This window comes from Meriones unguiculatus, chromosome 11 (assembly GCF_030254825.1).
Source record: "Meriones unguiculatus strain TT.TT164.6M chromosome 11, Bangor_MerUng_6.1, whole genome shotgun sequence".
NCBI lineage: Eukaryota > Metazoa > Chordata > Mammalia > Rodentia > Muridae > Meriones > Meriones unguiculatus.
The window spans coordinates 10417739-10482413 of record NC_083359.1 but is presented as its reverse complement, the minus strand read 5'-3'; the positions used below and the strand labels follow the sequence as shown (position 1 = coordinate 10482413).

The following is a 64675-nucleotide window of genomic DNA, read 5'->3' as shown; positions in this document are numbered from 1 at the left end:
CTTTCCAGCCAATTGGAGTGGGACCTGTGCTTTGGTCAACTGGCCATCCCTTTCATTATCACACATTATCACCATACCTAAGGTCAACTTCAATGGTCCCAAACAATAACAAGGGAGCTTCTGACCCTCAGAGGGCCATTTGGTCTTCATGTTTGTACAGATTCCTTTGGAGTTCCAGGAGAGAGCCCTGACAAATTTAAGTCAAGAAACCTGTTGTTACCATATGATCTACCATAAATAATTTAGACCATAAAAATTTTAGACCAGATAAATTATATACAACCAACAAAACTAGGGATGCTATCAAGGATAAAGCAGATCAGCTGGATGGCATCAGTAGCATGGAAAATGGACTAGCCCCAAACATGACATTACGAGGAAAGGATGGAGTCAGGTGTGTGATATCACAGCTGGTCAGCATTGCACTTGCATTCCTAAAACCTTGGCTCCTGATGGCATCATTTCAAGGGCTCTTCCAGGATAACTACGTTGTCCGTGAGCTGCAAGGTCAGGAATAAAGGAACCCTTTTTTTTTTTTTTTTTTGAGCAGTTATGATTTTTTTCTTTTAATTTTTTTATTCTCTGTGCATTGGTATGAAGGTATCAGAATCCCTGGAACTGGAGCTACAGACAGTTGAGACAGTTGGGAGCTGCCTTGCAGTTGCTGGGCATTGAACCCAGGACCTTTGGAAGAGCAGACAGTGCTCTAAACTACTGAGCCATCTCACCGGTCCCCAAGGAACCTTTTTTCTCAGCTTATGGAACAGTGGTTTGAAATTAGGTAATGACCCTAGGCCTGACCATCATTGTTATGGCACTAGGAGTAACAGTTGTAATAAGATGTTGGAAAATCCTGTGCAGACAAGGTCTAGTTCAACGATTAACTGACACTGATAACTCACAAAATTCCTACATCTTATCATGTATGCTGGAAAGTCAGGTAATATTACTTTCAAGAAAAGAATGAAATGGTATTTAATGAAAAAAGGGGTGGGGGGGCATTGTGAAATATACAAATGAAATACATTGTCTTTTCTACCAAAGGGTTATAGGAGACCAAAATGATTTTCATCGTTAAAGAAATTAGTAAAGACACCATGTGGAAAAAAATCTCTCCCCAGGCAGCACTTGTCAAAATATGCATCCAAGGTTACATCCTGTTCCTCAAAGTTGTCCTTTAGTGATTAGCTGTGCCATTTTGAGGTTGCCAACCACCTAAGAGTGTGAGGCCAAGTTCTGAACACTCAGACAGAGGCAAAGGAAGAGTAAAACAAACACACAACAGAAACAGTGGGAATTGGGGTGTGGTAACCCACATTTCTAATTCTAGCATTTAGCAGGGGCAAGCAGAGCTCTGTGAGTTTGAGGCCAGCCTGGTCCACACAGTAAGTTCCAGGACAGCCAGGGTTACATTGTCTCGAAACAAAACAAAACAAAACAAAACAAAACAAAACAAAACAGCAACAACAAAACCCTATCGGGAGGGCTCTGGGTGTGCATCCTGGACTCAGAGCAGCTTTGTCCTCTTCCCCAGAAGTAGAGCTTCTTGCCTCGATGGGATACTTTGTATTTTGTGATCATTTTCTTGGAATCCCAGACCCATTTCTTTTTTTTTTTTTTTTTGAAAAGTTGTTTTTGCATTCATTTATTATTTTGTGCGTGCATGCACATGTAGGCAGGTCAGAGGTCAGGTCTTCCATCATGTGGGCTCCAGGGATCAACTCAAATCATCAGGCTTGACACCAAATACTTTTCCCTGATGAGGCATCTCCCTGACCTGAGACTTATGTCTAAGAAGGGCTTGGCTGTTGTCAGTCCCAGGGACCCCACCTGTCCCTGGGTACTAGCTGGCCTAGGTACCTGGGCTGGTTGCTCCAGGGCCAGAAAACTCTTGTCCTCAGTGTTTATAATGAGCACAGCATGGAGTATCCTGGTTAGTTTTTATTTTATGTTTGCCAACTTGACTCAAGCTGGAGTCATTGGAGAAGAGGAACTTCAGCTGAGAAAATGTCTCTGCTAGATTAGCTTGTGATCTATCTTCTTGACTAATGGTTGTGTTGATCCCACAGGGTGAGAAGAAGATCACATCACAATTTTGAGCCAAATTTGAAGCAAGCTTGAATTTATTGGGATGTACCAAAAGCCAGTACCCAATAATCTAAGTCAGGTTAAAGAGGACAGCCTCAAGTCTATTTCTTGTCCTCAACCCCCCCATACCCCTGTTGTTTGTTGGTTGGTTGATTGGTTGGTTTTTCCAGACAGTTTCTCTATTTAGACCAGGCTGGCCTGAGAGATCTGCCTGCCTCTATCTCCCCAGTGCTGGGATTAAAGGAATATGCCACCATTGAGCCCCTTTGAAGGAGTAAAATTTCAAGCAGTTGCAAAACAGGTTTACAGAAGAAAGACAATGAAGCAATAAGGAAGTACAGAAAAATCTTTTTTAAGAAATGTGGCCATATGATCAGGGAGGGTGATCAGGGAGGGCCAGGGAGGGTAAGAGAGGGTGGGAGAGCATCTCAGTGTTCAAAAAACAAGTCAAGGTCATGGGCTGAAGTAGGTCAGGCTCCAGGAAACAGACTAAAAACAGCAACTTAAACTTACAGCAAATGGAAACTTCTAAGCAATACAGCATAAAGTCTCCCGCCTTCAAAATGGACTCAGACAGGTCCCTGAGCTGATCGAGGAGGGTCCAGCTCACTGTGGGTAGTGAGTGCCACTCCTCAGAGGTGGTCCTGTATTGTGTAAGAAGGCAGGAAAAGCAAACTGAGGAGCAAGTCAATAAGCAGTGCTCCTGCTTGACTTCTGGTTCTGTTCCTACCTTGAGCTCTGGCCCTGACTTCCCTTGCCATAGACTGTTATTCAGGACGAGTAAGCAGAAATAGACTCTTTCCTCCCGGTCAGGTCCAAAGGAAACTAGGAACCTGAGGTTCCTATTAGCATACCAAAGGACATGCTGTCAGCTCTCAGCTCCACAGGAACCTCTTCTCACCACTCCCCTTCTCTCATCCCCTTCACTCCTCTTTCTCACTCTCTCCACCCTCCTCTCATGGCCCAATTCAGTCTACTGATCCTATTAGTCTACCACTGTCTCTCTCTGCTCTGGACTCTTCCAGATGCCTCTGTCTGTGCTCTCCCTCATTATCTGCAATAAAACTCTCCTCCTCAACCATTTCTTGGAGTGGTCCTGTCCTCATTTCATTCAATCCCCAAGTTCATTTTGGCTGTGGTACTACCTACTCACAGCAAAGGAGACCCTAAGACCAGAGGAAGGCGTGTTTGTGTGTGTGCTAAGTGTGTCTGTTAGGGGTGCTTAAGCCTCAGATATGTGGTGAACTTGCAGTGCCTGGAGGATTCAGGAACAGGCACTGTTGAGAAACTAGCCTTTGTCCTCTCGTAATGCTAGGGCATTATTTCCCGATGTTGGGGGTGGAACTGAGGCCTCACACAGGCTAGATAAGTACTCTTATCTTTGAGCCCAGCCTCCTCAGACCCTTGCTGCTGTGTGGGAATGGGCTCCTTCTGATCACTAACCTATACTTATTTATAAGGAAAAGTCAGGCCACCCAAGTGGCACAGAAAGCAACTATGGCTGCTGATACAGAAAGCAACTATCTGTAAGGAGAGCCAAGGCAGTGTCTTAAGTCCTGGATCTGATGGTTCCTTCTTCCTCTCTCTTCTCTGGAAGCAGCCTAGGCCTTTTGTGGCTGATGGGGAAGCTGGCCTGTGGTCTGTGGCCAAACCTCTGCACACTGTGGCTGGATGGGTTGCTCCACAGAAGGCAGGCACTTCCAGGCAAGAAAGGCCAATACCTTGGCCTTTACTCTGCTGAAGAGCCTAAGTTTGAAGACAGGTTGTTCTTCACAGCTCATTGGGGAATCCAGGAAATGGTACATTGCAATGGTACAAGCCTGAAGGCCCAGGCCCCTTGTTATGATGATGGAGATGTCTCCCTCCATTTAGGAAGCCAAACATGTCCTCTCATTTGGATGCTTGGACCCTGCTGGAGATTTGGGGGATGCTCACTATTTCCTGGAATCCTCTAGAGATGGTCCAGGCAGCCAGCAATACACAGATAAGTGGGCTAGGAATAGACGAAGGAGGCCTGGACTGGGTATTAGGTGGAACATTACTTTTTGTTGTTGTTGTTGTTTGTTTGTTTTTCAAGATAGGGTTTCTCTATGTAGCCTTGGCTATCCTGGATTCACTTTGTAGACCAGGCTGGCCTTGAACTCATAGAGATCTGCCTGCCTCTGCCTCTCTGAGTGCTGGAATTATAGGCATGTGCCACCTTGGCCAGCTGGTAATGTTACTTATACATTAAATTTATTTTTTTAGCCAGTCATGGTGGCATACACCTTAATCCCAGTACTCAGAAGACAGAGGCAGAGGGATCTCTGTGAGTTCGAGGTCAGCCTGGCCTACAAATACAGTCCAGGACGGCCAGAATTCTATTACAGAAAAACCCTGTCTCAAAACTAACTAACTAACTAAATAAATAAATAAATAAAATTATATAATATAAAATTTTACTGATGCTGGGGCTTAGCTCAGTACAAGAATACTGATCTAGTATGTGCAAGACCCTGAGTTCATCTGTGCTAGCGCACACACACACACACACACACACACACACGCACACACACGCACACGGATTTACTGCCAGGTGTGAACGGTGCACATCTGTAACCCCAAAACTTGGAAGGTAGCGTCAGGAAGGCCAGGAGTTCAAGACCGTCCTCCGTTACATAGTGAGTTCCAGGCTACCCTGGGCTCCCTGAGATCCTATCTCAAAAAGCCAACCAAACAAAAAGAACCAAGACGGCGGCTAAGTACTTCCTTTGCCAAGCACTGCGCCAAAGCTGTAGAGCTTTAGCGATGACCAAAATGTCTGTGACTCTACCTGAGAGAACTCAAAGTGCAGTGACCAAACAAGACCACAAGAAAATGCCAATGCCAAGTAGTGAAATGAGATCAAAATAACATACAGTCACAGGATAAAGGATGCCCAGAAGTCAATGTTAGATCAGAAAAGACATCATTTGGAGTACGAAGGCAACATTGTCAGTATTCACAGGGACAGAGACAGAGCTCTACACTTTCCCATTGTCTCTGGTGTGGCCTAAGGGGATCTTTTCAGGGACTCCTACACAAGCTGAATAGGAACTTGTGGCTTCTACTCAAAAAGAATTATTGGGTGAACTAGTACGCATCAGGACTGGGGAGAGGGCTCAGCAGTTTTGACCTCTTGCTTCTCTCTTCCAGAGGACACAGATTTGGTTCTTAGCACCCAAGCTGGACAGCTCATCTCTACCTGTAACTCCAGCTCCAGGGTCCATGCTCTCTCCTGGCCTCTGTGAGGGTACCGATTCTCACACTCATACACATATAAATAATAAATACATAAATACTAAAATGAGTCTTTTGTTATAAATGGAGAAGTGGGGAGGAAGAGATGGTTTGGTTGGCAGAGTGCTTGACTCACAAGCATGAGGAGCAGAGTCGAGATTCCCAGCACCCATGTAAAAAGCCAAGTGAAAGCTGGGCAGTTGGGATGTAGAGGCAGGTGGATCTCTATGAGTTGAGGCCAGTCTGGTCTGCAAAGCAGGCCTAGGACAGCCAAGGCTACACAGAGAAACCCCGTCTCGGAAAATAAAAAAAGCCAGTGCAACAGTGTGCCTGTAATGTCAGTCCTGGGGAGGCCAGGCAGTTCTTATTTTTATTTCATGTGTGCGTCGGTGTTTTGCCTGCATGCACATCTGTGTATCAGTGCATGCCCGGTGCCTTTGGAGGCCAGAAGAGGAGTTGCTTGAAATACCAATGGCTGTTAGCTGCCTTGTAGGTTCTGAGAATTCCACCTGGGTCCTCCACAAGAGTGAAAAACACTCTAACCAGCTGAGCCATCTCTCCAGCCTGCTAAGCAGTATAGTTTATCAAGTTTTTGGTTTGTTTGCTTTTCTTTTTTCAAGACAGGGTTTCTTTGTGTAGCCATGGCTGTCCTGGAACTCATTCCGTAGACCAGGCTGGCCTTGAACTCAGAGATCTGACTGCCTCTGTCTCTGGGATTAAAGGCATGTGCCACTACCAAGCCTTTCTTTTCCTTTTTTGGTTTTTCAAGACAGGATTTCTCTATGTAATAGCATTGGCTCTCCTGGACTCGCTTTGTAGACAAGGCTGGCCTCTTACCTCACAGAGATTGTCCTTTCTGTGTCTTCTGAGTGCTGGTATTAAAGGTGTGGGCCATAATGCTGGGCTCAATTTATCAAACTTTTGAATATACAATTGCACCTACAATGTATCTATGAGAAATTAACACCTTATAAAGTAATGTGGTCTCTGAGTCATTCCCAAACACACGCACACCTCAAATCAAGCATGCCTAGAATAATTTTAGAATGTAATAAGATTTTAAAACATAAAAAATGAAGGGGCCAGAGGTTTTGTTACGAGGCTATTATTACCAGTTTTGAAATTCCATCTAGTTTCTAGACATAAAACAATGACCACGAACACACATGACACAACTACATGAAACCTGAGTGCACCCAGTTAAAAAAACAAAAAAAACAAAAAGCAGACCAAGTGTAAAGATTTTCTTTCTGTCTCCTTGAGATGTAACACAGGTTCAGTGAAGATTTAGCACCAACAACAGAAGGTGCATGTCCTCACAGATGGAACGAAAAGTTTTTGTAGATGTCATTGTAGGCCAAAGGTTTTCATTAATAATTTTTATTGTATTATTTTGTGTCTTTGTCTGTGCACCATGAGCATGCAGTGCGCGTGGAGACCAGAAGATGGCGTCAGATGCTAGACCGTGGACCGGAGGAAAAAAATTCCCAGGTCTGTCTGATTAAGCAAGCCGTGTTTAGAGGTGAGCAACAGGAGGTTGCGTCACCCTAAGTCCGGGTTTCGGAGAGCAGCTCCTCACTGGCTTTTGAGGTCCCCTTTATGGGGAACGGCTAGGGTTGATAGAGAACAGCTGCTGAGATAATTGGCTGTTAATACCTGGACAGAAGAGTCGGGGGACTCAGCGTTCAAGGCTGCCGGTGGGGTACATCAGTGTGATAGAAAACAGCTGCTGGGATAATTGGCTGCTAGAAAAGAGGCTGTAAAAATAAGTGCAAAAATACATCATGTGGAAGGGAGTCATCAAGGTATCTGGGAAGACACATTTTCATAGGGCAAAAGGGCAATCATAGATCACACGTTCAGGAATTCAGCAAGGCCAAAGGGGTGGACATTCATCATGGGTTACAAGTTCAGCACAGGCTGAAAAACATGATATGCAGGAAACATTAGGCTTAAGAAGTTGAAACTTGTTCTTTAAAGTATGGAGACTTAACAATGTACAACAATGGCGTTCCAGTTTTGGTTTCACACAGATCCCCAGCTGCTGTGGCTGCTGGGATCAACCTCTCAGGGACTAGCTAGTGCTCTCAGCTGCTGAGCTATCATCAACTCAACAACTCCAATGTTTTGTTTTGTTTTGTTTTGTTTTTAACTTATTTATTTAATGTAGGTGAGTGCTCTACCTGCATGCTGGAAAAGGGCATCAGACCCCTGTGTAGATGGTTCTGAGCCACCATGTGGTTGCTGGGAATTGAACTCAGGATCTCTGGAAAAGCAGACAGTGCCCTTATCCACTGAGTCATCTCTCTAGCCCAGCAACTCCAATTGTCAAATCAAAAAAGTTTTGAGATAGGGTCTCACTGTAAAACCCTTGATTTTTTAAAAAAAAAATATGTAGTGAAACTAGATTGTATTTTTTGGTATCAAAACAGAAAAAGGAAGCTTGGTGCAGTGGTATGTGCATTTAGTCCCAGCATTTGAGAGGCAGAGGCAGGTGTATGTAAGTGAGTTCAAAGCCAGCCTGGTTTAACTACCTCTTAAAAAAAAAATAAACGGGACATAACAAGAAAGTGCAGAGAAAGAGAGAGAGTCAGAGATAGAGAAAGACAGAGGAAAGAAGAAAGCAACCAAGGACACCTCCCTTTCCCTACTTGGACCAGGCAGCACTGGCCTGGTTCATGTTCGCTGGCCTCTTCAGCACAGCCATTTACCTGCCATCTGAATGTCCCCAAGCTAGGGTGGCTAATTTTCTTCCAGGTGGCTTTGAGACCTTCCCAAACCTGGATGAGACTCCCAGAGTTTATAGTAACTCATTTTGGCCTTGAAAGTAACTCTTTGGACTTAAGGAAGGAGAAATCTGAGTCTCCCAAGAAGGCTTGAGGCTATAAAAGCAAGCTGGTGGAGGACTGGGGGGAGGCAGCAGCGCTTCCTTGGAGGCTGTTAATTCAGGAAGGGCAATTAAAGTAACTGGGACTGGGAAAGAAACACAGAATTCTTTGGGGAAGCAGAGGGGCCTGAGTGGCAGAGAGAGCATGGAGGGGAGGGGGTGCGCTGGAGAGATGGCCCAGCGCTTCAGAGTTCATACTTCTCTTCCTGAGGACCTGAGTTCTCTCCCAGCATCCACATCAGGTGGCTCACAACCATCTGACAAAAACAAATCTTTAGAAAGAGAGAGACTTAGGAATGTCCATGCTGCTTGGGACAGCTTCTAAAGCTTTTACCCCAAGCAAGATTGGTTTTCCTCAGCAAACCACACAGTGTTTCATTTCAATCAGGAACAAGATTGGGGCTCCACCTTTGGTGCCTGAGGCGATCAATAAGCAGCAAGTGTATCCTTGGGCAAATAATGAAAGCAAAACCAAAAACCAAACCAAACCAAAAAACCCCAAAAACCCCAGCAGCAGCAACAGAAGCAACCAAGCTGACAGCAGACTAAGAACCAGTAGTCAGGAAATACCCCAGATGAGCCCTCAAAAAGATGCCAAGGGCAGCAGGACAGAGGCGCAGCCCAGCTCTGTCCCCTACAGCAGCCTGGAGAGTGTCCTTTCCCACGACTTCTGTCTATTTTTGTGGTTTTAATGCACAGAGTGTTCAGGATGAGCTGGTTCGGTGAAGCAGCTAGAGGTTTATTAAGGGGCAGGTGTGGTGGCGCACACCTGTAATTCCACAACTCTGGAAGGCAGAGGCAGGCTGATCTCTGTGAGTTCGAGGCCAGCTTGGTCTGCAGAGTCCAGCCAGCCAGAATTCTGTTACACAGAAAAACCTTGTCTCAAAGAAAGAAAGAATTGACCTCCAATTAGGTTCCATTCCTATGCAAAGGGAGGCCGTATGGTACTAGGCCCATTCCATACTACAGAACACACCTCTAACAGGCTGCTCCAGGGGGCAGCTGAGCGCCACAGCATCACTGAGTCCTGGTTTGCTATGGAGTTCCCTGAGGGCCAGAATAATTCTCTCAGGTGGGCAAGGTGATAACAACTACCCAAAAAGAACAAGACTGATGCACTCAAGAAATAATTCCCAGGGCCAGATTTGCTGAGCACAGGCCTTTAATCCCAGTGCTCGGGCAAAAGTCTCCCCAGTGCTGGGATTACAGGCCCGATGCCATCACAGTTTTTTAATGTGGGTTCTGGGTGAAAGATTTTTGATTTTGTTATTTAACAAGGACACTGGGATGGGCTGTCCGAATAGGTAAGAGGTTTATTGTTTGAGTTATTACTGGACGGACAGATGGGCAGCAGAACGGCAGGGGCTCTGAGAAGTTCAAGCCCAAGGGCAGAGTGGGAGGTCCCTTCTCATAGGCCTCAGGTGGAAGAGGGAGTGTTCATTCCATGTGGCTGACCAGTAGGCCACAACATAGGTCTGTAGTCAGGTTGTGCCTGACCTCAGGGGAAGAGAAGGATCAGGAATCTCAATTCTGGAGGAAGGCCTATGCTCTGAGGATGGGAAAGGAATTCCACAGCCCTTGGTAGTCTGCAGCCTGAGCCTGTAATGTTCCTTGAAGATGCAAGAATGACAGGTACCTGGCATCTGGGCACCCGAAGAGCCTGTTAAAACGTCACAGACAGACAGGTTTTTGGTATCAGGGTGGGGTGGGGTTGATATATTCTTCATGGAAACTCTTAAAAGAGTGGTTGCTGCAGGTTGACCTGACTTAAGTAGTCCCTAGCTCCAAACCACACGCTGAGGATGCTAACTCAGGTCCTGATGGCTATGTATCCTGCATGGACTGATCCATTGCCCCAGTCCCAAGAAGAACTTTCTAAAACCTCAAGCAGATCGTGCTTCCCCTGCTCAGAACTCCTTGGAGCACTGCTAAGTTGAAATTCAAGGAAGTCAGTGTGGGCCTTGCTCACCCCTGCCCCTGTGTGTCCTGTTGGGCTGCCAACTGTTCTGTTCTTCAAGTCGTGCACTTCCTGTTCTATCTCCCTGCCGCGTTCCTTCCGTCTAGACCATCCCGGTTCACTCTTCCCACATTCCATCCAGTGTTCTCTAGTAAAGTCCGAGCTGTTTCCCCCAATCCAAATAGAGGGTGGGGCATGGGTGGAATGCACACCATCTAGTTCCTGTTAGAAGAGGGAAGGGGTGGACAGGCACAGCTGAGGCCTCAGTAGAATCTCAAGGGCATGCCTTTCAAAGGCCCCTTCCCTGCCCTTTGGGGATGGACCTGAATCTGCCTTGCAGGAGGACGTTTCCCCATTCAGTTTTCCTCGGGCTCAAATCTGCTGTGAGAGCATAGGTTTTTGGAGTCCTTCTGCCCAAACAGGTTTGGGACCTGAGGATTGCTTTGCAACCACAGGCTCCCAGGAGCCCTGAGGAATTTGGGGAGTTTTCTTTCCAGTAAGTTCACTTCACTTCCTGTCTCCCATATGTTTATCTCTGTCTCAATGTAGAGGTAGCTGTGGCAAGCATTTGATACCTGCTGGGGGTGGAGACTTCTGTCCACAGCACCGGGGAAGTGAATCCTTTGTAATATTATCAACTGTTCTTTGCTAAGGTTGGAATGCAGTATCTCCCAAAGGCTCTGGGACTAAAGGTATAGTCCCAAGTCCATGGTGCTCTTGGGAGGTGGTAGGACCTTTGAGGGGGGGAGCCTATGGAGGTTAGGTCATTGATACTGTGACACTGAAAGCACTGGGGCCCCACCCTTTCCATGCTATTATTTCCTGGCTATGAGGTGTTATGGTTTGTTTTTGTTTGCATGTGTGCTTGCTTGGTTTTGGTTTTGGTTTTTTGGAGACAGGGTTTCTCTGTGTAGCATTGGCTGTCCTGGAATTCACTGTGTGGACTAAGCTAGCCTTGAACTCACAGAGATTCCCCTGCCTCTGCCTCTACCTGCGCCACACCATTGTACCAGGCTAAGTAAGTGTTAACATGGGCCCTGCCAATGCCTCTAGGCTGCTTAGATGAATTATGCTGGGCACAAAGCATCCTTTAGGCCTTGTTCTCTCCCTTGTCCCTCCCTCCCTCCCTTCCATCGACAGGCCCTCATTTTGGCTGTTGTCAAACTCACAGAACTCCACCTGCCTCTGCCTCACAAGTGCTGGGATTAAAGGATGTGCCACCACACCAGGCTCATGTCCATTCTTTAAGAAATCCTAATGAGAGACCAAAAGATTAAAAATTAGCAGCTATTATTAATTAAGGCCTGAACTAGGTGGGTGGAGAAGTCCAGTAATGCCCTGAGGGGAAGGACCACCTTACTGCATTCTTTCCCCACCCACTTGAGATACAGTTGTTAGGAAACTGGCCCATCCCTCTAGGGAGGGACACCAGATCATTAATGGTCTGGGGACCTTCCTATAGCCAATCAATTAAAAATGTAGCATTTTGACCAATAGATGCTTACCAGGCAGGAATCGCCCCTGCCTTGGGCATGCTAGGATGGACCAGAATATTTAAATAAATCACCCAACTAACCTGAGCACAGGGCTCTCAGCTCTCACTGCTTTGGTGGTGGGGGGTGTGAGCCCAAGCTGCAGCTTGTAATGATTTGTAATAAAAAGAACTTCATGTATTTACAGCGGAGTCTGTTTATTCCTGGTCTTTTGGGGTTCATGAACTGGACAGAACAGCAGGGTGTTGGTGGTGCACATGTATAAGGGAGGCAGAGGCAGGTGGATCTCTGTGAGTTCCAGGCCAGCCTGGTCTATAAAGTGAGTCCAGGACAGCCAAGGCTACACACAGAAACCCTGTCTTGAAGAAATCCTTCTAGGTCCTTGGATAGGAGCTGTGCTCCTGTGTAGACATGGGCAGTCTCTCTGGAGTTTCAGTGTGTGGTCCTACTCATGACTGTCCCCAGGCACTAGCAGATCCTAGGAAGATGAAGCCTCATCTTTCCTGGTTTGCCTTGTGTTCTCCCTGGTTCTGTGTGGTGAAGAACCCTGGACCTCAGAGGGATAGCTCAGGAGGCCAATATATGGTTATAGGTTGAATTTAAAACCTCTCTCTCAGGGTCCTGTTTTGAGCACCTGAAACCCGGCTGGTAGCACCATTCTGACAGGCTGTGGGTAGAGGAAGATCACGGGAAGTGGGGACCCTGAAGTCCAAGGAGCAGATGCAGGGTAGTGAACATGAAGTTGGTAGGGATCAGGCTGGTGAGACCGGACAAATTCCTGAATGAGGGAGAAGGGCATAGTATCCGTGAACATTCCGATCCTCACTGTGCCAGAATGAGCCTCCTGACATCCACAGGCTGCGAGCCTCTGTGACATTCATGCTGCCAGGAGCTCTGCCAGAGCTTCCTCACCATGGTGGGCTGAACCCTATGAAACTGTGAGCCAAAATAAATCTTTTGTTGTTTCTGTAAGATATTTTGGTCATTCTGACAAACAAGCTGATATACCTGTGATGGCCTGCTTTTCTGACTTCACACATTTTTTTCCCCATAGCTAGCAGGTAAAACATCACAACTGTGATTCTCAAAGAGGATCTCAAATTTGAAGCCAGCCTGGGCTACACAATGAGATCTATTTCAAAGGGCAAACAAAAACCACACTGGGCATTGTAACACAGGCCTGTAGCTTCAGCACTCGGGAGGCAGAAGCCAGAGGATCATCAGTTTAGGCTCAGTCTTGCTATGCGAGCCCCATTTTTTTTATTTTCTTTCAAGACAGAGTTTCTCTTTGTACCTTTGGCTGTCCTGTACTTGCTATGTAAGACCACTGGCCTCACACTCACAGAGATCTGCCTGCCTCAGCCTCCAGAGTGCTGGGATTAAAGGCGTGTGCTGCCTTGGCCCTTTATTTTTTTTTTTTTTTTAAGGATTGTGCCTCATGTCTTCAATCATGTATAGCTCAGTTCTCAGTTAGCTCCTTTGCCTTGGGGCCTCTGGCAAGTATGTACATCACATACCACAGTGGCTTAGAGGAAGTTGCTGATCTCTGTGGTTGTGATCTCTGTGATACCCCAAGTATCTACCAGGAAGCAAAGAGGAAGCGACCACGTCCAGATTATCTTCTCCAAGAGTACACCCCAAGTATCTACCCCTTACCGCCTCCCTCATCACACCAGAGCACCACAGGCTGCGGACCAAGCCTTTAACATACAGACCTTGGGGGACATTCCAGATGCAAACAGTAACACATTTCTTCGATTTCAGCCACTGGAGAGGCTCATTCCTACTCTCCTCTCGGTCTCACAGCATGCCTGGCTGGGATTCCCTCACGTTGACTTTCAGGAACAAATCTTCCAAGCTCTTAGTCAGGCCTTGTGGATCCTATCCCTTCTCTAACCCATAAATGTACCAAATCTCACCAGTCAGGTCTTACCCTAACTCCTTGCTTCCTGGCTCAAGTGTGCTCCCTGGACCCTTAACATACACTACTCAGAACATGAAAGCTTGGACTTTGGTAGTGCTGGGACCTGTGGCAGGTTTGCGCTAGTGACGCTGGGTTAGCTGATCCTCCACTCAGAGTCTGTCTTTGAGGCACACTCTTCTCTGGTTTTCTGTTGAGTGAGGTTGCTGGGGATGGGACCAAGAGCCTTGAGCATGCTGAGAAAATGCTCTGCCCACTAGGCTTTGCAGTACCAGCAGGCTGGCATCATTGCCTATGCTGTGCCTCTGCTCACTCTGATTGCCTGGGCTTCCAGCTCTCCGCGCACAAGGGGCTGCTGGCCAGTAACCCGTTCTTAGCAGAGCTGTGCCCAGTATGATTTCAGTCAGCTCCTGTTGGGGGAGGGGAAGGGAGGCAGGAGGAGCCTCTTGGCTCTGAGAGTGTTTTTGGCAGTGAGAAGAGTAGTAGTACTCCTGAAATGTGTTCTCTAGGAGTTTTTAGCTGGGAACCCCTCAGAGACCACGGGATTGCCGTGTTGATAACTCCACCTCTCCAGCCTCAGTGTAACCAGAGTAGCTCTGAGGACGGTAATGTTTTTACATGTTCTCTGACCTAAATCCCACAGTCATGTACCTGGGTGGTGGTCTTCACTTCTCTGTGCCAGCTGACATTGGGCCTGGTAACGGCACTGACTTCCTGGAAATAGTTGCTCAGAGTTGTGAACGTTTTGATTGCTTGTCCCCACCAAGCTGGAGGGTGGGAATGATCCCATTGCTGGGGAAAATGGACCCCTGAAATCACGCAGTGAGACATGCACCAGAAAGGCCATGCACTGAGCCTCAGCCCCCAGTGCAGCCGTGGGGAAAGGTGGGGCCTTAGCGAGGTTTCTAGCTCATGAGTGCTCAGCCCTTAGGAATGGGCTAGTTGTTATGGAATTACTACTGTAATGGGTGTCTGGACACCTCTCCCTTGCTCTTCTGCTGCCTGCCACAAATGGCGCAGCAAAAAGCCAGGTGTGACCTTTGACTCTCTGGCCTGGGGAGTCCTAGAACCAAATCTGTTTTCCTTGTTTTTGTTTTGAGACAAGGTTTCTGTGTGTCTTGGAGCTCCCTCTGTAGACCAGGGCGGCCTCAAACTCGGAGCTCTACCTGCCTCTGCCTCCCTGCTGCTGGGATTAAAGGCGCACACCACTCTGCCTGGCCTAAACCTGTTCTTTACAGACTGTTCCATCCTGGTTCTGCTGAGTCGTCAGGAGGTAGACTAGGAAGTGCTGCGGTGATCACCTGCTTTGAAGGCAAAGCCTGAAAGACCCAGCGGCCACCAGTGGCTCCAGGTGGAGCCTCCCAGCTAGTCTAGGGTGTAGGTTCTACGACAGCATTGAAGACTAGCCTCCCAGCTAGTCTAGGGTGTAGGTTCTACGACAGCATTGAAGACTAGCCTCCCAGCTAGTCTAGGGTGTAGGTTCTATGACAGCATTGAAGCTAGACTAGGGTGTAGGTTCTACGACAGCATTGAAGATCACCACCCCAAGGCCCTGAAAGAAGACCAGAAAGCACCCTTGATAACCAGAAAAGCATCTTTAATATTAATCTTGAAGCCATAGGACACAGCTGAAACCCCTAAATGTGATCCTGGCGGCCGCAGCTAAAGGCTCAATTCACAGCCTCACAGGATCTCCTGTATGAAACTTAGGGCACTGAGCTGGAAGCAGGACCCTGAGACTAGTAAAAGGACGTGTGGGAGGACTCGAACCAGCCCAAGTCCTGATCTGAGGAATAACAGGTGAGTGGCCAGGTGCTCCAGGGGGGTGCTCCCGTTCACAAGCTGGACTGCTAGAAGCTGGCCATGTACCTTATAATTTAAGAGAGCCCTAGATCAGCCCTTCAAGGGAATAAGGGAATGGCTAGGAAGTTTATCTATGCATTACTGACGTCACCTGTTGCCCAAAGCAGACCTCTGACCACGGGGCAGGGACTTGTTTTGGCTCCTGGGCGGTCTAGCTGTGTGGGTTGCAGGCTGGTGGCTGACCCTGTCCCTCCACCTGCAGCATGGGCCCGTAACTGACGTCTGCTGGGATTTCCATGAGACTTAAAGGGGGGTAGACCACAAGGGTCCGCAAGTGCTGCGCCTGCACTCAGGATGGCCGCTGCCCCGGCTCGTGAGGGCCGTCTCGTGTAAGGGCTGGCATGAGCAGGTTCCCGTGCCCTTGTTCTGGAAAGCGTGCACTGCTCCTGTGTTTGCCAATTTCCAGTCAGGGATCCCCGAAAGACCGGCTCCAGAGCGAGGAGCAGCCCGTGTCAGAGGCCAGTGTGGCGCCACGACCTCTTCTGGGAACCCCTGTAAAGCTGTTGCCCAACAGTGAGTTGTGGCCCCTACGAGGAAAACGATGGGGCTCAGGTAATGTCGAGTAGGGATGCAGATGGCGAAGGTGTCCAGACCTGGGTGGGATCCCAGTAATTGCTGCTATTGTGCTGGGCGACCTGTCAGGACAGGATGGCCTCAGAGCACAGGCTCCCCCTCAACAGGAGCGGTGCCACTGTGCAGTAATGCTGAGGACCAAGAAATAGGCTGGACACCAGGGAGGGCCCCCTCCTAGGCAACCTGTCTTCCCCTAGCCCTTCACTCTGGGGCTCCCTGACCTCACTGTGCCTTAGTAGTTTGTCACTTACCAACAGGATCATGCAATGTGTTCAAAAGTCAGAAAAGTGAGGGGGCTGCAGGTCCCAACACCAGCCTTGGCCCAGATACTACGGGTGGCAGGTTCAGAGTAGGAAAGGCACATGAGTTACTGCCTGTGTAGAGACTGGGCAAGGAAAAGAAACCCCAGGGGGGAGATCTGACCACAGCACAGACGTATTGAAGAACATGAAGCCTAGAGTGACCAGTGCCTGCCTATGGGCTCCTGGAGCAATCTGGGATGTGGAGCAGGGGTTGGGGGTGGGGAAAAGGCAGATGGGATAGCACCAGAGTGGCCCAGTTGGGCATATTGGCCAGGAGGAAGAGGCAGAGATATGGTTATTGCTACACTGCAAGACTGTAAGCTTCCAGGGCGTGGCCAGTGGGACTTTAAGGCTGCCGAGGCAGTGAGGACGCTGAGGCCAGGCTGCAGGAACTTGAACAAGTCCACTGAGGAAGCCCAGCCACTCTTCTTGGGTCCACATACTCGGGACCCTCATTCAAGTACTGTGTTGGGGACCCACTGCCACCACAGCTGGCAGAAAATTGTCAGCAACGTCTTCCTAGAGGCCCAGCGGTTTCTCTGGACCCTGAAAAGAGGCCCTAGCAGACAAATGGGGTAGTGAGGGAAGGGGGTGAGGGGGGTATGCTGGGTTATCCTGGAATTCTAGGAGGCTGGAAAAGGAGCATCAAGAACAGGGTAAGAGCCAGGGATGTAGGAGGTAGGGAGATGCTGAGGGTGGGGACCGTAAGGATCCATGTCCTTGACTGCAGTGGTGAGGCTCAAGGGTGCTGCGCTTAAGGACCCCCAGCCAGGATGCACAGCCTCCTGGTAGATTCCGGTACTCCTGCAGAGTGGGAAGGTGTTTGCGCACAGATGTCTGGTGTGGCCTAAGCAGCAGTGGCGCGACGGTCAGGACTACAAGAGAGGATACAAATGGATTTTGTGTGCCACTGTCTCACCTGTCTCCAAAGTGACCCTCAAGAAAGGCCTGGCAAGTACGGCAGCCAAAGGCCAGAGCACGCTGGGGGCAGATCACCACCAAGCTGCTGAGCTGAATCCATGGGAAGGCAGACACCCAGTAGGGACCTTGTTTTCTTGCACATGAGGACCAAAAAGTGTGGGTACCAAGGAGAGGAAGACATTGACTGCCACTTGGCCTGTCTCCTGTGCTCATGTGTTGGTGTGCACGCCCACAGATGGGCCCGGGCCAGAGCTGTAGCCACTGCTTTCTTACATGCCAGGAATGGCTGCCCTTCGCTGCCATTCCACTGCCTGTGCCAGGGCACAGAAGTCTGAGAAAGAGAAAGGGTTAGCACTGGCAGTGGCTAAGGCTTGGCACCTCCACCTTGGGAAGCTGGCACATAGGGTTCCTGTTGTTCTTCTTGGCTCCAGGAACACTCTCATTTGCAGGAAGGACACAACTTCAGGAGGTGGCAGGGACTCTACCTCACCTTCTTGCTGATCAGAGCAGGGACCTAGTAGCCGGGCCAGATGGGAGGTGCAGCTGGTGGAGGGAGGACCTCAGCAAATCCAGAGGAACTCTGGGGGAAGGGGGTCTTGGCCACTTGGTCTGCCCTTCATCCCACTCTGGATTTCCACACATCCTCAGGCAGCAGCTGGTCCCCAGAATCCTGGATGAGGGCTGCAGATGAGTGTCCTTGCAAAAATAACTCTGAGCCTGTCCTGATGGGAACAGGTTCCTGAGAGCACATGAGCTGGCTGAGGCCCACGTAGAAGGCCCACAGGGTGCACTCCTGCACGCAGTGGCCAGGGTCACGGCTGTAGGCGCTCCAGGTACTGTGGCAGGGGGTTCTCCTTGACGTACTTCTGGATGTACCAGCAGGTGAGGTGGGCCTTTAGGTCTTCCTCCACCACGAAGTCCAGGGCGGCCTGGGTCAGCAGAGGGGAGAACAGCTGTTAGAGTGGGCAGCAGCTTGCTTGGGGACTGTGGCCCACCGCAGCCAAGAAGATTGGTAGTCGTCAGCTCTCTCCGTTACTTCCCCAGGTTCCCCATGTGGCTATCCTCCACTTTGCCTAGGCCAGCGTCTTCAGTTCCCTCACTGGTAACTGGGTTAAACCACAGACCAGCTTGTGGCCAGGTCCTATATAGAAGGGCACGAGGGCCAGGAAGCCCCACAAAAAGGCCTCCAATCTAGGAGAGCCAGGAGCAGGGAAAAAGGGAGGGAGACAGGATTGAGAAACCAGCAGAGTGCTCACCCAGAAGCACAGAGGTAAGGGCGGCATCTGAAAGCCATTCTTTGCTTCACCTGTACTTGGTCCTCAGGCAGCCCGGGATTCTGGGAGAGGCAGGCGAGGTGGAGGACCAGGGCATGTGCCCACTAACTTGGACACTCACTTTGCATCACCAGGGCTCACTAAGCAAATACTGCACGCCAAGCTCTGGTCCCCAGGTGGAGTCAGGCTGTAGGGCCCTCTGCTCTGAAAGGCGGCCACCTGCCACAGAGGTCCTAGGACACCAGAAGCGGTGTCTAATGTTCTCCCACTGCCAGCTGCAAACCCTGGCCAGATAGGCCTGTGAAGCTGTGCTGTGGTCTAGAAGCAAACTAGATCTGGCCATCAGTCCATCTTCCCTGCTAGGGGAGGGTGACAGTCATGTCCTGTTCTTCCACCCATCCTACCTTAGCCAGGTGCTTGGCAATGCCACGCCCACGGTAAGCATCTGGGACCTCTGTGTGCTGCAGGTCCACGATCCGCTTGCCCACATACTCGTACAGCAAGACAGCCCGGTCATGACATCCTGGAGCAGGGGACAGAAACAGCTGAGGTGTGGACTCCAGGGACCCTCAGAGCTTCGTTTATTCTTGGCAACCCTAGGTGTTGCCAAGACCCAGGTGTGGAGGACAGGGTGAAGGACAGTATCTGGAGCCAGACTACCAGTGTGCTACAAGAGCTGAATTTTTACTAACCCCTGTGCCTTAGTTTCCATACCCCCAGAGTAGGAACATGATGGCATTCCTCATATGGCTGTATGTAGGGTTCAATGAGGGCACTCTCTGCAACAGGCTGAGGGACCCCAGGGACCCCAACTCTGTGTTCTCAGCTAACCTCCCTCCCTAAGGTCCAGCTCAGGACAAAACAGAGCCCAACAAATCCACCTCAGTGGAGAAAGAGGAGACAGGAGAGGTATCAGCCACAGCCTAAGTCTTGCCAATCCCCCAGCCAAGACTCAGGCCAAATCAAGAGTCCAATAGGCACAGGAAGGTGAACAAATGGGTACCCACCATGCCAGCCCTGCTAGGACAAGAGTTCACCAGTCAAAAAGGAATCCTGCTGGCAAATGTTACTGGGGAAGTTGCTCCAATCACAATCTGTAGGTCTCTGTCTGTTTATCTACCCGCCCAGCCATCCACCCAATGTTCACAGGGTCGCAAACACTTTTCAGGTGCTGGGCATACAGCAAGGAACAAGGATTTGCCCTCATGACTACGGGGAGGAAAGAGAAACAAGAAAAGCAAGTAGTGTGTGACATATCTGTAGATGGGGAATGGATGTGAGAAATGTGGATCAGAGAGATGCTCCAGCAGGAGCAGCTGTGCAAAGGGTCCGGGGCAGGGCAGTGAGGATGCTGCTGCGGCCAGCTGCAGTGGACCAAGGGAGTGAGAAGTGATGGGGGAAGGTCCCATAGTACCCTCTTGGCGTCATGACCTAGGTCCTCAGTAGAGGGTTGGAAGGTAACTCCGGCTCTGCTGTGCATCAACAATCTAGGGCAAAAGAGTCCTAGGACCTGCTGGCAGTTGAGGTGTGCTCAATGAGAAAAAGAAGCCAAAGGCAAACCCAACATTTTCTATTTAAAGGGATTGCCTGTGTGTGAAAGAAACGCTCAAGCAAGCACCAAGGAGAGGCAAAGCCATTATGGCAGGGGTTGCCAGAGGGCTCCCAGAACAGAGCTCATGGGTTGCAAAGGAAGAACAAGAGGAGGCACAAACAGGAGAGGCGTAGAGGCCAGATTGGATCACAGGGTTCCCTAGCATTAAAATAAAATGTCATTGTCTATTCATCTGTCTGTTTTAGACAGGATCTGAGGGAGCCTAAGCTGGCCTAGAACTTCCTAGGGCTGGGCTGGCCTTGAATGCTCTACTTTCTTCTTCTTCTTTTTGTTTTCCTAGACAGGGTTTTTCTGTCTTGGAACTTACTCTGTAGACCAGACTGGCCTCAAACTAACAGATCCACCTGCCTCTGCCCCTGGAGTGCTGGGATTAAAGGCTTGTGACACCACTGCTGGGCTGAACGCTCTACTTTCTCAAAAGCAACGTGCACTTCATGTATTTTAACTTTTAAACAAGCTGCATTTACATGTTCAAACTGTCACATGCCAGAGAATCAGCTCCTAAATGCCCTCTGGGTCCCCTGCCTGTGCCAGGTGTCACAAGGCGAATGACAGGCTGAATGGAGGGTGACATCTCATACACACTCACACACTCCAGGCACCTTTGAGGGTTCCACCCTCGGTGTGCAAGTTCCAGAGGGAGGCTGTGGTTCACCTCATGTCCAGAGCTGGACTCCCAAGAGCCAAGTCATGCAGCCACACGGGGCCTGGAGGTAGAGTGTAACTCAGACAGGGTCTCACTGTGTAGCCCAAGCTCGCCTAGAACCCATACATCAGCACAGCCAGCCTTGAGTGCTTTGTTTCATGGAGCTGTAGCCTCATCCTCCCACCTCCAGACCTAGAATGCCATCTCCCTTCTCGGCCAGGTGCACAAAGGCCATGGCCTTCCCCTGTGCTGAAGCCTCCCTCCTTATATGGATTTATTCTGGGGCTGTGCCCATTCCCTGGCCAAAGCCTAGCTGTAGCTCCCACAGCCACCCGCTACAGCTGCAAGACATGGGACCCAGGCCCCATGGTTCTGCACTTGCTGGGGTCGATCATGTCCACTAGAGGTGAGAGTGCAGAGAGAAGCTGCGGGACCGACCTCATTACTGAGCCATCCGTCCATCTGTCCTGACCTCTCAGGTGTCCCTAAGTCACTCACTGACCGCCTACTATGTCTGGCTGTGTTTGGAGTGGACAAAGCTGACACAGCAGTAAGGTAGACACAGATGACCAGAGAAGGGGCAGGGAGCAGGGGTGAAAGCTGTCATTATAAAGAGGACAGCCAGCTTTTGTACAAAAGACCTGAGGGAATGAGGGTCCCAGGACACTGGCGTGAGGAGTCCAGGTGGCGAGAACAGCAGAACCAGATCCTCAAGAAGCTCAGAACAGTGAAGAGGCTAGAGTGGCTGGCTTTTGTGAGTTAGGGACAGGCAGTGTAGGGAACCAGGTGACAGGGATCCTAGAGCCACAGCATATAAGTCTGTGGGCCACCAAAAGATCAGCTTATGCTCCCAGCAGTCTTGGGGGTGGGGGTGAGGAATGGGGGTTTGAGCTCTTGCAAACTTGCTAGTGTCTTCAGTCTCTTCCTGCTCTTGATTCCAGGGAGCCTACTTAGGCAATGGGCAACCCTGGGCTACTACAACCATTCTCTGCCTGCTGAGGCTGGAGGTGGACTAGTGCCATGCGGCAGCCCCAAGGCCTGGCCCCTGTGCCTTTGGCTGGGTCCCCAGAGAACAGCCACGTCCCCAGCAGGTGTCTGCTTAAGTCATGGCTGCAGAAGTCCCTGGGCTTGCTTTTAGGCAAGTCAGCAGGCTCCAGCCACACCCCAACTGCAGCCCCTCCCTACGGCAGCTACTAAGTTTGGTTAGCTGCTTGCTGATTGTTCCACTCGCCACATCCATACCCAGGGCCTCCCAGCTGGGTAGCACCTTCTCACTCCAGGGTTTCCCTCATCCGGGGCTTCCCCTGACTGTCCACCATCGTGGGACAGAAAGCACAGGTGGCACTGTCAGTTCTAACAACCGCCAACACCCATGCAATGGCTGAGTGGTCATGGCCCCTACCACCTGGATCACTGGCAGTCTTGGCTAAGCTTCGAGTGCCCCAGACCTCAGACAAACGTGCTGGGGGCCGTGCTGAACACTCTGGGGCTGAGGGACGCAGCTGGGCTCAGTCCTTCCTATTTGGGGGTAGAGAACATTCTGGGAGGGATTGGAGTGAGCCTTCCCGAAACATTAGCAGTCCCAGAGCCTGGAGCTGGCTCGGCAGGTCAGAGGGCTTTCTGCCTTTATGGAGGATCCCAGCTCTCTTCCTAGCATCCATGCCTGGCAGCTGGCACCTGCTTGTAGCTCCAGCTGCAGGATCTGATGCCCTCACTTGACCTCTACAGGCACTGGAATGCATGTTGTACACACGCACACAATTTAAAAACAAATCTTTAAACACATACACACAAACCCAAATGGCTGACCCTGGCTGAGGGAAGAAAGAGGAGGCCAAGGAAGGGGCTGGAGGCAGGGGCCTTATCTATGTTCCTCCAACCTTCAGATGACAACAACCCTCAGAAGGCAACCTGAGGGTCTACCCTGGGCTAGTTGTCCACCAGCCCTTGGGCTTCGGTTTCCCACCTATGAAACAGTGACCATACACCCAGCACTTCAGAACTTTAATTTGGAGTCATATATACCTGAGTTCGCCATCTTTCCTGTCATAGTCCATCAGGATTTAGGCATTTCTCCCCACCCCCCACTCACACTGCTTGGAGCAGTGTTGCAGCCAGCTCCTCACTCTATCACGCGCCACTTTGTGTTCCCCATGAGCACTGCCTTAGGGTTCCCGATCCATGTCATCAGGGAACCCGCAGTGCCAAATTCACCCAAGTTCACTTTCCCAGGCCCTATACTATTCGTCCCCAGTGATCTCTTAGCCTCATCCGACCCACCATGCTATGCTCCTCTATCCCTGTGCTGCTCCTGGCTGCTCGGAACAGGCAGTGGGTGCCTCGGGGCCTTTGGTCTCTTTTCCCATGGTGCCCTCTTCACTACTACAGCTGTTTCTTGTCTTTCAGGTCTTCACTTAAATAGCACCTGCTTGGAACCTGTTGCCAAATGGCAGCCCTGACCCTATATACCCTTCCTTCTGCCCAGCTCCACTTCTCCGGAGGGCCTCTGCTTTATAAGATACTGCGTAATTTCTTCCTCTCTCGACTGTCAGCCCCACACATCCTGGGCATTTTGAAGAACGCTGGTAAATAGTAGGTACTCAGTAAGTACTTGTCGGCCCAGGCTGTGCAGCAGGAGTGGAGGAGGAGCTGCCTCTAGCCACTTTGTCTGCCTGTTGTCAGGACAGCACGTTACAGAAGAGTTAACTTTGAGAGTCTGCTCACAGGCAATTCTGGAGTACTGTCCTTTTGATTGGGCCCATTTGGAGGAGAAAAAAAGGGAGAGAAAGAGGAAGAGAGAGGGAGGGGGAGGAGAGAAAGAGAGAAAGAGAGAAAGAGAGAGAGAGAAAGAGAGAGAGAGAGAGAGGGAGGGAGGGAGGAAGAGAGAGAAGCCCGAGGGTTTTCTGCCTTTCTCTTTGTGAATCTAATATGCCTCCAGAGTTACCTGGAGAATCAGAGCCTTCCTGGAACCAAGAAAACTTCAGAAAAGAGGATCTAACAAAACCTCTGATAAGGCCTCTCAAGTGACCAGGGCCAAGTGTCGCTGCCAGTTGAGCTACCACCATCCTGACGACAGGACTTGTTTCTCTATAGAAAGAGTATGGCATGGGGCAGCTGGGCTCAGACTTGAGTATGACTCTGGTCTTGTTGAGGCCCGGCAGGTCACTTCCTGCAGTCCCAGCCTCAGTTTACTCGTCTGTAATGTTGTGGAGCAGTATGTCACAACACAGGAAGTGACAGCTGCCTCCTTAGTGGTTAGGTAGCTCAAAGGGGGGACCAGGCCTCTTCTGCTTGTGACCAAGTGCAGGTAACAGAAGGTTGGCTCAGGAAGTCAGGAGCGGTTGCTCAGTCTCTTCACTGCTTACAACTTATTGGCCGACCTCACAGGAGGGCGTCTCTTCAAAATAGGGGCAGTGGCTTCTAAGTTAGGCTACGGATGTTCCCAGGGAGCCCAGATGGGAGGGGTGGGCTACAGAGAGCTCAAGGTCCCATACTTTACAATCTTTTCCAGCCCCTCGGATCAATGGAAGGAGTGTCGGTCTGCTGGTACAGTCGCTACAGAAGATGAGGCCTTGACTTCGCTATCTGGTTTGAGAAGTAGCTATTTATCTATGTTTATCAGCACTTGCTGTGCACCAAATGTGTCACTCTGAGCCTTTACTGCCAGCGCGTCTCACGCTCACTGCCAGCCAAAGTGGTGTGCGCTACAGCTCTCCCCACTGCAGATTCCGGGAGACCGAGGCAGACGTCGGCCGGCCAGGCAAGTTGGCCAAAGTCTCACAGCCACCTATCCGCCTCCTCCTCCAGGCCGCACGTTCCCTGTGATACGCCCCAGGCCCGCGCAGGCTCCTCCAGGACGGCAGGAAGCAACCGAAAACCCGGGGGTTAGGGGGGGGAGCAGGCCACTAGCGACCCGCTCTCCGGGATCCGGGGTGGCAGCCCCCCGTCCGCGATGCCGGAAGCCGGCAGCGCTAGCAGGTGCGGGCTGCCCGGCCGGGCGCGCTCCGGCGGTGCCAGTCGGGGTTCGGGAGCCCTCCCGCCCCGGGATCCGTCCGCCCGCAAGGTCCCGCCCCGTCCCGCCCGCGCGCGCGCAAACAAAGGCAGCGCGGTACCGTTGAGGCGCACGGAGAACTGGCGGCGTTGGCGGTCGTGCTCCACGCGGATGGGGCCGCTCTGCTCCAGCGCGCCCGGCGGGGCCGCGTGCGCCATCCCGCGAGTCGAGGCTGGGGACCGCGGGCAGCAGCAAACTGACTCTCCGGCGGCCCGGGCCGGAGAAGGGGGCCGGGCCGGAAATCAGCTGTGAGTCACGTGCACCGCGCGCACAGTCTGTTTGGATACATTCCTGGCGTCTCTTAAAGGGGCCGCGCTGCGGGTTTTGCTCGCGGCCACAACAATGATGTGCTGGCCCCTCGACGGTGCCGATTGTTCTAGCGTTTACCCCAGAGGTATCTTTAGGATCCACATGGACCCATCTGAAAAACACATAACGACTTGTGGGGCAATTCTGATCCTCCCCGCGACAGCCATCGAATATTAGGCACTGGCCCCTTTCAAAGTCTGAGGCACAGAGATGCCAGACCCCATTTTACCAATGCAGGGCATCTGAAGGCATAGTATTATCAGCTGAAACCCTGCAGGGACTGGCGCTGTGCAGTCCACCCAGCCGGAGCAGCTGGAGCTGCTGTTGTAACATTACCCCCAGGCATGTTTGGGACTGGGTGAAAAGCCATCTCTCCTAAAGAAAGGCAGAAACGCGAGGACCCTGCGGAGCTAGCTACCCAGGAACCAGTGTCTCCCTAGAAGCAAAATATTTGGAAATACTCCTCAACAGATAGTCTTTGGAAAGCCTGCCTGCCATGGATAGTCACGGAATTACATTCTGCTAGTTAAGGTGCAAATTTGATGTCCATATCTATGAGATCACCACACAAATGGACTCACAATGGCTATGAATTCAAACCGGTACAGGGTGTGTGTGTGTGTGTGTGTGTGTGTGTGTGTGTGTGTGTGTGTGTGTGTATAACAGACAGACAAGCGTTTGGCGAAATGAAGATCTTTGTGGGACCCCCTTCCTTTAACTATGCTCCCTGACTTGTCGCCACTGCTGACTAAACTGCTTTTCCTAAGAATACCCTATAAGATGGAACTACGCAATATTTAACCTTTTAGTATCCAGTTTCTTCCTTTGCTTCCACCTGTGATCAGTCATGTCGCTGCTATCATGTTCATCACTGTGTCGGGTATTTCGCAGTGAGCATGTACCAGTATACTCATCACGTGTTAATGGGCTGTGTGTTGTTTTGGTTTGGGGCTGCTGTGAGTAACACACTGGATATCCTCTGGCCAGCATTCCCCTGGGGTAGCTCCTGGGAATGTATTGCTGGGTTTTATAGCTAGTGTCTCTCTAGTTCTGTGAAAAAACTGCAAGACCCTTTTCCAAATGGACAACCAAATGTACGTTTCTACTGACAGTTTTTATAAGTTGTGGCAGACATTTTGTCATTAGTGGCAGTGACTGGCTCTTGAACCTTTTCCCAGGCTGCCAGGCCATTTGCATATCCATTTAACGAACACGTTTGTCTGGTTTTGTGCCCACTAAATTTTCATTTTGATTTCTCCTGATTATTTTTATTGTTTGTTTAGGGGTCAGAGTATCTTTTACTGAGTATTATTTTCTGAGCAAATAATTTCCTTTGCTTAACGAGCCTGCACTGTATAACAGCGTTTGTAAACAAAAGAAGGCTGAGGTGGGTCATTATACGCAAATGACGGAAAGGGATCCTTCCCTCAGAGAGGGCTGTGAGCTGGCTTGAGTCAGGGCTGGAGGCAGTTGTGAACTAGGAAGATAAGACCTGTGAGTCTCAGGTGAATTCACTCCCAAACAATGTAGGTGGAGATGACCAGAGCGTGTTCCTGGAGAGTGTCTGCACAGTCCACTCATCTGCATCATGCCGGGGCATCACTGCCCAAGCACCACTTCCCCGGGGAAGCCCTCCTGTGCCTTTATGCCTGTTGACGTGGTGCAGGGGAGAGTCTGGGCTGACGAGCCTCCAACAGGTCCTACCACAGTGGTTCTCACTTATGGCTTATGACCCTCGAACAACCCTTTCACCAGGGGCTGCCTAAGACCATTGGAAAAACAGCTACTTACATCACGATTAATAACAGTTATGAGGTAGCAATGAAAATAATGTTATGGTTGGGGGTGGCCATCCCAACACGAGGAACTGTTTTAAAGGGTCGCAGCATTAGGAAGGTTGAGAACCACTGGCCTAGCACATGACCCTTGACTCTCTCTTCCCTACTTGCGTCTCTTTACTTGCTGGGGTCTGTAAGCCCTGAAGAAATCCTTTTTGGAAGGCAGGCAGGCAGGCAGGCATAGTGCTGGTCTGTAAATCCTAACACTTTGGAGGTGGAGGCAGGAGTTAAGGCAATTCTCAGCTACATCTTCAGCTTGAGCTATATGAAACCCATACCCACCCAAACCAAATGCATAAAGTCCTTTCTGGAAAATAAGAGAATAAAGTGAGCAATGAATGTTTGCTGGGGTCACTGAGTGACTCTGTGCCGGAAGCTTCCGGTGGCTGTGCCTGCTTGGTTCTCATGGGGACCAGAATAGGGGTGTAGATCTGGCTTATTTGGGTGTTCTTCAATCCACTGAGAATCTCCCGCTGAGCAGGCACTGTTGTCCGACACAGATGAGCAAAACAGATGAAGCTCCCTATCTGTGCCTGGGGCACGGCTCCACAGGAGTGCGCTGAAGGAAGGGAGTGGTTTGAGGGAGCAAAAGCTTCCAGATCCCGCTGGTTCTGGGATAGTATGCACCTGGAGGCAGGCAGGTGGCCACCAGGGCTTCAGCTTCGATGGAGTCTTTTTAAAGAAAGACTTGAGGTAAAGGAGTGAGTTGAGTGGGAGAGGGGAGAGCAGTCCAGGCAGAGAGAAAGCTAAAGCACCGGGTTAAGTTAGAGAGCCCTGGTGGGACCCTGCTGACTGGGGGTCTGCACAGCAAGGGGGTCTGATGACAAACTGGAAAAGAGCCTTTTGCGGTCCTTGGGTTTGATTTTAGTTGTTGTTTTGGAATTTTTTTTTAACATATATGTAGATAGAATAGTAAACATAAAGTCCAAATAAAGTAGGTTTAAAAAAAATCAGAGCCTACATATCTGTGTGACTGCTGTTTGTTTTCTACCAGCCGCTGAACCACCACTACTAACTCTCCTGACGCACCCTCCAACATCTCCCCCACCCACAGGACCAGTTTTTGGCCCCTGTCCTTCTTGCCTTTGCCAGAGTGTCACACACCAGGAGCCTTGCAGACTGTGACCTTTTGGGCCTGTCTCCCCCTCATTCTGATGCCCCTGCTATTATCTGGTTCACTGGGCCACACAGCGCCCTGCCCCTTCACTACGATGTAAGATCTGGGAAAAGATGTTAAGTACCCTTCTGCCAACTGCAGGAGGGTGGCCCAGAGTGTTACACTGGCAGAAAGCTGCTCACAGAGTCACAAAGTCATCGTTCCTTTTTAAAGATTATTTTTATTTTATGTATATGAATATTGCCTGCACATAATGAGTTCATGCATCACGTTTGTGCTTGATGTCTGTGGGAGACAGAAGAAAGCTTTGGATCCCAGGACAGAGTCGTGTAAGGAGATTTCTGAGTGCTCACAGGAAAACTCCAAGAAACCAAGACAAGAGTCTTCCGAGCCGTTTCTTCAGAAACACGGAATTGTTCTCGGATTCTGCTTCCCTGTCTGCCACGTGCAGCCTGCCCTTATGATTGCACACTTTACTTGTATGTCTTCTGTTAGCCCTCAGAGTATAAATTGTCTGCTACTCTGAATAAAGTGGGCTATTGCTTGAGTCTGCCCCCTTTCTCCCAGGTCCCGCCACCTCTAGAGCAGGAAGCAGATGCGCTGGTATTGGAGTTAGGTGGGTGTGAACCACTGTGTGGTGCTGGAATCAAACCCGGGTCCTCAACAGGAACAGCAACTGCTTTGAACTGTTGAGCCATTGCTCCAGCCCCCCCACAGTCATATTTCAAAAAAGAAAACATTGTCATTTCTTATCTGTGAGGCATTGGCACAAGCTCTTCCCTGTACTCGCCATTCCCACAAAGCCAATCTGACTGAGGCAGTGCCTCACACATGGCTGTAGGCTTTCTCAGACTGAAAGTCAAAGCTAACTATGATAGGCCTCATCTCTTCATCAAATCTGTCACATCCTCCTGTAGTCTCATGACAGGTGTGACTTATCAGACCTGGCATCATGGAAATGCTATAGAAATAGCTGGCTGCTGTGGTGTCTTTTTAGGAAATAATCTCAATGAAAAAACTCTGTGTGTGCTCAGCACAGATGTGACATCTTTGTGGTGTGTGTGTGTGTGTGTGTTGGGGCTGGAACCTGTCGACCTTAGGAGCACTAACCAGGGCTCTACTATCAAACTATAGCCAGACCCTGAATGTCTCTGGCCCATGGCTGGATGGAAATACAGATCTGGAATTTGTGCACATAGAGGTTTACTGCAGGTTCAGAACTGAGGAAAACTTGCCTCCCATCTTGTCTGTCATCTGCTTAGCTCTCCCTAGTTACATGAAATGGAGCTTTTTAAAAATATCTGTCCCTTATGAGTTCTTCCAGAATTTTATACTCATAAATACAAATTAATACAAATCTACATTTATTCCTTTTCTTTTTTTTTGAGACAGGGTCTCTTTGTGTAGCCTTGGCTGTCCTGGATTTGCTCTGTAAATCAGGCTGACCTTGAACTCAGAGATCCTCCTGAGTGCTGGGATTAAAGGTGTGCACACTCCCCACCCCCATCCCTGGCGTCACTCCTCATTTTTCAACTTCACTTATAAGCCTAAAGTGAAACCAACCACTTAGCAGTCTCTCCTGAAGACCTGTCTGAAATGGCAGTGTGTTCATGTCCTCATTCTTCCATTGCTGTGAAGTGCTCCACAATGACAGAGCTTGGTTGGTCACGAGAAGCTGGCGAGGCTCCAGCCATTCACTTTGGTACAGGCTCCAATGGATGGCAGCTTGGTTATGTCTAAGTACAGCATCCTCTTGGGTGTGGTGATGCAGGCCTGTTGTCCTAGCTATTTGGGAGGCTGAGGCAGGAGACTCGTAAGTTCAAGAATGGCCTCAAAATTAAAGATTCTAAAGAAGTCTGAAGATATAGTACATTTACAGAGCACTTGCATGGTATACATGAGGCCCTTATTTCAAATCTCCAGTATTACAACAATACATAAATCAACAAATGAAAAAATATATAAATAGAACATCTTTGTCTCAGCTGCGAGTCCTAGGTCACCTCTGAATTCTCACATTTCTGAGTGACTACGTTGCTATATTCTCTCTTTCTCTTCCCCAAGAATCCTTTCGAGAGAGGGTACTAGAAACAGCATTGAATCTGCATTCCTCATGCTCAGCTTTCTGTGTGTTACCTGATCAGCTCCGTTTGCCTACAGGAGTGTCTGGGACCATTCGAGGAGGGTTGTGGCCTAACCCTAACCCTGAGATTTCATCTTCATCTTTTTTTTTTTTTTTTTCAGGATTAAACACATGACCTTTATTTCTTCCACATCAAAGATTTTGAGTTTAATCATATAAAGATGAAGAATTAAGTTTTGCAACCTAAAAATAGTTACTAAAACTATATCAATACTTTAATAAACAACACAAAAAGATAAGGAGACAAACATGAACATTTATAGAACTGCATGTCCATCAGGCCAGATTCTGCAGAGGGAATTCCCAGCACCTAAGGACTTTCCACAGGTCTCCTTGGTGGCGGTTTAGACATGACCCTCATGAGACTGAGTCCGGAATCTGACACCCTGAACTGTGGACAGGCATCGACACCAGACAGCTGTCCTGTCCCACGCGTTCCTTGGCAAGAGCACCATCAAAAGAACATAGAGGAGCCTGGGCCTCAGGATGTGGTAAAGGGGAATTCCGGGGTCCAACAAGAGGACACAGGTGGTCCTGTGGGGCTGACAGCCTTGCCTGGGATCTGGTCACGGCCACTGAGCGCCCCAGTTCTTTACCGTCAACAGGAGCTAGAAAGCAAGCTTTAGGATGGGCTCTCTGCTTACAGAGTGGCCATGGCAGCACAGCAGGGGCCGCACTGTGGTAGCTGAAGGAGGGGCAAAGCCCGCTGGTACCTCAGGCAACAGTGAGGCTGTTGATTTGCCACTCACAGGTATCTTCTCTGGGTAGGCATCTGTTCAGACCCTTCGTGCATTTTCATTGGCTGGATGATTTCCCACTCTCCAGTCATAGGAGTTTTTCACGTATCCCGATACAAGGTCCTGCATCTGAAGTGTTTCCCGAGAATCTTTTTTTCTCAGCTTCCTTTGAACATTAAACAGGGTCATTAGCACTTAGCAAGAGGGTGCTATAATCACTGTCAATATTGCCACAATTAGTTCATTGCTCCAGTATGACACTGTGGCTAGGGACAGTGAGCCCTCAGCTCAGAGCTACCAAGGACATCTGCCTACCAATTCTTCTTGGTACCCCAAAACCTGTCACACAGTGCCCTCCAGCTAGATTTTCCTAAGAAAGCCAACAGCCTCCAAGTAGAGCCCGGGGCCATGGCTGTTTATACTTATTTATCAGAACCTGTTAGCTGGCCCAGGCTGATTGCCAGAGCTGTTCATGGAAGGGGCGGTGTGGTGGTGGGGAAGTCCTGGAATACTGGCCTCACCCTGCCTGCCCTGCCCGAAGACACTCAACCACAGTATGCCTCTACTCCTCGCCCACACCCACAGCCTGCCTTTGCTGGGTGCCTGCAGACAGATCTTCTCATCAGAGCCTGGTCTTGGCTTATTTCTGATTGCTGTTTGCCACAAGAGACCACTGAGGCTCAAAGATGTGGCTAGACAAATTCCTGTAGTCCATAGGTATGGGACAAAGAACTGCTCCCATAATGCACTTGCTCAAGTGGCATCTTTATCATTAATTCCCCCTCCCCCACTGCAGGTCACAGTAGGAGACCTACTGTGGGTAAATACAACTGTTGAACACCTAGCAGGCACCACACAACAGACCGTTTCAGAATGGTCGCATATCACGGAAGTTCTTGTGTGATTCTTCGATTTGACAAACTAAAAGTCTGAGGATTAGAGACCCCAGAGCTTGACTACTGGGTCAGATGGGACCTTTCAGGCGAAGCCCACAGTTTCCGAGGCCCCAGGCATAGTGTGGGCACATCACCACAGTGGTCCCCAGAGTTCCACTTTCCCTAAGTCCCTCTTTCCCTTCCTCTTCCAGCTCACCCTGCGCCCCCGTTTCTGCTCCCATCATTCCTTGGAGTGCTGCATGCTCTCCTCCCCTCTTAAAGCTGTCACCACCCCTATCTAACTCAGATCTCCTGGGAGAAACAGGATGCCCTGCTGGTGCTTGTGTGGAGGTCAGTTTGGCCCATCTGTCGTTATTGAGATGCAAAGGATTTCTGCCTTACCAAGCCAGGATTGTCTTCCTCAGAGGTACTCACGTGTGTGAGCAGGGTTGCTAACTACTGGAGCCACCCAGAAGCTGGCTAAAGCACCACGGCACCACAGAGAGCCATCCACTAGGGTACAGATGGCGGGGTTTCTGGGGGTTCTTTCTGCCTAGTTACTGAACACGCAGGTGATGGGGCCTTTGGGTAAACCCCATGGGACTCTGGACCTTGGGAGACAAAGTAGACCTACCCTATTATACTAGCTGTTTTTGTTTGTTTTCTTTGAGACGGGTCCCTCTATGTAGACCAGCCTGGCCTCAAACTCAAACTCACAGAGGTCTGCCTGCCTCTGCCTCTTGAATGCTGGGATTAAAGGTGTGCACCACCATGTCTGGCCTCTACTGAATGTAGAATTGTTACTGAATGTAGGCTATTTTATACCAGGAAGGAGCATAAGCTGGGCAGTGACTGGAGAAATTCTCCCCTCTTGTTATTGTTCCTTAGCCAACAGACAGACACCTTCTGTGATCTGCTAGAGACTGACTGTTGGGGCAGCACTGGCTTAGAACTTGGTCAGGGGTCAAGCCAGAGCCTACAGTTCACCTTGCTCAATACAATAAGGACAACACTAGAATCACAAACCGTTTGCTTTGATCCTATGTTCTTCCTCCATCTCCAGCAGATAGCATTTGAGTCTGGGGTCTTGAGTCACTGGATGGTGCTGAGACCCTTTGGGATTCATCTTGCCATTGAAGATCTTGGGTTGGTGATCCAGGAAGGCTACATGAAAGGGATAGGATTTGAGCTGTACAGAACAGCAGGCTTATCATCTATTTATGTTAAAATACTATTAACATTAATTATATTAATCAACTGTGTTGATATTTAAATCCTAAATACTTAAAATATCTTGAAATATTACATACTTCTTGGAGAACTATTTGGTGGGAAAAAACTCCTTGTGCTTTCTTTCTCTCTCTTTCTTTCTTCCTTCCTTCCTTTCTCTCTCTCCCTTCCTTCCTTCCTTTCTTCCTTCTTTCTTTTTTGGTTTTTCAAGACAGGGTTTCTCTGTGTAGCTGTTCTGGAACTCACTCTATATTCCAGTCTGGTCTAGAACTCACAGAGATCCATCTGCCTGCCTCTGCCTCTTGAATTCTGGGATTAAAAGCAGGAGCCACCACCACTCGGTGTGTGATTTCAATGTCTCAAAACAATCAGGGCTGGGGCTGGGGCTGGGGCTGGTTGGGGCTACATAGTGAGACATCTTGTTTTTAATTAAAAAGAAAAAAAAGGAAGCTACCTGATACTGACCTCTGGCCTCCACATGTGCTTGCACTTGCATGCATGCACACATGTACACACATACACACAACCGTCTTGGCTGAGCTACAGCCCTTCCCTGTTTCTACCAGGCAGCCCCATCTGCCATAGCCTGTGGCAAACTGTCCTCTGGTTTCATGGACACCCTGTGTCAAAAAAAAAAAAAAAAAAAAACCAAACCAAAAAACCCCCAAAACTTAAAGACTTTTGTCGGCTACAACCTCTCCCCTCTGTAGGACTCCTCCCTGTTATCACAGTGGCCCTTCTGCTTCTCTGATATCAGCCCCTCCCTTGAGGTGTGGCTCTATCCTGAGGGGAAGGGACAATATTTGTACATAAGACCTGCCAGTTCTTAGCAAAATGAATAAACTCAGACTTAGGACAGTGTAAATTGGGAGGGCAAAGTGGGCATTGCTCTAAGGGTACCCAAGCCCTCTTGGCTACTCATCGGACAAATGTCTCAACCCATCTGAGCCCTGGGTCCCAGAAGAGGAAATTCACTTCCTTAGGGTCTCCCAGCAACCCTCCGTCCAGACACGTTCTCTCAGAACCATAGTAGCCAAAGGCCAAGCATGCCAACACGCTTCTTCCCTACATAAGGAGGATAACCCCACCCTGGAAATAAGAAGCGGGTACACAGCGTGTTGCCTGAGAGCTGGATTCCAGGCAAGAGGAAGGCCCAGGGCTGGAGCCCAGATGGAAGTGACTAGCCTTCTCTCTGCAGAGTGGAAGATGTTCAGAGAAACCCTAGCACTTGACACCACTTCTCCTTTACTGTTAGCCTGGCCCGGTACTCAGTCTCAGGACAGATCTGTGTGACTTGGCCTGGGGTTGTAGCTACCTAGCTCTCTGACCTGATAACCTTGTGTGAACCCACAAGACCTCCAAGGCGTGGCCAGCAAGGCTGACTTTCTGCAAGTCAGGCCTACGGCCATGCTTCCAGTTAAAGTTGTGCGATGTGACTGGGAACCCTTTGAGCAGCTCCTTCTGTCTGTCTACCTGGCCCAGATTCCTCTCAGCAGGGTGTTCCCACAGAGAACTGGGCACCAGGGGAAAGGTGTTTCCTAGCCTACCTTGGTACTGGGATGCTTGGGATGGTCACCAGGCTGGAAGAGTGACTAGGTGGGTACAGCTGGTCACTGCGGCTCAAGGTGCAGAGGCCGAAGTAGTGACGGCATCTTCACCCATATAGCTCCGCTGAGAGGTTGGTGGCTCTTCTGTGAGCTTATAGCTCACCGGTGGGGTTTCAGAGTGACCCTAGATTCTCTAAAAGGTTTTCTTTTTCTTTTTCATCATCTACTTCTTGGCCTCCCTCCCTTCCACTCCTTTTTCCCCCCTCTATATTTTGTCCTGTGTCGTAGGCATGGTGGCCTGTTTGTTTCTCCTTGAAGTATGTTTTTTATTTTTATTTAGGCATCGCAGGCACACAGTGTTAGGTATCAAATAGCACTCTAGAAACAACACAAGAACCAGCAATCCCTGGCTCCCCAGCCCCCTCCCCCTGCGGACAGAGAGTCTGCACCAATCACTGCCAGGCTTCCTACACGGGAGATGAAGCCACGAGTCAATCTGATGAAGTTCCTACCCTCAAACTCTTGGAATCCTTCTTCCTTCTCCAGCCTGGATGCACACTGTTTCTGTCCACCTTCCATTCTTTTCCATTTTAAATAGCATCCAGTGGCCTTCTACCATGGCAGAGAAAGACTCAGTTCTGTTACAAAGGGATTCCTATATCGGACTCCTTGCAAGTTAGACAGACCAGTGGATGCCTTGACCTCCTGGGCACCAGGCAGTTGTAGGCACTGTTATGCCATTCTGTTAAAATGGATTTAGTGGCTGGAGAGATGGCTCAGAGGTAAAGGCACCGGCTGCTCTTCCAGAGGTCCTGAGTTCAATTCACAGCAATCACGAGGTGGCTCACAACCATCTATAATAAGATCTGGTGCCTTCTTCTGGCCTGCAGGTGTACATGCAGACAGAACACTGTATCTATAATAAATAAATCTTTAAAAAATTGAGTCTTCTTAGTGTTAAGGCATTTTTCTTATTGATTGATGGGAGAGCGTCCCGCCCACCATGGGCGGGGCCATCCCTGGGCTGGTGGTTCTGGGTTCTCTATGAAAACAGGCTGAGCAAGGCAGTAAGCAGCACTCTCCCATGGCCTCTGCAGCAGCTCCTGCCTCCAGCTTCCTGCCCTGCCGTTCTTCAGTGATGAACAGTGATGTGGGAGTGTAGGCAAAACAAACCCTTTCACCCCCAGCTTGGCTCTGGTCATGATGTTTCATCACAGCAATAGTAACCCTAATTAAGACAATATTGTGTTTCTCTTTTTTTTTTCTTCTGATGTTCATTTCTGTAAACGAGCGAAAACGCCGGCGTGGACAATGAAGCTTCGGCAGCGGTTGGACTTGCCCTTGCTGCCTTGAGCAAAAGCACTGTCAGTATAACCCAGCCAGACTAGCATACGCCAGCACCAGCCATCTTGAATACTCCACAGACACCCAGAGCAAACTATGTAAAGAGCGTGGCTTGACTGCCTCGGCTCCTGAAGGTGCAGCCTCAGCCAGGGATGTTTGCAACAGTTTGTACCAGACCCTTTTTTTATTTTTTTGAGACAGGATCTGTAGCTCAGGATGGTCTCGAACTTCCTTCACAGAGGAAGACAACCTTGATTTTGACCTGCCTTGCCTCCATCTCTCAAGTGCCAGGGTTACAGGAATGAGCCAGTATGCCTGGTGCTGGGAAATGAAGGCAGGGCTTCCTGCAGGACAGGCGAGTATTCTGCTGAGCGCCCGTACCACGATCTCCTCCTATCTCAAGTCTTGCAGAGCCCTACGTGACTTTGGCACTACTTTTCACTCTGGCCAGAAGGGGCGCAGTTACCCCGATAGTCTCGCTGAGGCTGCTGCTAAGGGGAAAGGCTGTGATTGGTCCAAACAGACGGCCCTGATTGGCTCAACTGCAGGGGGGGCAGGCAGGGGTGCCTGTGTCACAAAAGCGCCCAAGGAAAGGTTTCTCTCAGGTGGTCTTTTCGCCCTTGCTTTTAGCAGTGTGGGCTGAGCTGACTCCCAAAGACATAAGAAGCAGAGAGTAGCAAGTGATGGTTACAGCCGAGACGGCGGGAGAGGAGAGGCTATAGGAGACAGCGGGAGAGGAGAGGCGACAGGGGACGGCGGAACGGCAGTGGCAGTGACATCCGAGCAGGTGGCAAGCTAAGCTGTGAAAGCAACAAGGCAGCTGACTGTCAGGAAAAGAACAGCAGTGATTGCATTGGGACCTATGAGATGGCCTTCTAGGTGTTCGGGCTCCCCCTTGCCAGGTGCCACCACTTCCCAGTGGCGGCTAAACCGTGGAAGGAGTCAGGCAACTTGGGGGTGGCCGAGAGAAGTCAGACGCAATGATGCCCGTGGATGGGAAAGAAATCCCTGACCGAGTGCTAGCGAGGCTAACGCAGGAGGATCGAGAATTCGAGGCTAGCCTGGCCTACATCTTGAGAGTCAATCTTCCAACAAGCACGGGCATGCACTCCCAATACACACCCACCACACACACACACACACACACACACACACACACACACGAAGCATAAATACACACGGGGCAGAGACAAAAGCATTGGCTCAAGGTCACTCTGCTGACTTGTAGCTTAGGTTGGAGGCCAGCCCTGTGTAGGTGGACCCTGGAACTTCCCACGCGGTAAAGATGACGCAATGCTAATGTGCTTCTGCCTCTCTCTACTTGGCTGTGTGACTGCGGGCAAGTTGCTGGTCTCTGTTTGTGATGCTTCTCACCAAATCACGGCAATGAGAACATCCCTGTAATCCGGGATTCCAGACCACGGGACAAGCACTCTGGGTAAGAAGCTCCTACGTGATACTGCGAGCCATCCTCCATCATTTGGGTTAGGATCTGGCCTCCTAATCCCGGCTGTGAGACCCGGGCAAGATGCTCGGGTCTTTGTTTCCTCATTTAGAAGAGGAGTTTCCAACTGTGCCAGTCTCACCAATGTGTGAACCTGTGAGTTCTGGCAAGCAACAAGTTACAATAAAGGCTGTGTTCTGTGTCCTGGGAAGGAAGGGCCACAGTGAACACCCTTCAGCCTGGAACTCTTCCCTGTTGTGGCCAGAAGGTGCCACATAACCCTGGACGGACCTGAGTAGTCCAGACCTAAGGCTAAAGAGCTACTGTCTTTCTAGACAGCCACGGAAGAACGCAGAAAAACCTGTGCAGTTCGGAAGACCACTGTGAAGCATTTTATGAGGGCAAGTGAAAAAGCAGGTGAAAGGGTCATGATCTGCCAGACTGGAGTTTGAACAGTAGCCCTGCCACCTGGCATGCCATGGTTGTGTGTGTGTGTGCAGGACTCCATCCTTTGCTTGCTTGCTTGCTCGATTTCTCTCTTTCTGGTTTGTCAAGGCATGCTTTCTTTGTATAGCCCTATAGCTGTTCTGGAACTAGCTGTGCAGACCAGGCTAGCCTTGAACACATGGAGATCTGCCTGCCTCTGCCTCCTGAATGCAGAGATTAAAGGGGTGCACCACCACTGCCTGGCGATCCCCTGCTTTCTGGTCTGCTCTGTGTCCGTGAATGTGCACACTTTCTTAGAAGGTGCGTGCGCCAAGTGTTCCGTGAGTGTCCACTGTGTACTGTGGAGGCCAGCAGCCACGTATGGCACTGCCTCCTACAGCTTGCCTCATCGGGAGTCTGCATGAGAGAGGGGCACCCAGCTGGGCTGTGAAAGGAGCTTGCTGTTGTACAGGTAGCATCACGTCACGTGGATGAACCATGACTCACTATTTCAAAATGGTGGCCATTTAAATACAGCAATTCACCAAAAAGAAAACGTATCTAGCATACACCAGACGATGGCAGGGAGGGGCGTTACTGGCTGAGGCAACAGCTTTTGCAAAGGCAGGATCAAGAGAAAAGTATGGAGCTGGGCGTGGTGGAGCCTTTAATCTCAGCACTCAGGGAGGCAGAGGCAGGTGGATCGTTGTGAGTTCGAGGCCAGCCTGGTCCAGGACAGCCAAGGCCACACAGAGAAACCTTGTCTCAAAAAACCAAGAGAAGGAGGAGGAGGAGGAACATGGTTTTGAAGTGCCTGGAGATGTCAACAGGGACAGAGTGTGGGACCTTCTCTATGTAGGAACCAGGAAGGGTTTGAGCTTGGCCAGCCCTGTTTTAGAAAGCTCTCTCGGCAGCATTGTGGAAGGTCTGCAGCAACTAACACAGGGTGGGAAAGCTGGCTAGCAGGCAAAGCACGGAGGGTGGTTTCTCTTGAGCCGGGCACCCACAAAGCACAGCCAGACTAGGTCTGCTCACAGAAGGCACCCGCCCCAGGTCAGCCAGCTCTGGAGGTCCTGCAGACGGCGGGGCACTGCACACACAAACAGAGCTGCGCATGACCGCTGCGCCTGTCAACAGGCCTACACCTGTGCAGCCATGCTGTGTGCATACGAGCCCTTGTGCATCTCCCGGGTGTGCATGTTAGGGTATACGGCAGCGCCTGGGGAGGAGACGGGAACAGCATCTAAGGGAGAAGGGAGCCTCTCACCTCGGACCACCCCAGCCACACAGCTTGGGCCTTCTGCACTACCAGTCCCTCTGTTGGAAATGCTAACCCCTTTCTCTTGCCTCTTCAAGTCTGCTTCTGTGCCACCTCCAGGGAGGCTTTTCCTGATTGCCTTAATTAAAACCACACTCTGTCTTCTACATTTCTTGGCAGCGTTTGCCAACCTGAGACATCCCATCGTTTAACTTAGGCCAGAAGTCCGTTCCTTCCCGAGGGCAGAGAGTTGCATCTGTTTCCTTTAATGTCGATTCCCATAGTGCTAGGCACACAGTACGTGTTTAATGAATGAGTTGCCCTCCTCCCTCCTCTGGGTTTGAGCCTCCCTGTTTCTGCATCTCTCTATCACTACATGTCCTGTCTACTTCAGCTCACAGCCACAGGCTAACCCAGGCTAACCCAGGCTGACTCACAGCAAGCCTGTGTTTCCCTTAGTTTACAGAGGGGCCTGCTCTCCTGGGAGTCAGAGCGAAAGGCAGCCTGTTAGAAGCTACGCCTAATGCCCTTGCCAGTTTCTTAGGGGGTACTCCCACTTAGAGACAGGAGGGGTGACCAGAGAGAAAAAGCCTGGTGGCCTCCCATCATGTCCCTCCCTCCAGCGGCTGACTGGTTTGGTGGTGCAGCCTAGCCTGGCTTCCTGAGAAGCTCTCCTCTCCCTGGGCTGCCTCTCTGTTTCGTCCAAGGATGGGTGGACTCGTATTTCTTTTCCTGGCTACTAGTCCACGAAGGTCACCTTCCCTGACCCCACCCAGGTGAGGTAGGGCTTCTTCTTAGGACTCTCGCATCTATTTATAGCAGCCGGCACGGAGTTTGTAATTCCTGGGCAGTTTGTCAAGTTCTCTGACTAACCCATCAAACTCCTCCTGTTTGAGTCACCCCGGGGCCTGGGAGGCTGGCACGGGACTAGAGTCACTTTACCCATGTCTGTGGCATGCTTTTCCTACTTCCTTTTGTTCATTCCTCGAATAGTTCTTAGGCACCTACTATGTGTGTGGCTCTGGGCTAAGCCTTGGGAGACAGCAGGGCATGAGACACGCAGGATTCCAAATGGGGAGGGACGGGTGGCACGGACGGGCTGCGATAGAAACCGAGAGGCATTGGTGGCCTAGGTGTTGGCCAGCGAGCTAAGGCTCACTCGAGCTCCGACTGACTCCCTGACCTTGTGCCTCCTGTTCTCACTAGACCTGGTTCTCCATCCGATCCCAGAGACTCCGGGGTAGTGTGAGGACCGACTGGCGAGATGGAACCGCAGTCAGAGCTGACCAAAGGTATTTCAGCGTTTGGAATGGCAGCTTATTGTGGGAGACTATGTCCAGGTCTCGGAGCAGAGCGGCTATAACGTTACAACCGAAATAGGAACATAGTTACTAGGCATCAGCAGGCTAGCCTCGGAACTTCCGCGCTCCCCAGGTGCCAGCGTGCCAGGCGCTCGCTCGTCGCTGCCTCTGTCGCACAGTCTCGCTCAGGAAGGCGCGGCACAAACTCTTCCTCACAGTCGGTCAGCACTCACCTGGCGCGCGCCCACCGCGGGATGGCGCTCTCCCTGCTGCCCCCGTAGGGCAAGCCCGAGGTCGCCACTCTCTGGGGGTGGGGGAGCCCATGGAAGCTCGCTCAGCCATTTAGGGGTCCGGTCTCGCTCAGGGAGCGCTTTGAATCCCACCGGGCGCATCGGCGTCGCCTGGCCACCCTAAGGATCTTGGCACTTTCCAGGTTACGAGCCGTCGGGGGCGGGGGGCACAGGCCGGGGCACCCAGGACCACGCCGAGACAGTCCAGCGAGTGGGTAGGGCTGTCCTCTTGACAGGCGAGGGAGCTCGAGCGGGGCTGAGCGACGGCGCCCGCAGGTTGGGTTCCAGCTCCCGGAGGGTGGCGCTTGCGCGCGACAGCCCGGCCGGCGTCGGATAGGCAGGGGCCTTTTCGGGCGGGCCAATCGGTGCGCCGGGCGGGGCTTGCGTGGCGCCGTCGGCAGGCGCCCGGCGCTGCCCAGAGTGGCTGTGGCGCCGCCCGCCCCGGACGCCCGCTCCCGCCGCCTCTCCGCCCGCCGCCCGCCGCCAGCAGCCATGAGCGCGCCCGGCCCCGGGGTAGCCTGCTGTCCTCTAGATTAGCGCTCCCCGCCGCCACCGTCCGCAGCATGGAGTCCCCCGCCGCGAGCCGGCCGGCCACCTTGCCCCAGACCAAAGGTAGGCGCTCCCGTCCGACCGCGCGGCCCGAGCCACATTCGGTTCGAGCCAGCCCGTGACCCTAGACTCCCTTCCGGGCCGGGAGCAGGCATTCAGCCCAGGACTGGGTCCAGCTCAAGCCCGGGACCTCACGGGACCTCACTGGAATCCGGATCTTAGGTTGTGGGACTTCACCGGGCAGGACCTTGTTCTCCTTACCCGACTCCCAAACCGTGAGCTCTTCGTTTAGGCATCTGAGCTGCATCCTAGGCTCGGTAGGGATTTCAGTGATCCCTGCTTAGAGGGTCTTTCGGCTGCACCAGCCCCCGCAGGCCAGGCTCCTGGATTGATCCAGGCTGGAATGTATTCTCTTCTGGGCCCCTAGGGCTGTGTTCCCAAGGCCGGAAACCTGCCTACTCTGGATTCAGAACTCCTCTCTTCCAACTCCTTCCATCCTTGGGATTCCTCCTTTGCCCTACGTCTTGCTGGCCTGCACGCTGGCCGCCTGAACTCCTCCCTGGGGCTGTATGTGTAGGACTTCCTGGCGTCTCCCCTTCGCAGCTCAGCCCATTCTACCTGCTGCTCCTTGACTCAGTTGCAATCTTCTCACTGCATTTTAGGAGCTGGCCTTTTCCTGCACCTAGTAGTTTCCTGGCCTGCTGCTCAGACCTGCTGTTTGGTACCTGGGCTAGCTGCTGGGCCAGGGGCTGATTGTACAAGGCTTGGATTTGTCTTTTTCAAGTAACCGTCTTTCCTGGAAATTTCTGTGAGGTGGCAGTGGTGCTGCGTGGGCAGCAGCAGAATTTGTCATGGGAAGTGAGGGGGACAAGATTGGAGGGCAGAGTTCCATTTTGTTTTATTTTCCAGGAAGAGAGAAGGATGCTTTTTGACATGTCAGGGACTCGATAGGTTGGGCTGCAGAAAAGGGAGTTCCAAGCTGGACCTACAGCTGTGAATGGATTGACCCGGTGCATTATGATTAAGCTGGCCAGTCTTTTGGATATGTCTAAGCCTTATCAATGAAATGGGTGTCAGGGCTGTGATGTGAGACTGAATGTAGAAAGGTTTGAAGCAAACATGGGTGAGATGATCAAGAACCTCGCATAGCACCCAGCACGTAGTAGGCACATGGGAAAATTAGTTGCTGCACATCCTTCCATGACAGTTTCCAGCTTTTCCTGTTGGAAAGGCTCAGCCCTGTGGGGTCAGGGCTCAGCTCTGGATTGCAGCAGCTGTAAAGCACCAAGGACAGCAATGGCAGGCACTTAGAGGGTGCTTGGGCAGTGGTGGCCTTCTCAGGAAACCTCCACCTCAGGAGTTCTGGTTTTGGGTAGGCTGTCCTGGGTGGGTGGGTGGGGGTGTCTTTTCAGTCCCCTGCAGCTGGCTTCCGTGGCTGTGCAGGAGCCCAGTGGGCAGGGTAATTGCATCTTACATAAGTAGGAGGCCAGATCCCTGACCATTGCCCAACTTCTGTGAGTAACTAGGGAGGCGCTTGCTGGGGGAGGTGGCTGAAGAGGGACTTGCAGTGTGCAGACCTCGTGGAACTTGAGAACCAGGAAATTAGACGCTGCTCCACTCAGGAAGGGTTTGGAAGCAGTGTTTGTGGTGGAGGCATTTAAGCTCTTCCAGGCAGGAGAAGCCTCATCGAAATAGAAGTTGCATTTGGGGATTACAGGGGTAGAAATCATGAGTGCCATTGCTAAGCTCTGTGTAGGGTTACGATTGACCCTCACGTGCTTGGTGGCCTGGCACTGGACCTGCTGGGCCTCTCTTCTGAGAGGGCCAGTGTGAATTTGCAGATTGTAGGTTAGGAAACGTGAAATTGGATGGGTTGGCTGGAGGTCAGACCCTCCCCAGGGCCCAGGATCCTGGTAACCTTTTAGAGGTCTGGAGATAGCTGTGGTGGGGGAGTGACAATATCCATTTGCCAAAAACTCTAGGAGGTTTTTCTTTTTCTTTTTCTTTTCTTTTTTTTTTTTTTTTTGCTGTTGTTGTTTGTTTTGTTTTTGCCATGTGCTATACATTGTCTTGTTTATTCTTCATAGCCTCATTTGCCCGTAAGCAGAGGCCCAGGGACACTAATCATTTACAGAGGCCCTTCAGCTATGATGGCAGAGTGTGGCAATAGCAGGACTAATCAATGATCTCCCCGGTGCTCCCTCCAGCCTGTTCCTCTGTGAGGTGCTGAGGGGAGCAGTAGGACCCTGGCCCCATGGCCGTCACCCCCGGGCTCACTGGACCTGGAGGCACGCTGCAGCAGAAGACCACCTATCTGCATGCAGTCTTTATGGCGGTTGCTTCCCCTACCGTGACCCTGCAACAGATGCACACAAGTCAAGGCCTTGGCGAGTCCAGACCAGTACTGTCCCTGGCAGGGACTCTTTACCACCTCTGCAGAAAACTTAAAACAATTAAAAAAAATTACTCTTTTGTACGTATATATGGGTGCTGCATGCCGCAGCTTAGCTCGAGGATGGAGGTCTCTCTGGAAGTCAGAATGTACTTTGTGGGAGTCAGTTCTCTCTTTTTCAGGCACGTGGATCAGCCTTCCACCATGTGGGTTTCGGGCATGGAACTTAGGACATCAGGCTTGATGTAACTGCTTTTCCCTGCCGAGCCGTGCTGCCAGCCTGTTTGCGGAGGACTTTGGACCGAGCAGGGAGCGGTAGCACCTGACCTTTGGTGGGGGCTGGAACTTTATCTGTGCTCTTCCAGTGAACAGTTGGCAGCCTGTCCTTTGTACCCAGGCCTGGGACGTTCTCCCCACATGGGTGAGGCTTGTATGTTTCACAGCTTTGTTGACTTCTCCTGTCTCTGTGCTCATTAGCAGGTCGCTGGCTGCGGTCAGAGGCCACGGGCAGCTGCCACAGGTGCAGATGTGGTCAGGGTGGTCTGTGTGATCTGGATGTGCACATCATTATTTGTCCTTGGGAACACTGTCCATTTTGTCAGAGATGGCCTTTGACACTCTACGGGAGATGTTATCATTGGAGCTCAGTGGCTGGGGCCTCTGGTGCCCAACGAGGCCACAGGAGCACTGAATGTCTTGTCCTGGCCCTGTCTGCCATTGTTATAGCTTTCCTCCTGTCCTGGGAGTTGGAGAGACTAGAGAGGGTGGCACCTTGGGGACTTCCCCCAGTCCTGGTGTGACGCACAGGAAACTCTCTATCAGCCAGCCTGTGGCTCAGGGCCTGAAGGCAGTAAAGTTCCCAGTCGGCCTGTGTGGGGAGAGGCAGCCAGGCTTCCGGTGGGTGAGTCAGCAGGCGCTGGATGCTGACTCACCACAGGCATGCCAGTCACTGCCTATAGCTTAAAGGGGCAATGCCTGGCAGGCAGCATTAGGGGGTTACATACCTCGCCATGTAGGCTGCCCCCGGTCCTGAGCTGGACAACTACAGATGGTCGGTTCTGGACCTTGGGTTGAACTGAGATTCTGGGCAGGTCCTCCTGTCCTATCCAGGAACTTCCTGTGTTAGGTAAACGACTCTTGCTTCCTCTTGCTCACCACATAAGAGTAGGTGGCAGCTGCTGTTGACTGCCCCTGGCCTAGGGAACAAGGCCTGGGGAAAGCCAGGAGTAGGCCTTGCAGCTCAGCCGGGTTGATCTGCCTGGAGTCCGAGCCTCACTCTGCCCATTTTGCAAATGTAACATTGAACAAATTGCACTTGGTGCATTCTGGATACTTTATGTGTATAGGTGTGGGGTGTCTCTCAGAGAAGAAGAGGATTGTTTTGTTTTGTTTTCTCCCAGCAAAACGAGCATGGGAGCCCTGCCTGGATGGATACAGATGTCAGGTTCTGGTGGTTGCAGCTACGGGCCGAGGATCCAGTCCTGACTCCATGACTTCCTCACCCGGGCAAATGGCATGTCCTCTTTGACTCTCAGTCCTCTTCCTTGCAGTGGGAGGAAGCGCTTCTCCCCTGCAGCGTGGTAGTAAAGATGGGAGATAGTGTTTCCCAAACAAATGGCATCTGTTATTATTTAATTGTTGGGATTGTGGCTGCTTTTCATAGTGGGGGGGGGGGGTTATAAATACCTCTGATGATATACTCATAGGATCCGTGACACAAGACTCTTCAGGGAGCCAGAGCTTGCTAGGCTCTAGGCCAGTGATTCTCAACCTTCCTAATGCTGCAGCCCTTTAAGTCAGGTCCTCATGCGGTGGTGACCCCCAACCATGAAATTATTTTTCTCGCTACTACATAACTGTAATCTTGGTACTGTTATGAACTGTAACGTAAATACCTGTGTTTTCCAATGGTCTTAGGTGACCCTTGTGAAAGGGCCATTTGACCCTCTGAGGGGTCACGACCCATAGGTTGAGAGTCCCTGCTCTAGGAGCTCTTTCTCCTCTGCTTCCTACGCTGCTGCTGTAGGCTGCCATTACTTCCTGGGCTTCCTGAGGGCATCAAGGAGAGAGCACAGAACTGAGGTGGCTGGGTCTTTCTGCATATCTGTCCCTGTCATTCAGCTTTGTTGTCCAGTGGCATTGAAAGTGTAAGTGAGGGATGCTTGGGAGCTATGCAGGAACTGGCCTCACGGACTTTTCTGGGCTGGTTTCTCAGGTGGTAGAATTTCATCCATGTCAGACTTGGTGCTAGCTGGGGAGTGAGTGGGCAGCAGTACTCATTTGAATTCTCTCACGCCTTCCCTTGGTTGTTTACCCGTGTTGCCCGTATCTGCCAGGTCTGCGTGCCCAGCAGCCCTTGCAGATACATTGCATGTAAAGAGCAGAGACGGTGGCAGCTTGCCCTACCTTACTAGGGCACATGGACAGCAAGCCTAGCATACTTGGGAGGGTCAGCAGCTTCCGAGTTCTGCCCTTCTCCCTGCCTGCTGGGTTATGGTAGTGCCTTGGCTGACCTGGAGTTCCAGAGCTACCCTAGATTCTCAGGGATGCTGTGTCCAGCAGCACCCACAGCTAGTCCCCAGCCATGAACAGCTCAACTGGACCCTCCTTCCATGTAGGGGCCCATGGTGAAGCCTGCTCTGTTATCTCCTGCTTTTCCCTTCCCTCCCTCTTTCTCCCTTCCCCTTTGCTCTCCCTCTCCTCAGCACTTTCTTTCTTTCTTTCTTTCTTTCTTTCTTTCTTTCTTTCTTTCTTTCTTTCTTTCTTTCTTTCTCTTTCTTTTTTCCTTCCTTCCTTCCTTCTTTCTTTCCTTCTTTCTTTTTCTCTCTTTCTCTTTCTTTCTTTCTTGAGACTTAATTAGAAATGTGTCCCGCCATTCCTGGTTTTATGTGGTGCTGAGGATCAAACTCAGGGTCTCTGGGGTTCAATTCAGGGCCTCATGCGTGTGAGGTAAACAGTCCACCAGTTACGGTATAGCCCCAGCCCCTTTGTTGTTTTTAAGGTTGCGCTTACTAGTGTTCAGTTGGAGGAGGCAAGAGATCCGAAGCTCGGTGCCGCAGCTAGGCATGGTGGGCTATGCCTGTAATCTCAGGAGTCAGAAGCCAGAGTAGGGCCTTGACTCAAAACGATACATTCAGTGTCATCCCCAGCTGTGTGGTATACAGTGAGTTCTTCCATGAGACTGTCTCAAAATACATAAGTAAATAAAATGGAGCTTTGCTGTGCACCAGGTGTGTTTAGCTCTTTGCCCTACGGAGGTGTAGGCTGCTCCACACCATGGCCTACGGGGCAGCCATGGGATGAGAACAGGAAGAAGCTGGAGCCAGCTGACTAGGACCATTGTTCCTCTTCACTCATGGCTTTGGCTTCATTTGTAACTAGGACCTCAGTGGAAGGGAAGTTCCGTGTGCTGCCTGATGGAGGTGCTGGTTTAGTCTATGTGGGTGAGTGTTTTTTTGGGGTGCCCCAACTTAGGTGGTACCCACCTGTGTGGCTACATGAACAGCCTTGGTATTGGTCCCCTGCACCACTGCAGATGTCATCGAGTTCAGAAGCTTATTTTGAGTTAGCGAGTGTGCGGTGACAGGCCAGGCTCCTTGGGGAACAGGGCTGCAAAGGGCCCTGGATACTAGCAGCAGTGTCTGGGCATAGTGAAGAAGTAGGTAGTGGCCAATACTTTGCTCTGGTACGTGATAATGGTAGTGAGAGTGGGAATGGGTGGGCTCTCAGAGGAATACTTTTTAGCTGAAGGCAAATGGGCATTTTGAAAGCCTTCAGGATGAAGGGTCACACTTAGTGAGGTCTATTCAGAGGAGAAGGACTCTTGCTCAGGTCCATCTGTGAGGCCAGTACTGGACCCTGGAATTGGTAGAGGCTCTGCCCTCGGCAGCCACAGCATCTTCCCGTTTCCATCTGTGCTTGGCCCTGCTGCCATGCCCAGAGGTCCTGGCTCAGTCATCCTGTGGCTGCCCCATCCTGTATCAAGTGCCCAGCTGATGTCCAGGCACTTGAAGGTGGCACCTTTTAGCTACCAACGGGAAGCTGCTCATCAAAAAACCCTGCCCTTCTCTTTGGACATCAGTTTACCCTGTTCATTTGTGAGCATACGAATGTATGTTCTCTGAACAAATATATGTTCTCTGAAAGACTGCTGCATGTAGATGGCTTCCTGAGTGGGAAGATGAAGATGGGACATCTTGTTTCTGATACATAAGTGTCAGTATTAACTTCCAGTTTGGTTTCCCAGGCCCAGGAGCCAGAGGAAGCACTGGTGTAGGGGTAGGGAAAGTCAGCAAGGCATCAATGTCATTTTAGTCATTGGAAATCATGGGATGGGATTTACTATCTTCTGGTGCACTGCTCCCAGTGGCCTGCTCTCGGCTATCTCTGCTGATGGTTGGGTGTTAGAGCAGGCCAGCCTGTTCAGGGTCACATCCTTAGCCCACAAGATGCCCACAATGCTCTTTGTCAAGCTTTCTCTCCTCTTTGACCAACTTGCACAGCGGATCAGTGAAAAACTTTCCCTCATGGAGCTGCTGAGAAGTGGGTGGTGGGTGGCCTCAGGCAGCTCCCCTGATCCTCTGTCGGATACTGCTGCTGGCCTGTGGGAGGTCTGCCATTCCTCTCCACATCACACCCAGGCCCCGGTGCGCAGAGAGGCATAATCGTTTGCCTAAGAGTGCGCAGCAGTGAAGTGGCAGGGTGACAGCTGAACCCCAGCCACTAGGATCCAGAGTGGCCTTTCTGGGATCATAGCTGTGAGAAGTGATGTAAGAGGCCAGGAGGATTCAGGTACAACAAGGGGACTAAGTGGCATCCAGGTGTCAGCCTGGATGAGGCTGAAGGAGAGAGAGAGAGAATTAGGTAGAAAACGGGGTGTGAGGGGGACAGAGGCGCATGTGGGAAATTGGACCAGAATGTCACCCTCGTCTGTAGGTACTTTGTTATCAGTGATGGGACCTTAGGTTAGCAGTTGAATCCCTCTCAGCCTCAGTCTCCCTGCTCCTTGTCTGAGGAGCTGCCATGAGGTTGGAGCGAGCTATTTAGATGCCGAGAACTGGGCTGGCCTGCACAAAGGCCTCTGCGACCCTGGCAGGCTTGTGGTTTGCTCACGGTGGCCAAGAGCCTCTGTTTGTTGTGGTGACAGTCGCCACCTTGGGCCACACCTGGGTAGCCCCAGGCTGCCTGACCATCTGGGCCCAGCCCTGACATTGGCATTAGGTAGTGCCAGGAGTAGTTGGTGGCTTGAGGCCTGTTTCTGGGCTCTCTCTACGGTGGCCTTGCCCATTCCCTCTGACAGCTGGCATAGCTGCCCCAGCAGCTCAGGTCATTCCTAACATGGGCTGGTGGCTCTTTAGGCTCGTTGCCTGTGTGCTGCCCAGCCTGGGATGATAAGAGAACCTCACCACCATACCTGACTGAAGGTGTGGGCATGGCCTTGCCAGATGGGACAATTGAGGCCTGGGAGAGGGCACATCTTATATCACCTCCCAATCCACTGCAAGAGACACAGGGGAGCAGAAAGCAGAGGTGACATGGGTGCTCTACTTAGGCAGGTTTGTCAGGGCTGGGCCTCATGAGACCCAGGGCCTGTCCCTCAGCACTGGGAGAACCCCGGCTGCCTACCTGGGTCTTCTGGTCAGTACTTTTGGAAGCCACTCTGGGTTGGCCTGAATACACAGGCCTGCCTGAGTCACATGCCCAGTTCTGTGCTGTGTGTGTGGCTACGGCTGGATCTGTCAGAACCTGGTTCTGGCATGCTTTGGGGCCTGAGGTCTCCCGGGCAGCTGGTGTGCAGGTCTGGTGGGCAGTTCCCGACTGTAGGGCTAGGCGGCCAGAGCGAGCTGGTGGTGGTTTGCACGAAGCAGCGAGAGCCTCTCGGGAAGGTGGGCCTTTGGTCAGTGCTTTTCTCTGTTCTGTGGGACGTTGAGGATCCTTGTTGCATGGTACTCCCTCATCCTGCTTCTCCCTGGAGTTTTCTCCCCTGGGGGGGGGTCAGTGCCCCCGCTGTCTGGAGAAGCCGAGACTGAGGGAGTCAGTGCTCACTGCCGGTGGTGGGCACCGAGCCACGTGGCCCCTGGGCAGCCCATGCAGGTTGTGCACCAGGCCAGGCTCCCGCTGTCCCAGTGCGGGTCCGTATTCTGGTGTGACCACTGCGGAAACTGAGGCTCCGAGAGTGGAAGTACAGTGAGTGGGGACCTGAGTGGAGCCCAGTCTCAGGCACTCCTGCACCAAGCCAGCCCTAGTGGACGAAGGACGCGGTGCGTCAAGGGCTGCTGTCACATGAAGTCCCATGGCCACAGAGCGAGCAGCTTCCAATCTGAGAGGAGGGTGGGCAGGAGGAAAACTCTACTTTGCTTTCTTTCAAGCCTCTCTTTGGTTTAGAGGGGGCAACTCCCAGGCCTCATTTGTCTTCCTTTTGTGTCCCCTGATTTTCTCTATTAAAAGGATGCCAGTTGTGCTGGGCGAGCACTTACCTGCTCTGGGATCCACCCCCCCCATGCATATGTGTAGGCACACGCACACATGCAGACAGTCCTGTCACACTGGATTAGGGCCAACCCTAACGATTTGATTTTGATTTCATTAAATATTCTCCAAATAAGGTCACATTCTTGGGTACTGGGGGTCAAGACTTCACCGTATATAGGTTTTGAAAGACACAGCTCAGCCCATAACAGAGATGTAGGGCACCGGCTTTCGTGTGTTTGGGAGCACTGGTACTGGGCAGACTGCATTCCATTCCTGGTGGTAAGAGGCTTGGAAACTCACACAAAGCTGGACATTTGAGTGCGTGTGTCCCATGGGCACAGCTGTATGGCGCCTCCCAGCTGCGGGGCCGCTCTCCGGAGGGTGGGGCTTGGCTTTGCCTTCCTGGGAGAGGAGGAGGCTTGAACCTGGCCCCCAGTCTGAGTGGGATCATGCTCGGCATTCTTCAAAGCCCAGAGGCTCCTCTTGGCACTGGTCGCACTGATTCTTGGGCTCCTATGTTGGGAGGGTAGTGAGGATCAGGGGCCTGAGTCACCTCTGTCCCCAGCTCTGCCCAGCCCAGGACTAAGAGTTGACAAGATCCCTGTCTTCTCTCCACTAAAGGAAAATCCAAAAAGAAAAAGGATTTACGGATAACCTGCATAACCAAGCCACCCGTGCCCAACCCCACGTGAGTCTGCCTTAAGTTCCTCACGCTGTTCAGACTTGGAGAGGCCTCCTGAAGGAGGCCAGGAGTGTGAGTAAGAGGCAGGGATGTGGGGGTCAGAGGTGGGTGAGAGAGCCATCTCTTCTCATCCCATCCTGGGCAGCCCCAGAGGAGACTTAGGAGCAGTGGCTGTTTGTTCTGTGCCCCAGTTCTTGTGCCTGGCAACACCATTACACTTATACCTAGTAGCTTCTCAATAATCAATGAACTGAGGTGGCTGTGTAAGCTTCCCCTGTACACACTTCACCTCATACCCCCTGTTGTGCCTTCTCCCAGAGAAGCTTACGGATTTGATGTCTCCACAGACCTCCCCGGAACCTGGACTCCCGGACCTTCATCACTATCGGAGACAGGGTAGGTGGTGACTGGACACTGGGGGAGGCTTCCCACTTCATCCCATAGGACCATTGAGAGGTGGCTCTGGGTGGTAGGCAAGGCTGGGCTCAGGGGAAGAGCTCGCGTCTTATCTTGCTGGTTGTGACCCTAGACCACCTGCCCTTAGACCTCCTATCTGGAAGAAGTCTATTCCACTTACCTCGTAGGGCTGTGGGGAGCCCGGAGCTGCCCCACTGCCTACCTCAGTGTGAGGGCGATGAATCCCACTTTTGTATCACCTGGAAACAGTGTGGGACTTGCAGGCTCCTGGGCCCTCAGGCCTCAGGCCAGACCCTAGACTCTATTACACATACCTCTGAGTGCCTTGGGAGACCACTTGCCATTGAAGATGTACACCAGGGCAAAGCATGCTGGGAGCTTCTTCTTGGCGGATCCTGCCTCCCCACTCCCTGTCACTGCCTGGTGTCCTTGTTAGTCTGGTTGCACAATCCCATGTATCCCATTCAGGGGCGGGAACTCCCATAGATGTTCAGTACATGATTGACTAATGTCTCTCTCTGCTGAGATGCGTGTGAAAGAGGAAAGGACTTCTCCCAAAGTCCTTGGGAGAAGTCACAGAGATCAGTGGCGGGCTCAGGTTCGCTGAGTGATTTCCACAGAGGCACACAGCATGGTGGATAGGAGCTTCGGGCTCCACTCTAACCTGCTTGACCTCTGCTCTGCTTTCTGGGTGAGGGACAAGAGCCAGTCTCTGGCTTGGTGATCACGAATTGCCTCTCCTTTCTGCCCTCTTCAGAACTTTGAGGTGGAGGCTGATGACTTGGTGACCATCTCAGAGCTGGGCCGTGGAGCCTACGGGGTGGTGGAGAAGGTGCGGCATGCTCAGAGTGGCACCATCATGGCCGTAAAGGTGAGCGGGCTATACCCTGCCTGGAGTAGCACTTGAGGAAGCGTGGGCTGAGCTGCAGGTTGGCTGCCTACCCTGTGGCGCTGTCCCGCGCCGTTGTCACCAGCACCGTGGCAGGACTTCTCAGACCTGGCCAGGCCACGGATTCTCCAAGGTTCCTGGCCCTCCTGGACTGGGTAAAGGAGGCGGCCTAGACATGCTGCTCTCTTGCAGCGTATCCGGGCCACTGTGAACTCACAGGAGCAGAAACGCCTGCTTATGGACCTTGACATCAACATGCGCACGGTCGACTGCTTTTACACCGTCACCTTCTACGGCGCCCTCTTCAGAGAGGTAGGCCCTGTCTCCACCCACCTCTTGCCAACCACCCCTGCCACCCCAGCTCTGTTGTGTGCCGTTGCCGGGACTTTAGCTACCGGGCGAGCTACACTGAGCTTCCTGCCACCTGAGATAGTTCCGCTGGGATTTTGAGAGGCAGGCTTGGGGGCCAGGCTTCCCTGTCCCTGGCCAAACCCTGTGCCTCAGAGTCCGTCTGAAGATGAAGCAGGTGTCTGAGCGGGTCTCTTCAGGTTGCTGTCAGGGGCCCGGTGCTCAGCGGCAGCTGAGATTTGTAGTTGTGGCCAGTTGTTTTCTGCTAGCCCCTGGGCGGGCAGGCCGGGTGAGGCCCCAGGGGGAGGCACTGTGGAGTATATGGGCTGGGGAGGCCCCCGGCAGCCTGCAGGCTGTCCAGGCTGGGCAGCACTGGTGAACCAGCTAAGCACTGAGTGTTTTCTCAGGGGGATGTGTGGATCTGCATGGAGCTCATGGACATGTCCCTGGACAAGTTCTACCGGAAGGTGCTGGAGAAGAACATGACAATCCCAGAGGACATCCTGGGCGAGATCGCTGTGTCTGTGAGTGGCCTGGCTCTGCCCAGTGTGCACAGTGACCGAGTCTTGGCAGAGCAGCTGTCGTCCTCCCCAAAGGCTCAGTACATCTGAAGCCTGAAAGCAGTGCCTTACAGAAGAGGCCCCAGGGCTGAGGCTCCTTAGGCTGGGCCACTCCATGCCTCCAAGCCCGTGGGTGGGCGCCCTCAGCTCCCATTCCTTTGAAGAAAGGAGCTTTGTACTTTCCATTGCCTCATATTCAGACACCTCACGACAGTAGGGGAAATGTTTGCTTTCTGAGTCTGCTGTTTCTAGACGAGGGGAGCAACTCTGGGTGGGTCATTGCCATAGCCAAGGGAAGGGGGTCGGGGGCAGTGCAACCAAGGATGCCCTTTAAACCATCCCACGCCTCAGGCTTCTCTCTTGCCTAGTCTCCAGGGGTGGTTTCACGGGGGGGGGGAGAGAGAGAAACTTGTGGAGGGAGGGGGCTGGTAGGTGTTGGTGATGGCCCTTGGGAGGCACTGCTTGAGATTTGTGGAGTAGGAGGAAGGCAGGAAGCTGACAAGTCTGTTGCAAGACTGCCAGGATGATGGGCAGATCTGGGGGGTGAGGCAGGGGCTGGGGTGTGTTTAGAGGGCGTGGGCTTTACTGCTTGGCTCTCCTCGATGTCACCCAGAATAACAGCAGCCCTGCCTCTCCCACCTTCCATTCAGATCGTGCGGGCCCTGGAGCACCTGCACAGCAAGCTGTCGGTGATCCACAGAGGTCAGTCCTCCACCATCCGCTGAGGCTCCGGCTCGGGGGTGGGGTGGGGGTGGGGAGACAGACTGCGACACACCTGGTGGGGCACGGGTCACTGTCTGCCTCTGTGCCTTTGGGTCTGCTGTGCTCTGAAGAGGGGGAACTAACTGGATCCCCGCTTTTTTTCCTGGGCTCCATTGCCCGCTTCTCCTGGGCACTTCATGTGCTGTGAAACCCCTAGGCGGTGGCATGTCACGCTAGGAATCTGACACCAGCTCCCTTACCCCCACACATGACCATCCCGAGCTTTTCTGGGATTCTTCTGCCTTTGTGGCCCCTGGTACTTATTAAGTATTGGCCTCCCACTAACTTGGTGGCACTGCACTTAGAACTAACGAAGGAGGCTAAGCAGGCCTTGGTGCCCACCACCCACCCATTCTGTCCTCAGCTCGACATTCCTGGCCTTTTGGCATGGAACCTTCCTGTCCTTTTCCGTGCGCCCTTGTCTTTTACACACCTGCATGGACCTCTGCTAGGAGGGTCCTGCCTCTTGTGAGGCAGGGGCTGGGGCTCCTCGTTTGCATGTACGGACCCCGTCCCCCCGAGTGCCTCCTGCTCACCCTGCTTGCTGGATCGTGTCCGCGGCAGGCGGTGTGCACGGCTAGCATGGGCAGTGTGCGCAGAGCTCTCGGAGGGTTTCTCTTTGCTAGGGACAGGCTGAAGTACATTTTGCTCTGTCTCCCAGCTGTGTGGTGTGATGGGGCTTGGTCCTGCACCTCTCACGGCTCGTCTCTACTTCCCTGTCCAGTCCTTGGGGGGGGGCCTTGGCTAGTCTGCTGCTGGCCACCCCAGAGCACTGGAGGAGGAGCAATCCCACTTGGCTCAGGCTGAGAAAAGGTACGCTCTTCTTGTAGATGTGAAGCCGTCCAATGTCCTCATCAACAAGGAGGGGCATGTGAAGATGTGCGACTTCGGCATCAGTGGCTACCTGGTGGACTCCGTGGCAAAGACGATGGATGCTGGCTGCAAGCCTTACATGGCCGTGAGTGCGGGTGTCCCGGCTAGGTGGAGGACAGGACAAGATTTTGCCTCTGTGCTGTGGGCTGGATTTTTCCGGCCGTGCCTCCAGTCTTAGGGACCCTTCCACCGTTTACCTGCACTCCATGATCCCTGTTTGGGTGACCTTGTTAGGAAGGCAGGGTTCCTTAGGACTGGTGGGAAGGCAGGGATGGGCTCTGGCTTTTGCTGGCCTATATCGTGTAGATAGGGGAACATAATGCTTTTTCCTAATTGAGGGAGCCTGGGCTGGCTTGGGTGTTCAAGCCCCTTTGTCTCTTGCAGCCTGAGAGGATCAACCCAGAGCTGAATCAGAAGGGCTACAATGTCAAGTCTGACGTCTGGAGCCTTGGCATCACCATGGTACTGTGTGGGGTTGGTCTGGTGGGGTGCAGATATGTCTGTGTAGGGGCCGTGGCCTCCAAGTAGTTTAAAGCTCAGACGAGAAAGTTGGTTTCTGTGTCCAAGGGGGAAAAGCACCATCAAACATTCCCGCCTCGGTGGGAGGCTATCTGGTAGCCAGAGGAACTGCTTTCCTGATGGCTTGGTTTAACCATCCTGAATGTTCTCTGATGTTCTGTGATGGAGCCGTTGGTGTAGACCAAGAAGTCTCAGCCAATGCTAAGTTTAGTTCTTGCCGTGCAAGTAATTTCCAAATCAAGAGGGTAAACTCTTAGCTGGGCATGTACACCCTCCTGGGATGTGATTCCTACACTAGCACCCTTTTGTAACGTGATTCTTTGGAAAGCAGAGGCCTGAGGATCAGGAGTTCAGGGTTATCTCAGGTTCATAATGATTTGAGGGTAGCCTGAGACCCTTCCCAACCCTCAAAAAAAAAAAGGCAATTTTTGTGTGTGCTTTTTTTTTTTTTTTTTTTTTTTCTATACCAGGAGCCTATTGCTGTAGGTTCCTGTTGTATTCCTCCAGGTTCAGTAGGGTGAGGCTCGGGATCATGGCTTGTGGAGGCTGAAAGGATCCTTGGCTTAGAGAGAGGAGCAGTAGCTAGACCACTAGGATTGAACTGGATCAGACAAATTCAGTCCAGGTGTAGGCACGGACCTTCTAGAAAGGCTTGACGGAGACCTCTAATTCACCTATTGGTGTGAGAAAACGCAACAACTAAAAGCAACTCAGGAAGGAAAGGGTTTATTATGGCTTGGAAGTCTCAAGGTTGCACCCATTCACTAACGGAAGTCTGGTCAGGAACCCAGAGGCAGGGACTGAAGCAGAAGCCTTGGACGAATGCTGCTTCCTGGCTTGCTCAGCCTGCTTAGTTATATCCCCTTCGACCCCCAGCCCAGGGATTGAATTGAACACCTGCAGTAAGTGCGAGGGAGGGTTGCCCACATTCCAGTCTGGTGGGGCTTTTTCAGTTGAGGTTCCCCCCCTTCCCAAGTGACTCCATCTTGTGTCGAGTTGACATAAAACTCTCTGGCGCAATGTTAAAATGAAGCTGAGTCCTTTGAACACGGGGACACTTCTGTGCTGCGCGTGTGTGGGAAAATGCCTTAGTTTTGATACAGCTGAAACAGCCTATCTGCAGTTGCAAAGATGTTTAACAGAAAGGGACATTCTGACCTTCAGGAGTCACAGTTACCAAGATGTACTGCCCATTTTCTTGGTTACCTCATGTCTAATTGTTCTGAGACTGTTCAAGTTCCCAAGATTGAGCTCATGACCTGTCAGACAAGACACGTTGTTACTTTTGAAGGGCTTATCTTGAAGGCGGGAGCCAGGGTTTTGCAGTACCTTTTCAGGCTGCAGAAGCAAAGGCAAGGCTTGTACTGTTTTCTAGAACCTCTTCTTCTAGGTCCACCACTCATCTTTATCTTTGGCCTAACATTTCCACTTAAAATGCCACCATATCGAGCCTGGCGTAATTCCAGCACATGGGAGACAGAGGCAGGCAAATCTCTGTGAGTTCAGGCCAGCCTGGTCTACAAAGCAAGCTCCAGGACAGACAGGGTAGGTTATGTAGAGAGACCCTGTTTTGGGGAAAAAAAAAAACAAACCAAACCAAAGCAAATGCTGCCATCCCAAGGAGCAATGACACAGTTCAGTGCATCCCTCTCTGTGGGCTCTGGCCTCAGGGCCTCTGAGCACACACAGTTTCTGTGTCTTGGAACACAATGGGGTTCACCTCGCACACACACAGGTCACGCTCAGGAAGGTTCTCAGCCAGGAAGTAATGTTGACCAAGGCTGAACCGAGTGCTGTCAGCATTTCCACTGCTGTCTCCAACACGTAGCCGTTACAGGGGTGTGTCTCCCCGGGAGCGGTCGGTCTTTTTGTGAACGATTTCATCTGATAGGTAACTGTCTTACACATCTTTGTGCTGAGGTAGTTTTTATTTACCATGGTCTAAGCTCTTAAAAAAAAAAAATCATCAGATAAGGTGTTTGAAGCTCAGTTTCTGGTGCTTTTTGGTCAGGTATATGGGCGCCACTGAGCTTTCTCTCCCAGTCTGCAGAAAGGTCCCACAGTGGACTCCGGAAGTGCTGAGGAAGTACCGAGTCCCTACAGTTCTGTCCTGTGACAGACACAGGGTGACACACACCCTCCTCCCACCCATGCTGTTCCCACGTTGGCTGGAAAGGCCTGAGACTGACAGGAAAGCCCCTTTTTGGCTTAGTTATTAGTGCCAGTTGCATTTGTTAGAATGGTGCCTCTTCCATTCCTTAAGGTGGTTACAGCCTGTCACCGAGACCTTCCACTGGACTGGTCAGGCCTCTGCCTCTCCCTGTTGGCCTCACTAGTAAAAACAACAGCTGGATAGGTGGCCTTGAATATTGGAGAGGGAGTAGCTGGGGCCAACAGGGACTTGGGACTTAGTGAGGTACCTTGCTGACTGCTGCCTCGAGGGAAGGTGTCTGTGGCTGCCACTCCTCATGTCTGGCAAACTATCTGGAGCCTGAGTTGTTAGATAAAATCTTCTAACTTTAAACTGTTTGAAAAAAGAGTGGTGGACAAGCCCAGCCCAGCCCAGCCCAGAGCTAGCCTTAGTCTGAGCTCTATCTGCCTGCCCTGTCAGGGGAGCTCAGTACTGGCACCCTTGTACCTGGCCTGTTGCTAGGTGGAGCCTGCTGATCCTGCTGTTCCTACTGCAGATCGAGATGGCCATTCTGCGCTTCCCGTATGAGTCTTGGGGGACACCGTTCCAGCAGCTGAAGCAGGTGGTGGAGGAACCATCCCCACAGCTCCCAGCTGACCAGTTCTCCCCTGAGTTTGTGGACTTCACTAGCCAGTGGTGAGTGTCTGGGCTGTGTCCCCTTCTCCTGCAGCAAGTAAACCCTCGAGCCACCTGCTGTCAGAAGGTAGGAGGTAGACAGCTCTAGCAGAAGCAAAACCTGAGTCCCAGTGGGAGGTTTTAGTTTGTCTTCTCAGAAAAGGATGGATCAGGTAGACCCAGAGAGGGGAGGAATAGTGTGTGTGTTTGTGTGTTTACAAAACAATAAGAAAAGCAGTTATACAGACCATGCTCTCTAACCAGATTTAAATAAACATAGGTTCTCATAAATAACTCCTGGGTTACAAGAGAGATTTAGAAAATAATTTTCAAGAAGAAACTAGTGAGAACAAACGAACAACCCTTGAGTGTTTTGGCCCAGAGCTGCTCAGAGAACAAGTTTAAAGCCTCTCAATGTAAAACAGGAAAAACCGAACACAGGCGAGCCCAACAGCAGGACTCATTGGTTAGTTTGACCCTTTTTGACTGGACTTCACGCTCCAGAACCTTCGACTGGAGTCTTTCCTTCTGATAAAGGGTAATCTAGTATGTGGTCATTAGGCAGAGCATTTCAGGGTCGCTGCCATGGACATAGCCTGGATCACTATGGAGACAACTGGACTCCGAGAGGCAGGGAAAGTTGCTGCAGGACTGTAGCTTGTACCCATGGACCCTGAGCCATTTTTCCAGGCCCCCAGACAGTCCCGCTCCTTCTCTGAGCCCCAGGAGTATGCCGCTTAATGGGGGCAAGCCCAGCCTGTCTAGCTTCGCTTCCTCCGTGTGAGCCTGGCTTCACTGCCCTCTTTCCTAGCCTAAGGAAGAACCCCGCGGAGCGCATGAGCTACCTGGAGCTGATGGTGAGTGTGCATGGGGGGTGCCCGCCCCACCCCACCCTCCGCGCTGTGTAGTGGCTGGGGTGGGGCTGTCTGGGGGAGGGTTGCATCCTGGGGTGGAGGGGTAGCTCCTCTGCCTGGCCCCTGCTTCACTTCTGTCCACGCGAGCGTCCCAGGCCTTGCGGAAGGGTGCGCAGTGCTGTGACAGTGGGGCACAGGAATCAACGTGGCATCAGGGAAGGCTTCTTAGAGGGGATGCCAGTTGAACGGAGCCTGGCAGGATGGATATGGGTTCTTTGCTGATGAAGGAAGGGTAGAGGGTCCGGTAGAGCACAGGCCTGATACCCTTGAGGAAAGAGATGTTTGTGTGTGGGAAGGACTGTTGCAGGAGGGTGAGGCAGAGCCGTAAGCGCTGATGGTTTTGGAAGGCTTCTATGTGCTGAAGGACCAGCAGGAGTTGGCCGATGGGAGGAGCATGCTGGGTAGATCAGGCTTGGGGGGAGTAAACCTCCCTTTTATACCTTCCGTACCCCTTCACCCCCGGAAATTGCACCTCTGTTTCCTACCAGGAGCACCCTTTCTTCACCTTGCACAAAACTAAGAAGACGGACATTGCTGCGTTTGTGAAGGAGATCCTGGGAGAAGACTCATAGGGGACTGGCCTGGGACCCCACTGGTCTGCCAGCGTCCATACCCCTCTGCTGGGGCAGCACCACCCTGCAGCCATAAGCTACTGCCAATCTGGCCCTGGGCATCCCAGGAGGAATGGAGGGGGTCGTTCCTGTCTGGCTGTGCAACTAGCTGCCCCAAACGCCAAAGAACCAGACCTCAGGGGGTCCTAGCCAGGCCCTATGGGCCCCACAGTGCCTCTGCTGCTGCTGCTCCCAGGGTCTCAGGCCTCCACTCGAGGGAAGAATTTGGAGGGGCCTGTGTACCCCGGCAGATGCTGTTGCCTCTTGAAGAGCAGGCAGCCAGTGCCTGTATGGACAGGCTGTATATAGCCTTGGTACTGTCCTGGATGCCACCCAGGTTGTATATATATTTTAAACCACAACTGAAAGACTTCGTATACTGTGGCCTGGATTGGGGACGTCTCTGTCCCATCTTAGGTGCTGAGGACACACTATGGGGACGAGCCATGTGAATCCCCTAAGACTTTCCTGGGAGACGTGTTGAGCTGCCCAAGGCCCTCACCCAGCACTGGCCAGTGGTCTCTAAGGGGCACACTGACCTAGCCCCTGGCCACCACCTCCACTGGCATCTGCCTTTCTTTTTAAACTATTATCCTTGTTGCCTTTCGCTCTGTGGGTGTCGCCAGTTTTTCTTGCATGGTGTGGAGCTGATCACTTAACCCTGGGGACTAGCAGGCTCACAGGCACCCCTGTGCTCAGGCTGGAGTCCCTAGGATAGCTCAAGCTCTCTGCTCAAGGCCACCTGGGGGGCCATACCAAGTCTCTAGGTGTGACCAGCTCATGGGAGCTAATAGGTTTACTCTAATAGGTGGTGTTTTTTAAAAAAAAAAGAAAGAAAATATATTTTTGTGAAAGAGGCCTGCCTTGCCCAGCCTTTCCTGGGGCAGGGACCTATTGCTGTTTTAATTAAAAAAATAAACCAAATAACAAAACCAAACAACCAAAAAAAACCTGTGTGAAACTGACTGTGACATGCCTGCTCTTTCTTGGGGAGCTGGGGTGGGAGGAGGGGAGTTGGAGGATGGCTAAGCGGAATCCTTAGTTTGAGACCATGCCAGGACAGCATGGCTAGGGCCTGGAGGCTGCCAGCCCACCAGGGCTTCATACTTGCCTGGCCACAATCCACGGGAAGACACGGGGTACTCGGGTGCTATGCTGAGGTGCTTTGTTCCATGACCAGATCCCTGTGGAGGCCACTTGACTCGCTGCCATCGAAGTCTGCTGGTAGCCAGAGGTAGTGATGATTGGCGGGTCCTGTCTCATTTTCCTGGCAACTGCCTTAGGGCGGCCTTACAGGACGGCCGTGACTTAAACGCTCAGCGTCATCAGGACAGATGTGCCTCGCTACTGTATCCCTGTGAGAAGAAACTGCCAATCCCTAAAAGGACTTTCGTCAACTTCTGTCGAGTGAATAACGAAAGTGAGTCTCTTAACGGCCAGGCGTGGAGATGTGAACGCCCACAGGCTAAAGTGGGCGTGCCCTTCGGCTCGCGCACGCGCGGGTTCTTCCTTGCGGCAGTCCGTAGTCTTAGGGCGCGGCCAGATCGCCTTTTTCTGGCCGCCAGGAGGCGGCAGAGCCTTGACCTGGTCCAGTTCTGCAAGTCTCTCGGTTTTGCGTCTCTCTCCAGGAAGAGCACTCTTGAGAAAGCCTGCTCCGCAGCTGGTAAACCATTCCGCTTCCAGAGTGCAGCGCGCTGACCAGACAGACTCTGCAAAGCAGATGACAATTTGCAAAACGCCTCCAAAGGTCTCCATAGTTTACTTCACAGTTCGCTTGCTGAAATCTGGCTAGCACCTCACAGTTAGCATCTCCCTCTCCGTATACTGCAAATAGTATTTTTGGTACACCAGCCAGTGTGCAGATGACATTGACATTTCAAAGGCATGGCCCCACGGCTACAGTGAGGCCCCACACCAGCCTCCTTGTTCAGTGGCAGGCTTTTTGTCCCTATTCCCCTCTCCTTGAGTCACGGTCAGAGGGCTGGGAACCTATCAGGGCCCTACAGAGACCCATTGTCTCTGTTTCCCATCAGGCATCTGGCTGGGACCAGGGTGTGTCTAGGCCTAGGGTTAATGGCTCTGGACTGATGGACACAGAGGCCTTTCTGTTTCAGGCACACCACAAGAGCCCTCAAACAGGAACACTACAGCAGCTAGATAGGCCTATACTAGACCTGTCTCTGAAGGACACAGGCCACTCACTGAAGGCCCGGGCAGGCGGCCTCTGCTAAACATCAGCTCCTCCCTCAGAACTGTGCTGCAGCTCTTGTCTAAGCTACCCTGTCACGGTCACTAGTGACCGTTGACCCCTAGAATCACCCAGTAGACAAAGCTCTGGGCATGTCTGTGGTGGAGTTTCTAGATTAGGTTAGTGGACATGGGAAAACCCCACTCTAAATGCAGGTGGCACCGGTCTATGGCATAGCTTCCTGGACTGAATGAAAAGGAGGAAGCAATAGGAGCCAGGCTCCATCTCCCTCTGCCTCTTGACTGAGGACTGTGGCCAGCTGCCTCAGGCTCTGGCCACCATGTGTTTCCCACCACGATGGACTGGACCCTCAAAAACTGGGCCAAAGGTGAAACCTTCCTCCCTCAAATTGCTTGTCAGGCCTTTTGTCACAGTAACAAGAAAAATAGCTAATACCTTCCAGGGGTCTTACAATGGCCCCTAGTAGCTGGGCCTACTACCACTCTGCCCCTTATTCATTGCTTCTGGTACTTTCTCCTGAGATGTTCTGCTCAGAGGCCACCCCCCCAGAAGCTCCACCCAACCACTGTGGCCTGCCCCATTTTCTTAACGTCTATTGGTCGGCATTCTTGTCCCTCCTCTGCCTCTGGGGCTGGACCAGGAGGGCCTGGTTGCTCAGAGTCTTGAGGGCTGGAAGCAGGGAGGAGAGACACAAGACCTAGGTGAAGGTACCGACTGTGTGAAGTCTGGGCAGCCCTCCTCACGTGGAGCCAGCCCCGCCCCCTGCCTGACATCCTGTGGGGGTCTCCTTGTACACCCAGGAGAATCTAATTCTGTGCTGGAGGCTGGGCCAGGAGAAGCCTTCTGCTCACCTGGCTATGGGGCCGATAGCCACTCTCCCCTCCGGCTGTAAAACCCTTGTGGGCAGCCAGCAGCTTCCTCTCTTCTGACTCAATCAGTTTCCCTGTTTGTTTTGTTTTGTAGGCAGGGCTTTACCTGGGCAGCAGGATCCAAGGTGCCCCATCTCCCGGCAGGAAGGTAAGAGTGGACACTGAAGACTCTCACACCCATGGGGACTTGGGCATCTGCTTCATCTCTACAGGCCCCTCCCTCCCTGCCAGGGAGGTCACTCTGTGAAGACAAGCTTTCCAGAGGCTCTTGCTCTGCCTTCTGACCCTGTTCTGCTTCTTCCTAAAGTTCACAGCGCGAGGGCCATGTGCCCACTCTGGTGTGTGAAGCTATCGCTTCTCCAGCCCCCGGAAGCATGTGGGAGGGTATTCATATACACTGCCTTACGTTCAGTAGAGCCTCCTCGATCTTCACTCCCAGGGCAGTAGGCCGTAGGGCTTTTCAGAAGCTCACACAGGTTCTGGAGAGAAAGAGAGAGAGAGAGAGAGAGAGAGAGAGAGAGAGAGAGAGAGAGAGAGAACCAAGGAGAGGCCAGATGTTCTGCGCCATTGCAACTGGGCTTCCAACCAAGCCAGGTTTAGTGAGCCACGGTACATCAGGAGCCACGGACTGCTCTGTTTCTTTGTGTACCAACATTTTGGGGGACTTGGCTTGGGGAGGAAGTGGTAGCAGAGCAGTTGTTCTGTGAATTAATTTCCCAAACTTTCTTTCCATGGTGCCCTACTGCACATGGCCCCTAAGGAAAATGACATCCCTACCGCGGGGAGGGGTATTCTGTGTGCTCTACAGAGCTTGGCACATGGTAGTTGTTATCTGAGCACCTACTGTGTAACAGGCAGCATTCTGGCCCTGGAGAGCCAGGCAGGGCTGCAAGGCACGAGCCTGCTCTCAGCCTGCTCAGCTAGCATCTCAGATGCTCCTGTTCCACCTTCCTTGGCATCACTCCCCAGGGAGAAACATCTGGTTACGTTCAATTAATTAATGCGATCATTAGAGCTAATGAAGCTCAGTTACAATTCAGTCATCCCATTGGATTAATTCAATTACTCAAATTGAATTTAAACGCTCCCAGGTGGGAGGGTACTGACTGGCACTTCGAGGACACGGAGCTGAAGGACAGGTGTGCGGGCCGCCGTGGGCTACAGAGTAGACTTGACTGTCGAGGAAGGCTTTGGAGCAGGAGACATGTGATCGGCTTGCCCTGTGCTATGTTCCTAGCTCAGCCAGGTGACACCGTTTCTGCCTTCAGAGTTCCACTCCATGCCCCTTACTCTCTGTCCGCAGAGCAGACATCCAAATCTGACCTTGAAGATGTCCTTGAATCCTTCCGGGGTTCCACTTCCTCTGCTCCAAACTGACTTCTCTTCCAAATGTTGACCTGCCACCCATGGCAGCTTCCAGCAATACCCTGCAAAGTGCAAACACACGCTAAGGGCGGCTGGCCACATGCTGCACCCCTGGGCTTGTCTCTTTAGTTCAGATACCAGTTCATCATCCTGTCTGTAGCTGCTGATAACTGACGTCTTCTGTGTGGAGCCCTGCCCTTTGAGCCTTACTCTCAGTGTCTGTCCTGGAATGGACAGTGCATAAGCTGCTGGGCCAAGTAAGACTGGCCTTTAGCAGGATGGGAACAAAGACAGAAGTTTGACTGGGTTCCCAAGGTCTGCGGGGTGCAGTGAATGCTGGGAAACTTTAATGAGTTGCTGTGCCTCTCAGGGATCAGTTTTGCTGGCAGAGGGGTCTTGTGCAGCTTGCCTTGAAGGCCCCGGACTGGGTAAGTGCCTCGGCAGGACACAGGCCAAGAATCACTTGTGTGTCGCTCCCTCTGTTATTCCTTCCTGTCAGAAATAGCCTTCAGGGTTTCTGGAGGGAGAGCGTGTCTGTCCAGCCTAGCATGAAAAGGCTGTCTTGGCTTTTCAGGAGCTCAAGAGTCTGAGCTGGCCTGTGCCTTAGGCCTGAAGCATCAGAATGGTAGGTATGAACCTGGTCCTTTCAGTTCTTATAGTAGGAAGCAGGACATCGCCCACCCAGAACACACAGGACTCCTTCCCTAAGCAGGGATTGGATGTTGGACAGCTGG

General features: G+C 51.8%; 2 protein-coding genes and 1 long non-coding RNA gene across 6 annotated transcripts; 1 reads left to right on the top strand and 2 right to left on the bottom strand.

Moving 5' to 3' along the window:
• Nucleotides 1-15184: 15184 nt before the first annotated feature.
• Natd1 (N-acetyltransferase domain containing 1) lies at nt 15185-25094 on the bottom strand. The gene is made up of 3 exons (XM_021658192.2): nt 24908-25094; nt 18942-19060; nt 15185-18192 (listed from the first exon to the last, which is right to left on the bottom strand). The coding sequence occupies exons 1-3, from the start codon at nt 25002-25004 to the stop codon at nt 18076-18078; spliced, it is 333 nt and encodes a 110-aa protein (XP_021513867.1). The 5' UTR covers nt 25005-25094; the 3' UTR covers nt 15185-18075.
• A 5276-nt stretch (nt 25095-30370) lies between these two features.
• LOC132646285 (uncharacterized) lies at nt 30371-41020 on the bottom strand. Its single transcript, XR_009584407.1, has 3 exons — nt 40649-41020; nt 32892-33029; nt 30371-31156 (listed from the first exon to the last, which is right to left on the bottom strand). It is a non-coding gene; the product is annotated as an uncharacterized LOC132646285 (long non-coding RNA).
• Nucleotides 40320-60459, top strand: Map2k3 (mitogen-activated protein kinase kinase 3). 4 transcript variants are annotated; one of them, XM_021658184.2, is made up of 12 exons: nt 40320-40406; nt 50739-50805; nt 51147-51195; nt 51974-52087; nt 52298-52417; nt 52861-52977; nt 53664-53715; nt 54606-54733; nt 55033-55110; nt 57855-57994; nt 58785-58830; nt 59376-60459. In XM_021658184.2, exons 1-12 carry the CDS (start codon nt 40379-40381, stop codon nt 59457-59459), a joined length of 1023 nt encoding a protein of 340 aa, XP_021513859.1. In that variant the 5' UTR covers nt 40320-40378; the 3' UTR covers nt 59460-60459. The 4 variants fall into 4 exon arrangements, with proteins under 4 accessions (XP_021513859.1, XP_021513858.1, XP_060219575.1 ...); XM_021658183.2 differs by lacking the exon at nt 40320-40406 and adding an exon at nt 41122-41317; XM_060363592.1 differs by lacking the exon at nt 40320-40406 and adding an exon at nt 44046-44067.
• Nucleotides 60460-64675: the final 4216 nt, after the last annotated feature.

Excerpts from the sequence above, each read along its gene's own strand:
- Natd1 (XM_021658192.2), bottom strand. The coding sequence starts at position 25,004 with ATGGCGCACGCGGCCCCGCCGGGCGCGCTGGAGCAGAGCGGCCCCATC. Across the intron at positions 19,061-24,907 it reads GTTCTCCGTGCGCCTCAACG|GATGTCATGACCGGGCTGTC; the intron begins GTACCGCGCTGC and ends CCCCTGCTCCAG. Across the intron at positions 18,193-18,941 it reads TTGCCAAGCACCTGGCTAAG|GCCGCCCTGGACTTCGTGGT; the intron begins GTAGGATGGGTG and ends CTGCTGACCCAG.
- Map2k3 (XM_060363591.1), top strand. The coding sequence starts at position 47,002 with ATGGCTTTGGCTTCATTTGTAACTAGGACCTCAGTGGAAGGGAAGTTC. Across the intron at positions 52,418-52,860 it reads ACGGCGCCCTCTTCAGAGAG|GGGGATGTGTGGATCTGCAT; the intron begins GTAGGCCCTGTC and ends GTGTTTTCTCAG. Across the intron at positions 55,111-57,854 it reads GGAGCCTTGGCATCACCATG|ATCGAGATGGCCATTCTGCG; the intron begins GTACTGTGTGGG and ends TTCCTACTGCAG.